Source organism: Eptesicus fuscus, chromosome 3, assembly GCF_027574615.1.
Source record: "Eptesicus fuscus isolate TK198812 chromosome 3, DD_ASM_mEF_20220401, whole genome shotgun sequence".
In the NCBI taxonomy this organism is placed as follows: Eukaryota; Metazoa; Chordata; class Mammalia; order Chiroptera; family Vespertilionidae; genus Eptesicus; species Eptesicus fuscus.
The window spans coordinates 2,415,001-2,472,098 of NC_072475.1; the positions used below are offsets into that span (position 1 = coordinate 2,415,001).

The 57,098-nt window shown below is 60.1% G+C and overlaps 2 protein-coding genes across 2 annotated transcripts in view; one reads left to right on the plus strand and one right to left on the minus strand.

Annotated features, from left to right (window-relative positions):
- The window catches only part of RCAN1 (regulator of calcineurin 1), a 47,018-nt gene extending 41,152 nt beyond the window's left edge, over window positions 1-5,866 (minus strand). Inside the window, exon 1 of the mRNA XM_054713514.1 lies at window positions 5,478-5,866. Within this exon, the coding sequence (XP_054569489.1) occupies window positions 5,478-5,711 (234 nt within the window). The 5' untranslated portion in view covers window positions 5,712-5,866. The remainder of the gene's footprint in view (window positions 1-5,477) is intronic.
- A 17,993-nt stretch (window positions 5,867-23,859) lies between these two features.
- CLIC6 (chloride intracellular channel 6) lies at window positions 23,860-56,330 on the plus strand. The gene is made up of 6 exons (XM_054710638.1): window positions 23,860-24,951; window positions 50,271-50,380; window positions 50,898-51,023; window positions 51,552-51,658; window positions 52,353-52,534; window positions 56,169-56,330. Exons 1-6 carry the CDS (start codon window positions 23,860-23,862, stop codon window positions 56,328-56,330), a joined length of 1,779 nt encoding a protein of 592 aa, XP_054566613.1.
- The last annotated feature ends 768 nt before the right edge of the window (window positions 56,331-57,098 follow it).

Sequence of the window (57,098 nt, forward strand, 5' to 3'; positions counted from 1 at the left end):
CTAACTGCCCGCCGCGCTGCCCAGCCCTCCCCCCCCCCCCCTCTGGCAGCGTCACAATGTGCTGTGTCCACAGGTCTGTCTGCTCGGCTGTTCGTTTATTTTGTTTTTTAGATTCAGGCCTTGATAGCAGGTATTTATTGCCATTTTATCACTCACACTTTTTGTCTTTTCTTCTTCTTATGTAATTAAAAAGGTGACGGTCCTCTGTAACCGAGGCCGGGCTTGGGGGTGGGGACCGACTCCCTGGGGTCCCACAGCGGTGCCCCGACCAGTACAGTGACCAGTACAGTGCTCAGTGAACGAGGGGAGGGGGCGAAGGAGGGGAGGGAAGGAAGGAGGGAAGGAAGGAGGGGGAGAGCGGGACTGGAACGCAGACGGGGCCTCTGTCCCCGCAGAAGCCCATCCTCCTGCCCTCGGGCACGGTCTGGGGGCCGGAAGCCGGAGCTGCAGGCGATCTGCTGCCGAGGAAAAGGCCGGAGGCAGGCGAGCAGCAGGGAGCCAGGCCAGGAGGCCGGGGGGAGGGGGACCCGGAGGACCTCCTGGACGTAAAACCCACCAAACCACGTGATTTATTAAAGGGGCGGAGATTCTAAAATCAGGGAACAGCAGAGTTCTAAATTACACTTTACAGCACACGTCATGTCGTTTTTAAAAAACATACAACATTCTGAACACCTCAAACAAATTAAACCAGACTTACTGGTTTTTTAAAATAATTTTTAAAAAATGTTTTTAATTGATTTTAGAGAGGGAGAAAGAGAGAGAAACATTGATGATGAGAAAGAATCATCGACGGGCTGCCTCCTGCACGCCCCCACTGGGGATCGAACCTGCAACCCAGGCATGTGCCCTGCCCAGGAATCGAACCCTGACTTCCGGGTTCTTAGGTCAATGCTCAACGCCTGAGCCACGCCGGCCGCGCACCAGACTGGTTTAACACCTTTCGCTCCTGGTTTAAGGGGGAATTTTGTGCATCATGTAGTCTGAGGAACCACAAGCCTGTGGCACCGGACGGAAAGGGAAATGGTGTAAAACGCCCGGATTTCACATGAACCAGACCCGCAGCCACTCTCCAGCCGCACGCCACACTCACCACCCGCGGCCGCAGACGGACTGGCAATGGGACGCGCCCAGCACATCCCCCCCCCCCCGAGAGAACCCGTCCCAGCTGGGCGGCCGGCCTTTCATTCCCATCAGGAATTACTCCCAGGACAGGCGGGGAGGACGGGGCGGAGGGGCGGCGGCGGGGAGGACGGGACAAGGCCCAGGGCAGCACCCCACCTGGAAGCAGATTTTACCTCACGTGTCCTCTGCCCACGGGCGGGCTCAGGCCGACCCCGTCACCCTGCCTCTGGCTGCGGGGCCAAACCCACTGGGGGGCGGGGAGGCGCCAGCCAGGAGCCCCACTCCCACTGCGGACGGGAGGAGACGGCACAGGCCTGGGCAAGTGGCCCCAGCGACCCATTGCTCGGTAATCTTTTCATGGCACGAGGCTCTGGTCAGGCAAACCCTCCTGGCCTGGACCAGGGTCTCCCCCGCCCCCAGGTGCAGCCCCCGGTGCGTCCTGGGGCCCCAGGCCCTGAGACCGCCCAGGGTCTCGACTGGCACAGTCTGAGGGCACCACTCAAGCTCCTTCCCGCCCATCGCCCCCTTCCTGGTGCTTAAAGGGAGTCACGGAGCCGGCAGGGCCGGGGGCCTGGGGTCAAGGGGGGTCACCCCTGGGAGAGCACGTTCCCACGATGAGCACTGTCCGGCTCGGCCTTCGGGCCACGCGCTCTCGATCAAGTGCACGTTCGTGCTTCAGACAAGGGAACTCAGCATCCACCCCTGTTCCTGCAGGAGCGCACGCACGCCGGAAACCACGGAACGGCAGCTGAGAGCTCACACTCCTGGCTGGCCAGGTGATGGCGGGGCAACCCTCATCTCGGGCACTGGGACCACGGCCCACTGCCCACGGCCCACAGCCCACGGCTCACAGCCCCCGGCCACAGCCTACAGCCCACGGCTCACGGCCCACGGCCCACAGCCTACAGCCCACGGCCCACGGCCCACAACCCACAGCCCACAGTCTGCGGCCCACAGCCCACACCACGGCCCACACACCACGGCCACGGCCCACGGCCCACAAACCACGGCCACGGCCCACGGGCCCACGGCATGTGCCAGCACTGGCTCGCCCACTGCTCAGGCTGCCTTCTCAGCAACAAACGAACAGAACAGAACAGCGTTCCCAGGGCACCGTGGGGCGTGCTCAGCGAACCCTCGCACATCACAAACACCTCCCCTTAGCGGCCGCGTCCATCGGTCCTGGTGACGCCCCCGCTGTTTCCTAGGCAAACGCGATGAACATGTTCAGTAAAATGACTTCAGCTAACGAGGACCCAGCCAACAGCAACTCTTACAGACCAGACCCCACCATCAGGCAGGGGCGGCCTCTGAGGGGGCCCCGAGAGCTGGTCGCTCGGGTCAGTTTCCTCCTTTCGTCTGTGACGAGGGTCAGAGTGACATGAACACGTGTCCGACGCCGACACGGTCTCCCCTTCACGCCCTCCGCCACAGCCTGGATGCTTGGGCTCCCCATCCACATGCAAACATCCTGATCCCAAAGGTATTGGCAGGCGGCCCTTTGGGTGATTGGGTCATGGCGAGGAGCCTCATGCTGGGATCCGCCCTCGTAAAGGGCCACGGCGCTCAGAGCCCCTTCCCTCCTCCTACCAGTGAGGGCGCGGGGAGGGGTGAAGTCTGCCTGGGAAGCAGGCCCCCTGCCCTCCCTGCTCAGCATCCAGGGCCAAGTTGGGGGGTCCCTCCGCCCTCCCTGCTCAGCATCCAGGGCCAAGTCGGGGTGTCCCTCCTGCCTCTCCGTGCTCAGCATCCAGGGCAATATGCAAATCAACCGAACAGTCCAATGACTGGTTGCTGTGACGCGCACTGACCACCAGGGGGCAGATGCTCAACACAGGAGTTGCCCCTGGAGGTCAGTGCGCTCCCACAGAAGCCAGGCTCACGGCTGCTGAGCACAGCGTGGGGACAGGAGCCTCTCCCACCTCCGCAGCAGCACAAAGGATTTCCAACAGCGACATCCCCGAGGGCTCCCGGCTGCGAGAGGGTGCAGGCCGGGCTGAGGGACCCCCCGCCCGAATGCACAAATTTCGTGCATCAGGCCTCTAGTCCAGGCGTCCTCAAACTACGGCCCGTGGGCCACGTGCGGGTGTTTTTGCCATTTTGTTTTTTTACTTCAAAATAAGATATGTGCCGTGTGCATAGGAATTTGTTCATAGTTTTTTTTAAACTATAGTCTGGCCCTCCAACGGTCTGAGGGACAGTGAACTGGCCCCCTGTTTAAAAAGTTTGAGGACCCCTGCTCTAGTCAATTATAATCAAACTAGAGGCCCAATGCACGAAAATTCGCCTGCAGGCACCCAGCTTGGTCAGGAAGGACGTCCAGAAGACCTCTGGTCTAATTAGCATATAACCCTTTTATTATTATAGATGGGGCTTAAGCACACACTCCCGGCTCCACAGTGACTCCCCTAGGCAGCAGCCTCCAACACAGTTCAGCGGCAGCGTGTGTAGTGTGTAGTGTGTACAGAGTGCTCAGTGTGTATAGTGTGCACAGCATGTGCAGCATGTACAGCAGTGGGTACAGTGTATTGTGTGTGCAGTGTGTACAGTGTGTGTGCAATGTGTATAGCATGTACAATGTGCACAGTATGTACAGCAGTGTGTGCAACCATGTCTATAGGGTGTGCAGTGTATAGTGTGTGTAGTGTTTACAGTGAACACTGTGTGTAGTGTGTGCGGTGTGTACAGCATTTGCAGGGTGTGCAGTGTGCGCAGTGTGAATAGTATGCAGTGTGTGCAGTGTGCATAGTTTACAGTGCGGTGTGTGCAGTGTGCACAGCATGTGCAGCATGTATAGTGTGCACAGCGTGTACAGCATGCAGTGTGTGCAGCGTGTACAGCATGTATAGTGTGTACAGTGTGTAGTGTGAACCGTGTGCATAGTATTCAGTGTGTGCAGTGTGCAGAGTATGCAGAGTGTGCAGTGTGTACAGCGTGCAGCGTGTGCAGCGTGTACAGCATGTATAGTATGTAGTGTGTGCAGTGTGTAGTGTGAGCAGTGTGTAGTATTTAGCGTGTGCAGTGTGCAGTGTGTGCAGTGTGCACAGTGTGTAGTGTGAGCAGTATGCATAGTATTCAGTGTGTGCAGTGTGCAGAGTATGCAGTGTGTGCAGTCTGTACAGCATGCAGTGTGTGCAGCGTGTACATGTATAGTATCTACTGTGTGCAGTGTGTAGTGTGAGCAGTGTGCATAGTATTCAGTGTGAGCAGTGTGCATATTATTCAGTGTGTGCAGTGTGCAGTGTGTACCGCATGTATAGTATGTAGTGTGTGCCGTGTGTAGTGTGAGCAGTGTGTATAGTGTGCAGTGTGTATGGTATGCAGTGTGTATGGTATGCAGTGTGTATGGTATATGCAGTGTGTAGTGTGAGCAGTGTGTGTAGTATTCAGTGTGAGCAGTGTGTGTAGTATTCAGTGTATGCAGTGTGTATGGTATGCAGTGTGTATGGTATGTGCAGTGTGCAGTGTGTATAGTGTGCAGTGTGTATGGTATGCAGTGTGTATGGTATGTGCAGTGTGCAGTGTGTATAGTATGCAGTGTGTATAGTATGCAGTGTGTATGGTATGTGCAGTGTGCAGTGTGTATAGTGTGCAGTGTGTGCAGTGCACAGCGTGCAGCCCGGAGCCAGGGGGGAAGCACTAGGTCTGGAGCCGCCCTCCGCCTGGGCATCTCGCTGGACGACAGGCTTCACCCCACCCCCCTGCCCACATTTTATTCGGGTGCCAACTGCAGGTTTGAAATAACTCCTCCTCCCACACTGGTGACTCACACCTGCCCCCTCCCCGTCCCAGGTGTCTCTAACCTGGGGAGGTGGAGGGGGCGGGGGTCCATGTACCGAGTGTTCCCGCGGGCGGCGGCATGTGCCTCCTCCAGCAGCAAGATTCCCAAGTCCATGTCCCACAGGCCTAGAGGGAGCCCCTTTCCCGCGCCATCCACCCAAACTGGCCGACCGCCCAGGGCGATGAGCAAGGCGCTCTCCTCGCCGCTCACCCAAACTCGGCCGGTCCTCCCTCCACCAGGCGGATGGGACGGGTGAGTCAGTCCGGGAGGCCCCACGAGCCCTCCTCCAGCAGCAGGTGCGGGGCGCCCAGCTCCCCAGCTCCGGCCACCGGGTGCTAGTTCCTCCCCGGCCGCGGGGCAGGGGCGGCGCTGGGAACCCCCGGGCGGACTGTGCGCCGGCCGGCGGGTGCCGGGACCCGGCCCTCGGGGAGCGCGACCCGCCCCGGCGGCCCCGGGAGCCGGGCAGGGCGCCCAAGGGGTCGCCGCGCCCCCGGGGTCCCCGCCCCGGCCCCGCCGGCCGCGTCCTGCCCGCCTCCTCCCGCCACAGGCGTCCGCCCTCCGACGGCGCGCTCACCCGGCACAGGCCGTCCGCGAACACGCGCGGGTCCAGGTGGCAGGCGATGGCGGCGCAGGGCAGGCCGCGCAGGTCCACCTCCTCCATCTCGCAGTCGATGAAGCTCCAGTCGCCGCCGCCCTCGCCCACGCCGGCCGCCCCCGCGAAGGGCGCGAAGGGCCGCAGCGTCACCCCCGGCCGCGCTCGCGCCTCGGCCGCCTCCCCGAGCGGGGGCCCGGCCACGCCGTCCTCCATCCCGGCACCGGCGCTCCCCGCCGCCGGCCTCGGCGAACCCGCTCCCGACCACGGCCCAGCGGGGCGTCCACCCGGGTCGGGAGACGCGGCCTCCGCGCGAGCCCCACCCGCCAGGCCTCGGGGACAGAACTCCGGCGGATTCGGCGGCGGGCCCTTTAAGGCCGGACCCGCTGGGCTCTCGTGTCCCGCCCTCCCAGGAGAGTCCACCAATCAGAGAGCGATCTTCTCCTTACGTGACCCACGTGCCCGCTGCAGCCTGAAGCCCCGGCGGACATGTTGGTTAAGGGCAGAGACCTGTGGGGCCAGTCCCATTCTGGACCGTGGGTGGCGGCCGCGCAGCGCCAGGCAGCGTCCTGGGCCCGGGCTGGCGGCGGGGCAGGCGGCGGGGCCCCCAGCGGTGACGTTAAGGCACGTGGACCAACCGTTGGAGACCCAGGTGTGACCCGGTCCGGGCTGAGGCCCGTGGCCGGGCCCGCGGTTGGATGCTTAGCTGCGTTACTACAGGGAGCAGCCAATGAGGAGCGAGCGGGACCATGACGTCAGCGCCTTACTGTTACACGTCAGCGTCAGCCATGACGTCACTGTTCACAGTTTAGGTGATCCGTGAGGCTTTGACTGGCCACTGTAGGACAGAGAAGAACTGAAATGTCTGCCGTGCCCTCGGGAACGGATGGGGGAAGCACAGGTCCCCGACTCTCCCCCCAAGAAACACACTATTCCCCCCCCCCCCCCCCCCCCCCCAGGACAGCGTGGGGCAGAGAAAACCTGCAGAATCCCAGCTCTGCCGTCACTCCTGGGCCAGGAGGCCAGAGCATGTGTGTCCTCGCCTGGAGAATGAGGGCAGGAAGGCTAAGACTCGGGAGGGCCCCCGCGGGCAGCGCCGTCCGTGTGTCTGTCGGTTTTCTGGAAGATGTGCACCCCGACCTGCGTCTTCTCCCCAAGGAGGCCTCCCCGCGGCTGGGCTGGAGCTGATGGTAATGGGACGTCCATCCCAGGACGGCCAGACGTGCCCTGGGCTTCAGCTGCTACAGTGACACCTCAGGCCAGCAGCCTGTGGCCCCTAGAGGCTTACATGCATGGGGGGGGGGGGGGGTGACGTGTAGGCAGAGATGGCTCCTGACCTAGAAAGTGCTGTGAGGACCTGGAGCCGCTGGGACCCCCCTGCCTGGCTGGGAAAACGCCGGGCAGTGTCTCCAGCAGGTCACCACGAAGCCGCCTCAGGGCCCGCAGTTCCGCTCCCGGGTGGGGACCCGCGAGAACGGAGAACAGGTGACCACACTCTAGTGAAAGTGCATGGCGTCGTCCTGCTAATGGCTCAGGAGTGGAAACAGCCCCGAGTTCACCCGCCGATGAAGGGGTGCGCCAGGTGCACGGCCGTGCACGGGACGACGAGTCACCCCTCAGAGGCATGTCAGGACCTGGAGGAATCTTGAAAACGTGCTACGTTCCAGAAGCCGGTCACAAAAGGCTACACGTGGTTCCATTCCCATGAAATGCCCAGAAAAGGCAAATCCATAGCGATGGGAAGCGGGTGGGTGTGGCCAGGGGCTGGGAGAGGGGGCGGGATGGCCTCTAAGGATACAGGGCTTCTTTCGGGAGCCAAGAAAATGCTCTGAAATCGGAGGGTGATGCTTGTACAACGCCACGAAAACCGTGAGAACCAGTGATTGTACTTTGAAGGGTGGGTTTTATCGTAGGTGAATTCTACCTCAACACAGTGGGTATTTTAAAATAGCAGAATGTGGCACAGCCGGCGTGGCTCCGTGGTTGAGCATCAACCTATGAACCAGGAGACCACGGTTCGATTCCCGGTCAGGGCACAGGCCTGGGTCGCGGGCTCCATCCCCAGGGTGGGGCGTGCAGGAGGCCGCTGGTCCACGATTCTCCCTCATCACTGATGTTTCTATCGCTCTGTCTCCCTGCCTCTCTGAAATCTTATAAATAATAAAATGTATTTAAAAATAAGATAAGAGGATGTGGGAAGGCTGGAAGGGGTTAGGTGACGTGTGCAGCGCGAAGGACATGGCGGAGCTGAGAGCTCTAAGCCCCGCCAGACGCCAGACGCTCTGCAGGGGAACCGAGGCGAGCGGCACCCGTTTGGGAAAAACAGCTCCGGGCCAGCCTGTTGCCGGGCGGGTCCCTGCTGTGTCCTCACCCTTCCCATCTGGCTCGCCCTAAGCCTCTTCCCGCGCCCAGACAAAACGGGGAGGGGAGGGCGCCCCGGAACGCAGGAACCCGAAGTGCCACGCAGTAAGCGGGCGCTGAGAGGCCAGGGCAGGCTCGGCCCCCGGCGAGGGGTGAGGACAGGTCCCTGCGCTGACTGGACACCAAGGCCATCGTTACTAAGAAGTGAATGGAGCCCGGCGGTGGCTGAGCGCTGACCTGTGAACCAGGAGGTCACGATTCGATTCCGGTCAGGGCACATGCCGGGGTTGCAGGCTTGATCTCCAGTGGGGGGCGTGCAGGAGGCCGATCAATAATTCTCTCATCACTGGTGTTTCTCTCTCTCTCTCCCTCTCTCTCTGAAATCAATAAAAATATTTTTTTAAAAAAAGAAACAGGTGGAGACGCACATTCTTTCCGTGACTTTGGACTCCCTCCTCTGTTGTCCCCCTCCCCCGCCTCCCGGGAACGAATGAGAAGATGCGCCGTGCCGTTGTTTCAGGGACAGGAACGTTCCTTCTCACGCCTCCCCTCAGTCCGCTCTCAGACATCCCGCTGCTGGCCGGGCCGCGGGGCTCTCACGCCAGAAGCTGGCGCCCTGCGTGGGGTGTGGGTGGGAACGCCGGGGATTGGTTCCTTCCCTTCCCACGTGTGGAAAGGACGGCACTGAGGCTGCCGTCCAGGTGCTGACGCGTGTGGCTTTTGTGTGAGTTAGGGAGGCACCGCTCAACGAGAGCGTCCGCATGCTCCTTCCTTAGCGACCGGGAGCGTCCACGTGGAGGGCGTCGCGTCTCCTGGTACCGAAGGCAGGAATGCAGCCCGGGGGTCCTGGCAGCTGACCTCATGGCTGTCCAGACCGGGCTGTCCCGCGGGCCATCGAGGCCATAGAGGAAGGGGCGGCGCCTCGCGAATACGTGTCCACTCGGGCGCCCGCCGCCCGCCCTCCCGGCGACCTCTCCTGGCCCCGATGGCCTCCTCTGCCTGGCGCTGAGACCGGCCCTCCGAGGAGGACAGACGCCTCCAGCTCCTGAGGCGGCCGCACCGTCTAAATCCCAGCCTGTCCTTTGTCATCTGTGGGAGGGGCTTCCCCGAGAGCGAGGGGAAGAAAGGAATGGGCGGTGTTGGAACACGTCCCTAACACCCGTGTCCCTTCGTCCCTAACACCCGTGTCCTTCGTCCCTAACACCCGTGTCCCTTTGTCCCTAACACCCGTGTCCCTTCGTCCCTAACACCCGTGTCCCTTCGTCCCTAAAACCCATGTCCCTGCGTCCCTAACACTCGTGTCCCTTCATCCCTAACACCCGTGTCCCTTCGTCCCTAACACCCGTGTCCCTTCGTCCCTAACGCCCGTGCCCCTTCGTCCCTCACACCCGTGCCCCTTCGTCCCTAACACCCGTGTCCCTTCATCCCTAACACCCGTGTCCCTTCATCCCTAACACCCGTGTCCCTTCGTCCCTAACACCCGTGTCCTTCGTCCCTAACACCCGTGTCCCTTTGTCCCTAACACCCGTGTCCCTTCGTCCCTAACACCCATGCCCCTTCATCCCTAACACCCGTGCCCCTTCGGTGGGAAGGCCTTCACCCCTGGAGCCTCCCCATCCTGGTGCCCAGCAAGGGGATGTGAGGAGCGTCCTTCAGGGCGCGGGAGGGGCTGGCACCGCGGGCGCCAGGCGGCACAGCTCAGCAGGAGGGAGCAGCTGCCCCCCCCCCCGGCCCCCCTGGTCCTGGAGTTCCTGCAAACGGCTCACACTCCCGCTGTTCCCCAGGAGACTGCCCCGCGCAGCTCTCATTTGCATATTTATAAAGGCGGGAGCTGGGTGCTGTGTGGGGTGCTGAAGGACACATGGGAACTCTGTGCTTTGTTTCATTTTTCTGTAAACCCAAAACGTATCTAAAATATATATAGGAAGTTTTTTTTTTAATTGCCTAATAACATGGCCACAGAACGCGTGATTTAAAGCGAGAAAGTCCAGTAAACTTGCCGGAACAAGCTAGTTGCAGGTTGTGTCTCTCCAGGATAATACTGGAGAACACGGGCCAAAGAATCATTTGGGCCCGGCTGGCGTGGCTCCGCGGTTGAGCGTTGACCTGGGAACCAGGAGGTCACTGGTTCAGTTCCCGGTCAGGGCACATGCCTGGGTTGCGGGCTCCATCCCCCAGTGGGGGGCGTGCAGGAGGCAGCCGATCCATGATTCTCTCTCATCACTGATGTTTCTCTCTCTCTATCTCTTTCCCTTCCTGTTTCTCTAACAATCAATAAAAAACACACTTTGTTAAAAAGAATCATTTGGTTTTAGCGTAGCTCATTGTGAGGGGGTTCCCCGCCTTAAACATTGAGAGAACCCCTTGTCTGTCAGAACCACTCCTCGCAGATGGCAGGTGAGGGAGAGCAAGCCAGGGCAACACTGCCACCTGGTGGTGGAAGGCAGACTTTCAAAAAACGTGGGTTACTGCTTGGCCAGGGCCATTTTCCGTAACATTATCACCAGCGCTGGGGATGGGCGCAAATCCCTTTGTAAAAGCGGGAAGCAAGGAGGAGCGGGGGGGTGGGGGAGGGGCATGGGAGGGGGAAAGAGAAATGGGTGCCCACGTGGCCAGGTGCCTAACGTTTTCCCACAGACAGACAGACGGAGGCAGAGGATCGGAGCTGGGAGCCCAGAGGCTGGGGCAGGATCCGTTGGCTTAAACGCGCCTCGGGGTGGAGGGCCTGGAACGAAGCTGGGGCTGCACAGGCTCCCCTCTGGGCCAAGCAGAGTTCCCTTTAAAAAATACTTTCATTGATTTCAGAGAGGAAGGGAGAGGGAGGGAGAGAGAGAGAAACATTCATGATGAGAGAGAATCATTGATCCGCTGCCTTCTGCACGCCCCCCACTGGGGATGGAGCCCGCAACCCGGGCCTGTGCCCTGATCGGGAATGGAGCTGTGACCTCCTGGTTCATAGGTCAACGCTCAACCCCTGAGCCACGCCGGCTGCCCTTTTCATTAATTCTGTCGTCTATTAGTCTAGGGAGCGACGCCTGGTTCGTGTCTATCTCCCGCGGTGCACCTGTGTCCTAACTGACACCCAGGTTCTGACCGATTCACCCAGGCCGAAGCGTTGATTCTGGCCTTTGCTGCTAGTTAGAGGGCTCTGCCGTCATCTCCCGCGGCCCTGCCAGTGTGTCCTGGGGGAAGATTCCTGGAAGCGGGGTTGCTGGGTCAAAGGGCACGTGCACATATCAGCTTGTGACACAGGGCTGTTAACGTGAGAAACATTCAAACCTGTGAGGAATTTTTTTTTTTTTAATTTTAGTTTAGTTGAGCCAAACTGTCGGCAACTGTAGGGAAGCAGCTCTCAGCGGACTGAGGCACGCTCCGGAGAAGGACGGCTTCGCGCCGTGCGGACACATCACAGTCAGAAGAGGGGACGCAGGCGGTTCGTGAAACCCACTGGGTGGACTAGGCCAGTGGTCGGCAAACTCATTAGTCACAGAGCCAAATACCAACAGTACAACGATTGAAATTTCTTTTGAGAGCCAATTTTTTTAAACTTAAACTTCTTCTAACGCCACTTCTTCCAAACAGACTCGCCCAGGCCGTGGTATATTTTGTGGAAGAGCCACACTCAAGGGGCCAAAGAGCCGCCTGTGGCTCGAGAGCCGCGGTTTGCCGACCACGGGGCTAGGGAGGCGGGAGAAAGCAAAGCGGGGAACCTCTGGGATTGGATGCAAAGTGCAATGATGGACACACACTTCCTCCACTGAGGTGGGTGCAGGGGAGCTACCAGTCCAATGGACTCAATGACAGTGAGGGGGTTGCGGCCTCCGCAGAGGGTGCCTGTCACTTTCCAACGACATGTCACCGGAGGTGCAGGAGGACAACAGACAGTTAAGGTCAAGATCGACCTTTGTCAGGGAAGAGACCAGCCTGGGCCATGACTCCCCACCACAAGCTGCTTTTGAATTGAAAAGTTTTCACCTCAGACCATCCTGGTGGCCACGTGAGGGCTCTGAGTTTGCAAGGCCGCCCTGGGCTCGCCAGGTGAGCCCGCGGCCCCGGTCGTCCCCGTGTTGCGTCCTGCTCCGTGGCAGGTGCCATTCGGGTCATACGTTGTCTGTCTCCTGCTCGGCTCAGCGGGAGGCAGCCTCCCACTCCGGAGGGACGTCACGAACACAGACCGAGGCTGTGGCTCCCGCGGCAGGTGTATCCCACGTGCCCCTGACACGGAGCCGTGGGCGCGCAGGACGAGCCGTTTGGCTGCTCAGTTCCTGGACACGCGCGGGGTGCCCGGATGCTGTGTTTCCCGTGGGAACGGCGGGCTGGTGCAGCAGCATTAAAAGGACGGGGCGCTGGGTTATTTCAGGGAAAACCGTCCACGCTGTGTCGGGGGAAGAACCTGGCGCTGTGGCCCCGATGACCTCGCGTGCCCCTCAATCCCCTGGACAAGGACCCCCACAGCACGGGACCTGGGTCTCCGGCTGCCGCAGGTCCTCTCGGCTCACTCTCAGGGGTCCAGCCTGGACTCTGGATCCTCTTTGCCCGGAAAAGCCGGGCGGGGGGTGGGTGGGGGCACGAGGGGCAGCCCGGGACATTCGGGAAGCATTTTGAGTCCACTTACCTGGGCCTCCTGGAGGCCGGCCAGCCAGACGGATAATGACAGACGTGTCAGAAACTCCGGGGGCTGTCCCCCGACTCCGGGGCCTCTGGGCCCCACGATCGAGGGCTCTGGTAGCGAATCAAGGCTTCGAATTCCTGGAGGTTGATCACCTGCCAAAACCCCTTCGCAGGTGAACGTGCCGAACAAGCTTACCGCCCGGGACATGTGATCCGAGGCCCTAATGAGCCAGCGCGTTTGGAGAGGCCTGTGAGGGGCCGGCGGAGGGGAGAGGGGAGGAAACAGGAGCCCGGACGCCGGGTCAGGTGGCCACTCATTCAAACGCTTCCTGGCAATGAATGTGCTGGCCGGTCAGGCCTGGGAGAAAACAGCGCCTGAAACCAGACCTGCTGCAGGGAGGGGAGCGGCGAGGGCGAGGCTTTTTAAAGGAACAGCGCGCGCCCCTCGGTACGTTTCACAAAGGGGGTACCAGCCAGCACGGCGGGCTTTTGTTTTGTTTTGTTTTAAAGCATATTTGTATGGATCTCAGAGAGGAAGGGAGAGGGAGAGAGAGAAACATCAGTGATGAGAGAGAATCATGGATCGGCTGCCTCCTGCACGCCCCACCCTGGGGGTCGAGCCCAGGCATGTGCCCTTGACGGGGAATCGAGCCCTGACCTCCTGGTTCATAGCCACGCGGGTGGGGCCGGTTCGGCGTTTTGAGGAAGACGCCGTGGATTTGTTAAGAACAGGGGTCAGCAGGAAGACCCAGGGTTGACCAAGAACGTTCAGGAGGGAGACCTGTGGAAATCTGGATCGCTAGCCTCTTTTAAGAAATTAATTGGATATTCTTTTTGAATCGGCAGAAATGACTTTTAATATTAACTATTAAACATGTTAATGTAATAAAGGGGGTGTGTACGATTCAGAAGGCAAGGGCGGACTAAGGCTCTCACAGGAGTCTCCCTCCCGCCGGCCCCGCCCCCTCGCTGTGTGTGCTGAGTTCTCCTGCACTGCCCCCCACCCCCTACCCCCACCCCTTCCCCCTCCCGCCATGAGCCGCCAGCCCTGGGCAGGAGGGCAGGACCTGCTGCCTCTCCTGGGATGTGGGAGGGAGAGGGCAGGGAGGGAGGGAGCCTGGCCCGATGCAAAGAACTCTCTTCCCAGCCCGGCCAGGAGGTGGCACCTCTCATCCCTGCTCCTTCCCACCAGGGGCAGGGGTGGGGGGCACAGAGCCTCTGCAAAGGGGTGTGGCCACGTCTGGGTTAATGACTGCAAACCTCTGGACAAGGTCATCTGGGACCTTTTCAGGTGCCGGGCCCGCGTTCCCAGCTCACACTGACCTTGTCTGGGCACCTGAGCGCATGCCGTTGAGCTAGCTCCCTGCCAGCTGTGCTTGTTCAAACAATCAAATCAGCAGGCGGTGGGCAGGCCGACGGCAAACATTTGCAGGACGCCTGTGCTAGGTGCCGGGACAGGCAAGGACAGCGGCGGCCTCATGGCGGGGTCCCCCGTGCGCTCGAGAGTCCCCGCTTGGACTCCCGGCTCTGCTGCTTCCCAGGGCGATTTGCTTCCTCTGAGCCTCAGTCTGCTCATCTTTAAAATGGGGAGAGAATTTCTGTTACGTCACAGGGGCCTGAAAGGGCGGAACGCGACCCCCCACACTAACTCGCCGCGCTGTGCTGTTCGTGTCAGGCCGCTGCCTGGGAGTTGGTGAGCAGGTCACGCAGTCTGTCCAGGGAGGGACCGGGCAGCAAAGCCTGTAGCTGGGCCTGTTTTGCCTGGAATGATGTTTCTGATGAGGGAAAGAAAATGCATAAGTCTCCAAGAAAGCCAGTTCTATTGAGATGCAATTAATATCAAATGTGAAGAAGAAATGTGTGATTAAAAAGAGCTACAGAAATGCCTGGCCGGTGGCTCAGCTGGTTGGAGCGGCGTCCGGTACCCCCAAAAGTTGAGAGTTTGATCTCCGGTTGGGTGCATCCGGGAGGCAACCTATCGATGTTTCTCACGTGATGTTTCTCTCTTCCTTCCTCTCTCTGAATACCGATGAACATATGCTTGGGTGAGAATTAAACAGGAGAAGAACCGCAGCGATCTGTGTGCGTCTCCGTGCGCACACGCAGCGGAACCCAGAGGCGGGCCGAACGCCGAGGCTCTGAAGCGCTGGGGAGAGGGACACAGGCCACTCGCTCTGGAACGAGATACAAAGTATCTGCGCTCTCGGGTGGCGGCAACATCACAGATACAATTCCCGTTGTCTTCCCCCCCAACTCACAACCAAGGGGGATGCTGAATTTCACGCTGAGGTTCGAGGATATAAAACGCTGATTTCCACCCCGGCTGGTCTGACTCGGTGGATAGAGCATCAGTCTGCGGACTGAAGGGTCCTGGGTTCGATTCTGATCAAGGGCACATGCCCGGTTGTGGGCTCCATGTGGGGGGCGTGCAGGAGGCAGCCGATCAGTGCTTCTCTCTCATCACTGATGTTTCTCTCTTTCTCTCCCTCTCCTTCTCTCTGACATCAATAAAAATATATATATTTTAAAACACACAAAACTATAATTTCTCCCCAGGAGCCTGCGGAGCCGGTGCATGTGTGTCCGGGACCTTGATCGTGGCGCCGGGCTATAATCAGGTGGCCCAGCTCATTCTGCTGCCGAAGCCTTGAAAAGGGGAGAGGAGGAGAGGGGAGGGGAGGGGAGGGGAGGGGGGGCACGGCCTTGTGCTGGCTCCCGTTGCCTTGGAGACAGAGCCGTTCCTTCCTCGGCTGACTCAGCCTTGATGAGTGCATCACCCACCGTTTCCAAGCAGGTACACGATCCTGGGGGTTTGTGACCTCAGAAACGGCTCCGCTTACAGCCGTCCCGTCCGGTGGGCGAGAACTGGGGCGGGGGTCTCCGTCCGGGCGGTGAAGCCAGCCGCCTGCGCTGTAGCGGGCTCGCTCTTAAGGCTAAGGCCACGGAAAGAATAAAAGCCAGAACCGTGAGGCCGGGCGGGCGGAGCTGCGAGTTTCTCCTGAAACGTGAGCCCCTGCGGTTGTGGGAAAGTTCGCTTCCTGGTTGAGGAGGGGCCGCTCCGGGGTTCCCTGTATCGCATGCCCCACTCCGGGCAGGATCCCTCCCGCTGGAACGCCGGTGCGTGCGCCCGGACGGGACGCACACAGCCAGGCCTTCAACACGTAGACGTACAGGGAGGAATGAGCATCTCCCAGCTGGGCTGCCCTGGGCTCTCCCCCCTCGGCCTCTCTCTTACGTCGCCAGACGTGGCCACTGGCGGTCCGATCTCAGGGCTGACTCACTCCTTCACGATGACACCCTGGCGGTAAAGAGACGCCTCCCTTGGATTCTTTCACCAAAGGTCCGGGGGCGGGGGCGGGGGGGGGGGGGGTAACTTCAGGGAATCGACGGCCAAAGGTTTCCTGCTGAAACGAGGCTCTCACTTGGTCTTCGGGGCCTTGACATTCCAACGGGAGCCACGTTTTTCTTTCTCAAGTACAGACGGGACCGGGAGTGCACACACTCCTGGGGGGTGGCCCCCTGAGCCAGGCTCACATGGACGCACGGAGGGCTGACCCGAAGGGGGTCTTCCCAGACCGGGAGACGGAGGGAGACGGGGGGCTGGCACAGGCCGCAGCGTTGCTGGAGATGGGCCGATGGGACGCCGGTCTCTTTCCTTCGGTGCATGGCCTTTGTGCACTGCGATGGAGGGTCCCCCTCCCCGCCCCCCCCGCGCCCCCCCCCCGTACAGTTCGCACGGACTTCTTGTTTGGTCCCGGTAACTTTGCGGAGGAGGAGGGGACCACTGCCCAGGGCTGGGAGGAAGGGCGGGAGGCTGTAGAGGACACGCCCAAGGACACCCGGCCGCCACGTGCAGGGACACGGGCGGGGGAGGGGCTGGCCTGCCCGGGGCTCATCTTGAACTTGGGGTTCAAGGCAATCTGCGTGTCAATAAACGTCGGGTGGCACCCGTGACACCCGGGGCCTGGATAGGGAACCGGTGCTTTTTAAAAGCTCTTCCTCTCCGGGAGTGGCCAGGAGCCTTCCGAGGGGGCCAGCCGGCGTCCCGCTTACTGCTTCCTCCTGTCAGTCCTCACCAGAGGCGACTTTCCTTCGACTCTTGGAGGGATGGAAGGGAGGGGAGGCGGAGAGAGGGAAACATCGATGTGAGAGCGACACATGAGTGGCTGCCTCCCCCACGCGCCCCGATCAGGGCCGGGGATCGGTCAAGGCCTGTGCCCTGGACTGGAATCGAACCCGGACCCCTCAGTCCGCAGGCGGCGCTCTACCCGCTGAGCTAGCCGGCCGGGCGCTTCCATTCCTCGGTGAGAGAAGCTGCACCTTCCTCTCCGCGGGGACGCCGCTGCGCCCCAGGACTTGCCCACAGGGCGGGTGGTTGCCCCCGTCACCGGGAAGGGCCCGATAGGGGTGTTTTTGTTTTTTGGGGAAAGAAAAAGCTGGCCTAGGCGGGGTGGGGGGCAGGGCGTGCCGTGGGTCTGGATGCATCCCAACCTCGGGCGCTCGGGGACAGCGTGGGCCCCAGGACGGACTGAGCATGCCCCCGGGGGCCATGAGAGGGTGACGTGGGGAACCCCGGGGAACTGGGAGCCAAGGGACCGTTCGTGGCCCCGTGGGGACCGGGGTCAGCCTGGGGGGAGGTGGGGACCAGAGCAGCTGCTCACCCCTTTGGCAGGGGAGCACCTGGGGTTCCCGTGCAGATCAAGTGGGGGGCAGGAGGAAGGCCCCCCGACTTCCTCCGCGGGAGGCCCAGCATCCTGGGGGGGCGGGGAGTGAGCAGGGGTGGCAGGGAGTGAGCGCGGCGTGGATCTGGACTTGATGACAGCTCACAGCTGCTGTCACTCCACCTGTGCGCGGACTCACCAGCGGAAGCAGGTGTGGGGCTGAGTCCGGGGAGGGGGAGAGGACCTCGGCTGCCTCAGAACCGACATGGGCTGTGCAGACAGTCCCGACACGCCTGGCAGCTCAGACAGCGCCAAGTCTCCTCGTGCCCCGACGTCACGCCTGTTGCTAAGGTGACGAGCACCTCCAGGCGGCGCTGTTCCAGGTGCTGACGGGGCCTGAGACCAGGAGGCTCCCTCGCCTGGAGCCACAGATACAGTCAGCTGAGTAGGCGCGGGGGGTGGGGACGGAGGACAGACTGTGCACAGGCGGTCAGGGGGGTGGCCTCAAGGAGGTGACGCGGGCAGGGACCTGCCAGAAGCCAGAATGAGCGCCGTGAGAGGGGGCGAGGGCTTGGGCAGGGCCCGTTTAGCTGAGCGCGGGGCAGTGAGCGGACAGAGGCGGGGCCGGGGTCTGAGGGACCCGGACCTGAGGCCAGGCAGCCTCGGTGCCTCTGGAAGACCTTGGGTGACAGACCGAGGAGGGAGGCGAGAGGCACGGCGAAGCCTCGGAGGGACCAGCAGGGAGCGACGTCCAGTTTACATTAAAAATAGTTTTGTTGATGTCAGAGAGGAAGGGAGCGGGAGAGAGAGACACATCGATGATGAGAGGCAATCATGGACGGCTGCCTCCTGCACGTCCCACCCTGGGGATCGAGCCCACGACCCGGGCACGTGCCCTGACCGGGAACCAAACCGTGACCTCCTTGTTCCTAGGTCGACGCTCAACCACGGAGCCACGCCGGCCGGGCCCCCCGGCGCTCTTCACGTGGCTCCTGTCCTGTCCTTATGGACGTGTGTGGGGCTAACCCTGTGCCCGGTCCCTGCCTCCTCGCTGAGGCCGTTTCTGCAGCGAGAGCCCCTTTGAAGGAAGCCACACCCTCCCAAGGCCGGCACCCGGGACCGCTGTCCTGGTGAGCCCCGGCCGAGGAGGGCAGGTTTGAGGAGGGAGACCCACCGGGAGAGGAAGCATCGCCCTGATCTGAATGCCATAGATTCTCGTAAGCCCAAGGGCGCGGCCGGGAGGGACCTGCGGGGGAGGGGCCTGTGGGCCGCCGGCTGGAAATGGTTTGAAGCCCCAGGCTGTCTTCGTCACCCCGGGACCCCACGCCACAGCATCTGGTAGGAGAGTCTGTGGTTACAGGGGCCACTCCGTCACCGCACTTGGCCTCTCGCCTCCCCTCCGGGTCTGTCACCTCTGTGTCACCCTCCTTGGCGTGGAAATAGCTAATCTGGCGCCGGCCGCCCGGCTCCCAGCGTGCCAACCCCTCCGCGACTCCACGGTGACCTTCAGGGTTCTGTGTGTGCTTATTCCCTTTGTGCTCCTTCCTGTGAACGGCCTTGGCCTTTGCTAATAATTAAAAGTGTTTGCCGAAGGGGTCGCCAAAGTCAGAAGATAGAAACTTCCCCGAGCAGCGTGTCTGGCGACATTAGCTTGTTCAACCGCGTGTAAAGCCGACGGAGAAAAGCATTTTTGAAAATGGGTTCAGGGGGATCCACGTAAGGAAGCCTGCATGTATTCATTCATTCATTCATTCATTCATTCATTCAGCGCATGTTTATCGGGCTCCCACCAGTTCCGGGCATGACAAACACCCCCCCCAGGCTGCTCAGATCCGCGTTCTAGGGGTGGTGAGGGAGACAGGCCATGAGTAGCCACCGTATCGTCCAGGGGTCCTCAAACTTTTTAAACAGGGGCCAGTTCACTGTCCCTCAGACCGTGGAGGGCCGGACTATAGTTTAAAAAAAACTGTGAACAAATTCCTATGCACACGGCACATATCTTATTTTGAAGTAAAAAAAACAAAACGGCAAAAACACCCGCATGTGGCCCGCGGGCCGTAGTTTGAGGACGCCTGGTCTAGGCCATGTCATACGGAGATAACTACTGCGGGGAAGTACCAGGCAGAGGAGAGTGACAGAGTGTGGGAGTCGTGTTTTAACATGGCGTGTGTGTCCGTGGTCATTGCCGCATTATTGCTAGCCCAGATATGGAAACAACCTAAGGGTCCTTTGATGGATGAATGGATAAATAAAACGTGACATATATTCATATATGGTATATATTCCATTATGTATCCCTGTAGATCTGTATAAATTGTAAAGAGCTCTGTTATTTTCTGTTTTCCCTATTTTCAGCTTTGAGCCTACAATCATTTAAAAATAGTGCATTAATTTTTAAAATTAATTGATTTCAAAGAGAGAGAGAGAGAGAGAGAGAGAGGTGTTGTTCCACTTAATGTATGCATTCATTGGTTGATTCTTCTATGTGCCCTGACTGGGGATCAAACTTGCAACCTTGGCATATCAGGTCAATGCTCTCATCAACAGAGCTACCCAGCCAGGGCTAAACAAATACATTTTGTTTAATTACAGGAAAACAAACAGAAATTTGCAGAATTATATAACACTAGAGGCCTGGTGCATGAAAATTCATGCACTGGAGGGGGGCGTCCCTCAGCCAGGCCTGCCCCCTCTCACAGTCCGGGATCCCTCAGGGCTGGGAGACGACTCGGTGATCAGGGAAGGTGGCACGCCCACCACACCTCTGCTGCTGCCACTGCCGGCAGCGCAAGCCTCAGCTGGCCCTGGTTACCTGAGCCTCAGGCGACCCTGGGCGGCTGGGCAGCCGGCATCCGAGGCTTGCCTGTGCCTTGGGCCAGCCCTGGGCGGCTGAGGGGCTGAGGGGACTGGGGTACTCCAGAGGCAAGCATGTGGAGCGGCCAGACCTGCCTGGGGGCAGGCCCAGCCATGCCACGTGCCTGCTGCCCCAGCAGGGCTGAGGGGACTGGGTGCCACCATCTTGTGGCTGTGGGTGCTGCCATCTTTGAGGGCATGACAGTCAATTAGCATATTCCCTCCTTATTGGCTGTGGGTGCCACCATTTTGTGAGGGTGTGATGGTCAATTAGCATATTCCCACTTTATTAGATAGGATAAGAATGAAAAACTGCTTCCTAAGACTCTCACTGCAAAGTAACAGATGGTGCTTTCCATGTTCTAGATGGGACGATGGTGTGTTGAGAGCCAATGTCAATGTGAGTAACTGTCCCAGACAGCACAAAAGGATGAGTCCAAACCCTCAGAGTAAAAGGGCCTCCAGTGGCAGGGACGATGGCCAGGACCCGTGGTCAGGACTGGTGGCCAGAGCCTGTGGCCACGACCGGTGGCCAAGACAGAATAGGCTTTCTCGGTGCTGTTTTCTACAAGGACACGCCCCGGCCAGCTCTCAGCCAGCGGCCGCCTGTCGCAGGCCTGCACTCACCAGATAACTGTCTAAGATGATGAGTGAATCACCTCGTGGCTGGTTCAATCGGAGGTGTTTCCAGAGACGCCAGCCTTCCTCTGCGCAGGACGTGTCTGTCCACGTGGCCCGAGGAACAGTGCTTGAACGCGGTTCTTTGTGGAAGGAGAGCATTGGGGGCCGTCGGTGTGCTGTTAAGAACAAGCTGACAGAGTGGGGAATCTCGGGGGGTTCCGAGCAGCGCCAGTCAACCCGGAGCCTGTCAACGGGCCATGGGAGCAACCCTTATACACACTCGGGAACCCCAAAGGCTCTGAAATGGTAAGCTTTTTGGGGACCCCACCTGGAAGGAAAACCAGCTGACCAGAACTCGTTTTTCTGTGTTTTTTTTTTTTTTGTTTAGAATAAACTCATATAATCACTACGCATCATTCTTTTTTTAATATTTTTATTGATTTCAGAGAGGAAGGGAGAGGGAGAAAGAGATAGAAACATCAATGATGAGAGAGAATCATTGATTGGCTGCCTCCTGCACGCCCCCTACTGGGGATGGAGCCTGCAACCCAGGCATGTGCCCTGACCGGAATCAAACCTGGGACCTTTTGGTCCGCAGGCTGATGCTCTATCCACTGAGCCACACCAGCTGGGGCGACCAGAACTCGTTTGGTGGTGACCTTGACCTGGGGACCCTGAAGTGACGAAGGGTTTAGACCTGTCCCCCTGAGGGAGTCTGTGGAATACTAAGGTGTTTCAGGCGGAGCGCTGGCTGCAGACAGACACTAGTAGCACTTAGTCGTCTTCCTCAGGATTCTTTCTTCTGAAACACCCCGTCCTCGGGGGGTGCACAGGGACTGTGCCTCTGTCCTGTGTTGGCGCTGGGGGCCGGGCTCTGGCTTCTTCCTCAGGAAATAGGCTGGAGGCAGCTTCCTTCCTCATGATGCGGCCGGAAGCCTCCAGGTGAGGGGACGCCTCCAGGTGAGGGGACGCCTCCAGGTGAGGGGAGACCTTCAGGAGAGGGGACGCCTCCAGGTGAGGGGACACCTCCAGGTGACGGAGCTTGGGCAGAGCAGGATGGCGGCTGACAGGTCCCCGCAGGTCACGGGGTGAGCGGTGCCTTAGCTGTGAGGAGACGATGCTTCGTGCTGATGAGGCCCCTGGGGCTTCCTCCCAGACAGGCCCAGCCTTGGAGGACGGCAGCCTGGGTCTGGGCGACAGTGGACTCCGCCGTGTCGCCATCAGTGATGAGCGATGGGAACGAGAAGCAGGCACCCGGTGATTAGCCAAATGTGTCCACCTCTCGACGACGCCTGATCGTTACGGTAACAGAGCCCTCGGTGGACAGGACGTGGACAGGGTGGGCTGCTGGGTCTCAGGGCACCACCAAAGCCGGCAAGAGCCTGGCTCCTCACCTCAGTCCTCAGGGGGACCCCTCCTCCGCCACCTTCAGACGGGCCACCCTGGGCCACCCGTCCCTGCAGAAGCCCCAGGGCCCGGCCTGGCTCATCAACTTTCCACGTGATTTTCAGCATCATTTCCCTGTTTAGGGACACGGTGTCCGGTCTGTGGTCCCGGGAGATCCCGAACCTAGTGATTTCCACAGCCCGCCCCTTCAAATCCTGTATTTCACCCCCTCCCCCCATCGCCATCTCCCCAAACACTCAACACACAGCTTAGAGGCAGAAGCTTGGAGGCAGCGCACTGGGCGGGTTTCAGATCTTGGGAACCTGCAAGATCCACAGACTCTCCGTGCTCAGAGCCCAGGGAGGGGGCGGCAGCCCCTCCCCCCAGAGCAGCCCCCCCCCCCCCAGAGCAGCCCCCCCCATGGGCTCTTCACGTGGGAAGGGGGCCCCCACACACAGGGACCCCATCAGAGCAGCTCCGCTGGCTCCTCTTGCTCTGTTAACAGGAGAAACATTCACACCTGTAACGCATTTTTGTGAGTTTATTTGAGCCAAACTGACAATTGCCAGGAAGCAGAATCTCAAAGGACTGAGGTCACGCGCCCAGGGAATGGTGGGTTTCACCTCTTTTTACAAATTGCCGTCACCTGGAGGTGCGGAGCGGCCACGTGAAATCCATGGGTGATAGATGAGGGAGGAGGGAGGAAGCCAGGGGGGCGCCTGGGGATCGGATAAGAAGTGAAAGGAGAGACGTCTTTTATGGGGTGGGTGCAGGATAGTCCACAGTTAACACAAGGACAAGGAGGGGTCTGTGGTCTCCGCCCTGGGCCCTGGCGCACTGGTTGTGCCCAAGGCTCTGCTAAAAGGGAAGTTACACGTCACCCCTCCCCCCCTTACCCACCTCCCAAAGCTGTGTTACCTGGTGCAAAGACAACAGGTTCAGTTAAGATCAAAGTTGACCTTGTCAGGGAAGACACCGGCCTAGGACCTGGCTACCCACCGCACTGCTTTTAACTGAAAAGTTTTAATTTCAGACCATCCTTTGTGGCTACTTTGGGTCTGAGCTTGCAAGGCCGCCACGCGGGCCTCACCTGAGCTTGTCAGGTTAGCTCGCTGCCCCTTTCTCCCCCCCGCCCGCCCCCCTCCCCTCCTCCCGTCTTCCCCTCCCTCCCGTGCGGGGCCTCTGGGACGCCCCCCGGGTCTGCAGACGGGGAGGTGGGCGTGGCCGCCCCCTTTCCTCCCAGGACCCACCTCCCCGCCCTGGACGGAGGCCGGACCTGGGCTTCCAGTGGGGCTTAGCGCTGGGCTCTGGGGGACAAGGGGCTGAGGGCTTTGGATGGGGTGCGCTGGGGGTGATGTCAACGTGCCTGGGACGAAAGCGGTTCCAGGAAACTCCGAGGGGCCGGGAGAACCAGGCTCTTTGCACTGAAATCCGCAGGCCCCGGAGAAAGGCCGTCATTGGCCAGGCTCCGGTGGCCGGCCCGGGGGGCCGGGGGAGGGGGGAGAGGGGGGGAGGCGGGCAGGGGGGCGTGGGGAGCAAGCCCCGCCCCCGCCCCTGGACGGAGCTGCCCGAGGACTGCTGGTCAGACCGGCGGCGGCCGGGCGCGCACAGGTGCGGCGGCTCAGCGTGCGGGGCCGCGGCGGGAACTGGGGCGCAGGCGGGAGGCGGACGCGGAGCGGGAAGCCCGGGCCCAGAGGAGCCGCCCCGCAGGAGGGCGCAGGGTCCTGGCCCAGCGGGTTCTCCCCGCGCCCAGCGCACCGCGCGGGGGCCGCCACCCCGGAGCGGATTGTCCCCTCGCAGGGGGCGCAGTGGCCCTCGGCCCCCCAGCAGCCTCCAGGCAGGGTCTTGGGCCGAGGACAGGATCCGCGGCCATGGCCGAGGCCGCAGAGCCAGCGGGGGGCGCGCCGGGTGCCCTGGGGCCGCTGGAGGGCCCGGCACCGCCGGCTGAGAGAGCGGGAGAGCCGGGCGCTGCGGGCCCGGAGGCAAAGGGGGAGGAGGCGCGCGAGGGCCCCGGGGAGGCTCCGCGGGGCGCGGCGGAGGGCGCAGCCGCGACGGCCGGGCTGAAGGCGGGCGAAGGCGCGGGGCCCGACGGAGGGAATGCGGGCGACTCGGCGGCTGAGACGCCGGGAGCGAGCGGAGCGCGGGGCGAGGCGGAGGCCCCGGAGGGCGCCCGGGACGGCGTGGAGGCCCCCGGGCGCGGGGAGGAGGCGAGCCCTGGGCGCTGTGCGCAGGGCGAGGCGTGGGAGCAGGCTCAGGGGGCGCCCCGAGATCCCGCGGCCCCCGGGGCGGAGGAGGCGGCGGAGCGCGGCCCCGAGGGGCCGGGAAGCAGCGGACCCGCGCCCGGGGCCGGCGTGGAGGCCGAGGGGCTGGCGGGAGGGGCACCTGGGGCCGAGGGCGAGCCCGGGGCCGGAGGGGACCGCTGTCCCCAGCCGCAGGTGGAGCCGGTTGAGGCCGCAGCGGCGGGGAGTGGGGGCTGCAGCGGGGGGCCGGTAGGGGAGCTTCGGGGTGCAGAGGCGGGAGCTGCGGAGGGGAGTGGGGCCCCCGGGAACGCCGGGGCAGAGGCTGGCGAGGACGGGGACCAGGAGGGGCCCCAGGAGGACGGGGACCAGGAGGGGCCCCAGGAGGACGGGGACCAGGAGGGGCCCCAGGAGGAGGGGGAGGAAGCGGAGGAGGAGGAGGAGGAGGAGAGTCTGGTGCGCGGCCCGGATGGGACGGGCGAGGAGGCCGCGGCCGGGGGCCAGGAGGGGGCCCAGGAGCAGGGGGGCCAGGAGGGGGCCGCCGGCGGCAGCGAGGACGGGGAGGCGACCGCGCAGCCCGGGGCCACGGAGCTCAGCAACCACCTGGCGGAGGAGGGCGCCGAGGAGGAGGAGGCGGCGGCGCCCGTGAATGGCCGCGGGGAGGACGGCGAGGCGTCCGAGGAGGGGACCCCGGCCCGCGAGCACGACATCACGCTCTTCGTGAAGGTAAGCCCGCGCCCCGGGTCTCAGCCCCCCCACATCTCAGTCCTGGCCTCGGGGCGCGGAGCGGTGCGCAAGGACCCCGCCTGGGCGCCCCGATGGCCACCGCGCGCTTTTATCCGCGGGCGGGCGGGCGGCGGCCACCGGGTCGCCCGGAGGAGCTGAAGGAGCGGGTCTGGAAGGACTGGCTGCGAGCAGAGGGGGTGGGGTGGTGGGAGTCAGGGTGCGGGCCAGCTCCCCCCATCTCCCCCCCCCCCCTTTGTCCTGGAACCCTTACTGGGCCTCCCAGCCAGGAGGTTATGGGAGAATTAACTTCGGTTTTTTTTTGTTGTTGTTGTTTAATGCGCCAAGCCCTGTAGGTATTCCGAGCGGGTTCTGCAAAGGAAGCTGAAACTTCCGGGGAAATGCCACCTGGGGGCGGGGCGGGGGCGGTGTCACAGCCCAGCGAGGGGTCCCGCTTGGTGGGAGCCATAAGGTGTGCTGGGAGGAACCTGGGCTTTTACTTAAATGATCATCCTTACCGAACATTTGAACACTTGTCTGGGAAGAATAGATGATGGGTGACTCCCCGTGCGTCTGCCTCGCTGTCCGCTGTCACCTCACTTCAGACGGGGAGAGAGCCAGGACCTGGCTGAGGGCGTTGGGTTCAACAGGCGGTTACAAGGCATCAGAAGCCGGCCGGTGGCTCACAGGAGGGTCTTTGTTTGAAAAGCCCTTTGCGAAAGCCCTTGGGGTCAGGAATGCGCATTGCAGGTAGAATCCTAATCCTTCTAAACGCCCTGGCTTAGAGAGGCAGCCATGGCCTAAACCTCCCTGCCGAAAAGTAAGCGACTCCTAATGAGCAGAAGGAGAAAGGTTCCCAAGGTGATGGAGGTGAGAATTTCCACCACGAGGTCAGGGGAGAAAGGCCTTCCTCTCTTCCCAGTGAGCAGGTGCTGCTCGGAGCATTTGTGAATTGGGAGATTCTGCGCTGGGACGGAACCTGAGCGCGCAGCCCCTGGGAAGGCCTGGGAGCTGGAGTCTGCAGGGGGACGGGGGACGGGGAGCTGGGTCAGGTGCCGCCCCACACCTGCTCGTTGCGTTACGAAACCGCGGCTGCTCTGGGCGGCTACGCCTGGCTGCAGGTTCCAGCCTCGGATACAGTTTGAAACAGTAACCGCTTTCCAGCCAGTCTCCCTCCTCCACTCCTGGCCCCCCATCCAGACTCTTGGTGAGAGGCAGTGACCCAGGGACAAAAGACCGGATCGTTTTGTTTCTCAGTGTCAAGTGCGTCAGTTGTTCATTGTAGGATTTCACACAAATCCACACCCCCTGGCCGGGCCACAGGCCCTTCCTGATGCTATTCCTGCCCCTGAGGCAGCGCCTGGGGGTCCCCGCCCGTTGTCACCCGTGGTCCCGCTGTGCCAACTTCCTCTTCGAGGACACATTTTCCTGCCCTTACATTTGACCTCCCCCCTCTCCGTGCCCCTGTGTATCTGTGTGGGGCATGCAGGAGGCAGCCAATCCATGATTTTCTCTCATCACTGATGCGTCTCTCTCTCTCCCTCTTCTTTATTCTCTGAAATCAATAAAAATATATTTTAAAAAACATTAAAAAAAAACCAAACAAACAGCCCCTTCCTACTTCATCCCTGCTGTTGTACTTTTTTTTTTTTTAGGGCAAACCCCTGGGTACCTCATCACCTCGCTCCCCTGGAGACCAGAGTGTGAGGAAAAGTAGAAAGAAGTTTCCCAGCTCCTGCTCAGCAGTGGTTAGTGCTGGCAGAGGCGGGGCCATACCATGACAGCTTATCCAGAAGTTTTTACTTTGACGATTGGCCCGTGATCAGTTCATCAGTCATTCCTCCCCTCCCCCCTTTTAAGGAAACAAACAGATTCCAAACAGTGAGATTGATTTTCAAGCCACTGCTGCCTGATCCAACTTCTGAGGGCCACTTAAGATGGTCTCACAGAGCGGCCGAGGCTTCTCACTTTCTTCTTATCCGACCAATCATCCTCTCTCAGAGCAACACAAAAGGCCCGGAGCGAAAACAAGCAGAAGCCGGAGGCGGTGCCCCTTTGGAGTGTGTGATACTTGATGGAAACCCTCACAGCGGTTCCGAACAGGGTTTCTTTGCCCGATTCGGCCTTTTCTAGGTTCCTCCTTTGGGCTCCCTTTTATTTGGACCCTCGAGTCCAGAGCTGACCTCTGCCCTCCTGGGTTTCGTAGGCAGGTGCAGGCAGGGGTGTCGTGGCGGGGGGGGGGGTGGGTGGGGGGATTCTATGCCATCGCTGGCGTGTGAATTCACAGAGCGGCTCTGCAGGGCGAGCGTCACAGCGTCTTCCGGACGTCGCCTGCCTTCACATGGTGCCTGGCAAACACAGTTTAAGATGACTTTGCCCACGTCCCATTTGTGAACTTTTAACTTTTACGTATTTTCCTATTTTTTATTTGTTTTATTGTTTAAAGTATTACAACTAGTAGTACATATGTCTCCTTTTTTTCCCAATGGACCTTCTCCCAGCCTACCCCCCCCCCCCGGGCACATGCCCTCACCCCCCTCCCAGCGTCTTGCGTCCATTGGTTATGCTTATATGCATGCAAACAAGTCCTTTGGTTGATCTCCTAAACATAAATGTATCGGTTCCAAATATACCAGCAAGTAATGGCACATGGACCCCGTAATATGTAATAATAAAATCTGCTTCTAATTTTAGCCCCTGGTGGTTGATATTGCCCGTCGGAGGGAGCATTATCACCTTATTGATTTGTGGTCTCATCCTGTGAATGTGTGCGGATGTGTTCTCGGATGTAAAAGAACCAGAGACGTGTAGAACCGGCGAGGGCAGCTCCCTGGAAGTCCGGATGGTCAGCTCATTGCTGATGGTGCTGATTTTCAGTTTTGTTTTCTCAAAGTGTTAATTTGTCATCGAATTATAGGGTAGCCTTGTGATATTTAGTAAGAAAGGGTCTTTCCTTCTTTACTCAAAACAACAAAGAGCGACTGTATAATAACACGCCGGCATAACAGCCACTGCCGACAGAATGCTAACCACAGAGCGTGTAGGGAGGATGGGCATGGCTGTGGGGATTTGGTCACTAAGCAAGTCTCGCCTACAGGCCTGGCTCTCCGAATCCAGTGTGTATACTTTGAGGCAGGGTCTAGGGATGGGTTCGTCTGAGATACGGATTTCCTGGCAGATTTCTCATGACTTACAAAGTCTTAGTGTGGCCAGTGAACAACCCTGGGCCAGAGTCTAATCATTTCTGAGGTTATGTTTTGGACACCACACTTTTGACTATTAATGTGGAGCGACTGCTGAGCTTGGAGGCTTGCCATCACACTTGGTTCTCCAGGGAGGTGAAGCTGAGGGTGGCATAAGGGAGACTCAAGAAAGACATAGTCTTTAAATATTTGTCACCCTGAAATGCCTCCCTCAATCAATCCATCCATCCATCCATCCAAGCTTTGTCTCACCACCCAACCTTTGGCAGGATGGGAGTGGGTCGGGAATCTGTTGGGAGCAGCCTCTGACTGACCCGGTAGACCAGGAGGCCGTGGCTCTCTGTGCAGTATCTGACTGACCTGGTAGACCAGGAGGCTGTGGCTCTCTGTGCAGTATCTGACTGACCCGGTAGACCAGTAGGCCGTGGCTCTCTGTGAGTATCTGACTGACCTGGTAGACCCGTAGGCTGTGGCTCTCTGTGAGTATCTGACTGACCCGGTAGACCAGTAGGCTGTGGCTCTCTGTGCAGTATCTGACTGACCCGGTAGACCAGTAGGCCGTGGCTCTCTGTGCAGTATCTGACTGACCCGGTAGACCAGTAGGCCGTGGCTCTCTGTGAGTATCTGACTGACCCGGTAGACCAGGAGGCCGTGGCTCTCTGTGCAGCCTCTGACTGACCCGGTAGACCAGTAGGCCGTGGCTCTCTGTGCAGCATCTGACTGACCCGGTAGACCCGTAGGCTGTGGCTCTCTGTGCAGCCTCTGACTGACCTGGTAGACCAGGAGGCTGTGGCTCTCAGCACATGTCACCAGGAGAGAGCATGTTGAGGCCTGCTCTGTGGGGCTTGGTCTCCGGGAGCTTGACATGGGGGTGTTATTTTCATAACTATGTGTGGACTATGGATTCTGAAGGGAAATGAGCAAAAATGCACTTCTGTGACTCTCATGATACTTTTTGCCATTTGTTTTTTTGAATGTCTTGTATAGCTTGCTTACAAATCACATGTATGACATTTGTGGAGGGTTAGTTGGGGCGGGAACTGAGGTAGGACATCATGTTTGCTCGGCTCTTACACACATGTGCACACATGGCATGTGCACGCTGAGAGACACACACAGCATCGTCACCCCTGGCAGGGCCGTGGGCTGTGGGAGGCACGCAGTCAGTGCTTCCTGGTGTGACGGGGTCAAGTGAGGAAGACCCAGGACCTGCGCCCTCCTGTCCTGGCCCAGGGTCGCCGTGGAAGGCCAGAGCCATGCTTCTCCACGGAGACATCTGGGCTGCAGGCCACAGACGTGGCGTCCACAGGGCTGCGGGGACTTGTGATCCTCTGACCGGGTCCCTCTCAGGGCCGAGGGGTCGGGTGCTCTGGACGGAGGGGGAAGTGAGCCACTGTGCTCCCTTCGTTCGGTGTGAGCTCCCCCGAAGGTGAGCACCTCCTCCCTCTGCACCCCCTCACAGCCTGCTCGGCTCCACTCCGTCCACTCCGATGCCCGCCTCCCCGCGTGTCTGCAGAAACCTTCAGACCCTCCGCACTGGGTCCTGTAAGCGTCCCTTTCCTGTTGTTTCAGACAAAGAGAGAGGAAACTAGAACCTGGAGGAATGTGTAAAATGCAAAGCTCTGCTCCGTGCTACCGTCTCAAGGGTTCACGGCGCCGGAGCTTACCCTGCTAACTCGACGCCAACTTACCGCCTGCTGCGTGTTGGGTGCTGTGGGGACACAGTGTCCGTCGGACTGGCTGGGCCTGCCCTCTGGGAGCTCGCCGCCGGCACAGCGGCCGGACACCGGGCACGTGTTCCGTCCAGCGGCTGGAGCGGGACCGCTGGGCGGGAGCTCGCGGTAGCGGGGACCACACAGTGTGCTCCCCACTGTTCTCCGCCCCCAGCGCAGGTGCGGTCAGAGCGGACACCCGTTAAGGCTGATGGGCAGGGCAGGCAGGAGCGGGGGAGGAGGCTGTTCGAGTACACGGCGGGAGGACCTCAGACACAGCGATGTCACTAGATGCCGTAGATATTGGTTCACGTGTGTTGGGGGGACACAGAGAGTGGGGCCTTTTGGTACCCCCTGTGTCCATTAAGCCTTGTGGGTGGCGGGCAGGGAAAGACAGCAGTGCCCTTTAAAGTAAAGGGACAGGCCCAGCCACAGCGGCTCAGGGGTTGAGCATCGACCCATGAACCAGGACGTCATGGTTGGATTCCTGGTCAGGGCACCTGTGGGGGCTCGATCCCCAGTGTGGGGCGGGCAGGAGGCAGCCAATCCATGATTCTCTCTCATCCCTGATGTGTCCATCCCTTTCTCCCTCTCCCTTCCTCTCTGAGATCAATAAAAAATCCTACCTAATAAAATGGTAATATGTAAATTACCATCACTCCGCTACGCCCACGATTGGGCCAGCGGGAGGCGCAGGGGGCGGGACTTGGGGTGGCCGGGTTAGCCGATTGGGCCAGCGGGACGCTGAGCTCGCTTCGCCAGCGGCGGCGCGAGCTCAGCGTCTGCGCCATGGCTGTGCTGCGGCACAGAAGGGGCCTCTTGGGGCAGCGAGCTCACGTCCCGCCGCGGACCATCAAAAGCGGGGGAGCTGGGTGCCTGTCCGCTCCGGCACCAGGCCTTTCAGAAGCCTCCGGCGCGGCGGAGAGGCACCCAGCTCCCACGCCATCGAAAGCGAAAGCGTGTAGGGGACCCTACACGTGCATGATTCAGTCATGCACTGGGCCTCTAGTAACACAAATAAAAGCAAACGTTAAATGTCTTCAGCCTCAGCTCCTGTGAACGTTCTCTGCTTCTTTTCGGCGGGCGGCGGTTCCGGAAGTGGGCTCTGTGTCTGGCGTGGCTGGGGGAGGGGTGTTTTCCTCAAACAGAAGGAGCGAGGAGAGTGTCCAATTCCGCCTCCAGAAGGCGCCAGCAGAGGCCACCATTCCCTGTCAGGCCCTTAGGAAACGCTGGCGGCCCTCGCCGAGCCTGCTCCGACGCCTTGTCTGGGGCGGGGTGCGTTGCCTGGAGCACAGAGACGGAGCTTATTCCGCAAAGTAACGGAGGAACGTGGGCTAGAGGGGCTGCTGAGTAAGAATCAGCAGTGCCGGTCACAGGAAGAGAGATCTGAGACTCTAAACATCATATATATATATATTTTTAGATTTAGATTTTTTTTTTTTTTGCCTGCCAAGCCCATAATCTTGACGTAAGTAAAGTTGAATTACAAATAGAGATTAAACATTTATACACAGTTTGGTCGTTCATGTAGTCCATGGCATTCTTTTGTAAAACGTACTTACTGCCCTGACCGGTTTGGCTCAGTGGATAGAGCGTCGGCCTGCGGACTGAAAGGTCCCAGGTTCGATTCCGGTCAAGGGCATGTACCTTGGTTGCGGGCACATCCCCAGTAGGAGGTGTGCAGGAGGCAGCTGATTGATGTTTCTCTCTCATCGATGTTTCTAACTCTATCCCTCTCCCTTCCTCTCTGTAAACAATCAAATAAGATATGTTTTAAAAAATGCACTTACTGATCTTTTTTAAAAAAGGATGATACATTAGGGTAATAAAACACTTATTGATATAAAAACGAACAATACATTGAACAGCAAGCCTGCTTCCACCCCAGCCTGTCAGTGTTTCTCCTGAGAGAGAACCGTTAAACACCTGTCCAGAGGGTTCTGTGTGTGTCCAAGCAGATGTGTCCATGTCCTCACTGTTACTACCTGTGCCCTGTGACAAATTACTCTGATTCGCGTTTTGAAACAATAGACATTGTTGGTTCACAGTTTTCCTGCATCAGGAATTTCCAGGAATCTGGGAGCAGCTTCGTTGGGTCCTTCTGACTCATGAGGTTGCAATGGGGATGGTGGCAGGGCCGTGGCCTCATCTGAAGGGTTGACTGGGGCTGGAGGACCCACTTCCAAGTTCGCTGACTCATGTCTGTTGGCAGGAGGCTCAGTTCCTCGCCATGCAGACTTTCTCCTAAATTCTTGGAACTGGGATTGCCAGGCTATGCACAGTTAAGGATTTGATGACCTTTATTAAACTTCCTCTTCAAAGAGGTTACACTAAACTGTGCTCCCCTGACACTGTAGGGTGCCCTGTTTGCTCCCCCAACTTCCTGAATCTAAGGTGAAAAGGATGCCCATTGTCACTTAACTCACATCTTCCTTGGTGTGCGTGAGAGGCCCCGTCTCCTGCCCTAGAAGTAGAAGCCAGAGTCTGTAAAACCATCTGGCTGAGACGGGGAGTGCGGATGGGATTACAAAACCTACGTTCTGCAAAATGTGGATGGTCCACAGGGAACCCCCGATGCTTGGCACCTGCTCTCGTGCTTGTACGCTGTCCTCACTCACTTATCCGTCCACGCGCACTCTTCCAGGTAGAGGGGCGCAGCGGGGGGCCGAGCCCGCGCTCAGAGAAGCCACGCGGAGCAGAAGGACCCGATAGTCCAGCCTGGTCCAAAGTCCTGACCCGGACCAGGGGGGTAGGAGCTGTCCTAAAGCGGACACTGTGTCTCTCACTGTTGGGGTGCTTTGTGTTGGGGCCACAGGTAAGTGGGACACGAGGCTCACGTCTGTTCAAGCTGGTGAAATCCGGGTGAGCGAACAGACAGTCAAGGTGAGAGGCTCAGGGCTGCTTGGGAGTTCAGAGGAGGGGGTGGTGAGGGGGAGGGGGTGCTGCAAGTCGGGGGGGATGGAGGGGAAGGAGGACTCCCTGTGGCCAGGCCTCCGCTTCCTCCTGCGTTTTCCCCTGGGACTCACTGCTCGGCCACTCAGGAGCCTGAACCTCCGGGTCCGTAAACCCGGCTGCGTCATTAAGCAGGCTTTCCAGAACAAGACGGCCCTTTGTTGTCATAATGCCTTGTGAGAATTTTACAGGGAAACAGCTTTTCAGCTCCGTGTAAAAGCTTCTGTTGGTACCGGGCCATATCATTAAACGAGGATTAAAAAGAGCCCTGGCGTTTTTAAAGCCTAATTCGTCCGTGAGGATAAACAGCAAGTCCCATGTGGCCGTGCGTGTACTTCTCGTGGCTCGGCTCCGCCCCCGGAGACAGGGACTCGAACCTTGCGAACCCCGGGGCCAGAGCTCAGAGTGAAGAGCAGTTTGGTTCAGGGGTTCTGCTACGTGGGTCACGGGTGACCCGCCACCTCGTCCTCGGATAATACGTGGATTGTTACGACCCGTCGGAAAGAGGAGGCGCTGTCCGCCGTGGGGGTCGTGTTCAGGTTTATGAGTCTCTTTGGAAAGGCCAGAGCTAGGCTGCCACCCAGTCAGTCTCCAATGCGCTGCCGAGATGGCGTCACAATGGTGGTGGAGTGGTGCTCGAGTCCTGGGCAGCGTGTCTCCGTGGGGACTCCGCGTGACCCCCTTTGCGGTCCGGAGGGAGGGAGGGACCACCAGGCCGGGTCAGAGGCGGCAGGTGGACAGGGCGCCGGGGTGGGGAGGGGAGCGGGCCCACAGCACTGGGACGGACGCCTGACCGCTGGCTGGCTCTGCTAGCAAAGCGGAGCTAGAAGGTGTTCCCAGGGTGCGAGCTGCTGCTGGTTTAAGAGGAAACGCCCCGTTCCTTTCTGCCCGGGGCCTCGGGGGTGATGCGTAATGCGTGTGCCACGGGGTGCCCTGGCAGAGTCCATACACAGCACCCACAAAGGCGGGGGGGGGACGGCGGCGTGGAAAGGGGGAAGCTTGATGGGCCTGCCTCGCCCTCTGCCAGGAGCCTGCTGCTGGGCCTGGCTCCGTGGTTGCTGCCGTCCTGCCTGGCTCCACTAGGGGGCAGACGGGGGAGGGAAGGACCGGGACAGTGGCCGCTGGGCCCTGGGTGGGTTCCAGTCCAGGGAGCAGCCCTCTGCTTTGCAGAAAAGTTAGGGACTGCGGAGGAGTCTCCAGGTGATCCGTGAGCCGCACTCTCAGCGGAGGGCCCAGCTGGGGTCACTGGCCTCTGACCTGCAAGCAGCCCCCTACAGCCTTCCCTCTGGACCTTGGGGGTTACCCCTGCACTCGAACCCCGGTGCTAACCAGAGTCCCCGAGGGCGCCCTCTGCCTTCGGCTCTCTCCCGGGGGCCGCCTCCCTCCCAGGTGCAGGGGGGCCTGTCCTCACCACCCCATGTGCCCACACCTGCTCCTCGCAGGGGGTGTGGGCGGGCCCACTGAGGAGTCCTGCCTCGTGGGCACCAAGCTGAGGAAGCGGGAGCTGAGCGGAGAGGAGCCAGCAGGCGGGGGAGGAGGAGGATGGTCAGACAGAGGAGGTGGCGTCTCAGGACGGAGATGCCAGGCCACAGGTCCCCCACCCTCTCTGAGGGGACTCGCAGGTCGGAATTCCAGGACGCGGCAGGTGACCTCAGCCTCTCCCAGGGGCGGTGGCGTGCCTGCACCCCTGTCCCCCAGAGAGACGGTGGCGTCGGCTGCGTGCACCAGGCACTGGCCTCTGTCCCATGGTGCTGGCTGCTCCGACATCATCTCCGCCGGCCCCTCAGGTGCAATGGGTGGTGCCCACGGTGGGCTGGACGGGCTCTGGCACGTAGCCCCTTAGGGTCAAAATGCCCCCTTTATGCCCACGAGCCCCTCACCTTCCTTCCCATCAGCGCAGGTCATGAGCGCTCCCTGCACCCACGGCCCACGCTCCTCCGAGGTGGACTCCCCGGCGACTGCGGTCGCATCGTTCCGTACGGAGAGCGGAGCTTTGTTCCCTCAGCTTTGAACCCCAGTGTCCAAGCCTTGCTTCCCCCTTAACTGCACGATGGGGGTTCTGGCTTGGAGTTAGAGTCGTAAGTGGGCGTGTTCTCTCCGCCTCTGGGACCGCTGTGGCCGCGGCAGGACCTGCACAAGTTGGGGACACGCAGGCGGCTTCTGCGTGGGCCGTTGTAAACGCTGCTGCCGCAGCACGGAGTGCGCACACGTTGGTGAGTCAGTGTTTTTGCTTTTCGGAGGCGGAGTTGCCGGGTCATATGGTGGTTCTATTGTTTTTAATTTCTTAAAGGAAACGTCACACAGTTTTCCACGGTGGCCGCACCAGGTTACCCTCCCATCAGCAGCGCACGAGGGTCCGCCTTTCCCCGCGTCCTCGCCAGCCCTCGTTAGTTCTTCCGTTTTTGACGATACACATTCTAACAGGCAGGAGGTGATATCTCACTGTGGTTCCGATGTGCATTTCCCTGATGGTTCATGGCATTGGGCATCTTTTCCTGTACGTGTTAGCCACCTGCACATCTTGGGAAAGTATTCATATCCTTGGTCCATTTTTTAGTTGGATTGTTTTTTGGCTACGACGTTGTATGAGTTCTGCCTGTATTTTGGATATTACCCCTTTATCAGGTATTTGATTGGCAGACACCTTCCATCCAGTCGGTTGCCCCTTCATTTTGTCGATGGCCTCCTGGGCCGGGCGGAAGCTTTTCAGCCTGATGTGGTCCCGCTTGTTTGTTTTTGCTTCGGTTGCCTTCGCTTTTGATGCCAAATCCAAAAAGGTCACCGCCATGGCTGATGCCAAGGAACTTACTGCCCATTTTTTCTTCTAGGATTTTCATGGCTTGAGGTTTTACATCCAAGTCTGTCACCATTTTTGAGTTAATTTCTGTGTGTAGTGTAGCTAGTGGCCCAGGCTCATTCTTTTGCATGTGGCCGTCCAGTTTCCCCAACAGCAGGTATGAAGGACCCTGTCCTCTCCTCATTGCCTGGTCTTTGTTCGTTTGCTGTGAATTAATCGCCCATGTATTTGTGTGCTTATTTCTGGGCTCTCTGTTCTGTCCAGCTGAGCTATGCTTCCGTTTCTATGCCGGGGCTGTACCGTTTTGAGTACTGGAGCTTTGTAACATAGTTTCAAATCAGGGAGCATGATGCCTCCAGCTTTGTTCTTCTTAAGACGGCGTTAGCTATTTTGGGTCTTCTGGAATTTATTTTAGATTTTTAAATCTTTCCTAGCTATAGCAACCAGCCATAGTAATTAATACAGCTTCTCAAGCATGCTGGAACTTATCGGAAAGAGACCCGGCGAGCATACATTTACAAAGTGCACGTTCCTAACGTAAGGCATGCGTGTCCTGGCTTTGCTACTTCCTCCAGCGCCTGTCGGAAGCTGCAGAGGGAGTCACCAACACGGACCCTTTCCGGCTGTGTGTGGGGATGACACCGGGAAGGGACGAGGCCGCCGGGATGGGGGCTCTCCCCCCAGGATGGTCCTGGGGAGGACAAGAGTAACTGCCACCACTTAGGTGCCCGCTGTGGCTCTTCCCCGACGGCCCTCTGAGAGCCAGGCTTGCCCGGAAGGCGGGCGAAGGCATTTCCTGGCAGGTGGGTTCTTCCAGATCTTACACCTCAGACCATCCCGGCGATCCCTGCCTTCTGACCTCGCCATCCTTCCCTATGAAAAGGAAAGCGCTCTAACATCCACACGGGTCCTACACCCTATCTCATAAGAGTTCCCTCAATAACCTTAGGATGTTTCTGATTAACTGGCCAGTTTCAGTCGGAACAAAAAGGATTATAGAAAGACCAGTCCCCCCCAACCCCCATAGAACTTTCTTAAGTCGGTCAATGAGACAAACCTCATTGTCTTCAAGGAAGTAGATTTTCTTCTTTGTCAAATAGACAGTTCCAGACCTCCGGCCTCCTTAAAACTTACACATATTTCAAAGAAAAGTGGAGAGAAAAAGGTTCTTTTTTCTTTTTTCAGGAAGCTACCTATTTCTTTTCTTAATCCTCATCCGAGGATACTTCTCCATTGATTTTTAGAGAGCGTGGAAGGGAGAGGGAGCGATGGAGAGAAACATCAATGTGAGACACATTGATTGGTTGCCTCCCACACGGGCCTGACCAGGGCTGGCAGTCAAGCCTGCACCGAGGTACGTGACCTTGATGGGAATTGAACTCCGACCCTTCAGTCCACAGGCCGATGCTCTATCCACTGAGCCACACCGGCCAGGTCTTTATTTATGCTGCATGTTTTTCTAAAGAATTTTGCAAAAGAGCTAGAGAATTCCAAACAAATAAAGTTGAATGTGAACACTTTTAGAGAGAACGAGAATTTATTGTCTGTGGTTTCTCTGTCCCACCCGCCCCACCCTGCTCCCTCCCTCCTCTCTCCATTGCTCTGAGGGTCGAGAAATAATGCACAAATCTTCAGTTGTCAACTCCCACCAGGAGCAAAGTATGCACTTCCGCTGCTGATCCCAAATCAAGATGCGATTCTACAGGCTTCTGTCCAGGCCCCCGTGTGGCTGGGCCTCCGAATTGCTCTTCTGGTCTCCCCGTGGGGTCTGAGCTGGGAGTCGGGGGGGGGGAGGGGGGCATGGAGACCAGCACACCCTCGTCTTTCCAGGACTTTCCTGGTTTTAAAACGGAAAATCCTAGGGTTCAGGAAACCTAAGTCCTGGGCAAATTGGGAAGGTTTAGCCTCTGATAGGGGCTAACATGGAACTGATGACATTTCCAACAGAACCTAATTGGGGATGGACGTGGTAAAAGTGGTGGTAAGTCTGAACGTGCATCTCCAGACCACTAGGGGGCGCCAACAGCCAAAGGGTTAGAATCACCACCAACGTGGTGGCTTAAAACAGCTCACACTGATCGATCACCTTACAGTTCTGTTGGACCGAAGACGTGGGTCTCTCTGGGCTAATGAAGGCGTCCGCGGGCCCCCATCTCTTCTTGGGGTCGTGGGGGGATCTGTGCCGTTGTCTTTCCTGCTCCTGAAGGCCCCCTGGTTCCTTGGCTCCTGCTGCCCCTCCACACTCAGAGCTCCACTCTTTGACAGCTGTTCCCTCGCCAAGTCCTGACCGCGGCGGGGAAGCTCCCACTTTTAAGGATGGGGGGGATCAGACCGGCCCACCTGCAAATCCAGGATAACCTGCCACCTCAGATCTACAGCCATGACACACTGGCTAAGTCCCGTGTGCCACGTGAGGTGACATAGTCACAGGTTCTGCGTGTTAGGATGTGGCCACCGTTGGGGCCCTTCTTGTGCCTGCTGCCCCAGAGATGGTCTCAGAGCTGGTTCTCTCACGTGTGTCACCGTCGCCCAGGCCAGGACCAGAACGAGCTGTGGTCAGGGACGGACCTCCTCGGAGCGTCAGCTGGTGGCATTTCCCCAGCGGCTCCTGGGCGTGTCCCGCCGGCCCTTCGCCGTGACCTCTCGGAGTCTGGAATGAGAGGGCAAGCCTGAGCGTCCTTCCTCGACAGCAGGACGTGTCCTTGCTGCGTGCGCAGGGCTCCCTGGGTGCTTTCACTGAGCGTCCTTCACGGCCAAGGTCGGGCATCTGCGTTCCCCTGCCTTCAAGAACACTCCAGCCCCAAGCCCTTGGCCACGTGACGGGGCACGTGCTCCGAGGCTGTGCTGGCCTGCACAGAGCAGGTCCCACGGGCTCCTCCTCCGAGCACCCGGCCCAGCCGCTCTGGTGGAGGACGAGGTGGGGCGCCTGCTACGGCGTGCGGCTGTGCCGGACGCCCTGGTCTCTGCGGGCGGATGCCAGGCCTGCGTGGGGGTGGGGGCACTGCGTGCTGTGCACCGGGCAGGAAGACCGTCTGCGCGCCAGTGTGGGGGGAGCAATGTGATGTCACACTCACCGTCGCCCTAGGTTCTAGCGGGAGTTTCCACAGAGGGAACACGCGTGACGCAGATGGCACGTGCGGAGCACGGACAGTGGCAGGGAGAGGAACGAAGCTGGGCAGGGGCCAGACACGTGCCTGCCCGTGGACTCGGCGAGGCAGGAGCTGAGAGGAGATGACATTTGACAGTTCCAGGGACAACGGTGGGGGCCGTGTGGGTTGGGGGCCTCTGGGCCTCACATTCCCCTTGGGGAGGGGCCTGGTTTCTTTGAGAAACGAATGCCATTTGCTCCCCGATGAGAGTTTTTACGGAGGGACTTCCGTGGGCCTGGCCGGGCCGGAGCGTGGGCCTGTCAGGAGTGCCCTCCATGCCCTTACCCGCCCCTCCCCCCACATTGTCCTCGTCCATAGGTGTTCGATTTTTGTCCAGTCTCTTCCCGCACCCCCACACCCCCTGCCCCTGAGAATTGTCAGTCCACTCCCTTTCTATGCCCCTGATTCTATTATATTCACCAGTTTATTCTGTTCATCATATTTTTTATTCACTCAATTTTTAGACTCACTTGTTGATAGATATGTATTTGTTCATAATTTTTATCTTTACCTTTTTCTTCTTCTTCCTCTTCTTAAAGAATACCCTTCAGCATTTCATATAATACTGGTTTGGTGGTGATGAACTCCTTTAGCTTGTTCTTGTCTGTGAAGCTCTTTATCTGACCTTCAATTCTGAATGATAGCTTTGCTGGGTAGGGTAATCTTGGTTGTAGGTTCTTGCTGTTCATCACTTTGAATATTTCTTGCCACTCCCTTCTGGCCTGCATAGTTTCTGTTGAGAAATCAGCTGACAGTCGTATGGGTACTCCCTTGTAGGTAACTAACTGTTTTTCTCTTGCTGCTGTTAACCCTTTGCACTCACTTGCTTTTTTCTCGATTCCTTTATTCTAATGCTAACCATGTTGAGTCACACTCGACATCTGAGTGCAAAAGGTTAAAGATTCTCTCTCTTTGTCTTTTGCTCTTGGCATTTTAATTATGATGTGTCTTGGTGTGGTCCTCTTTGGATTCCTCTTGTTTGGGGTTCTGTGCGCTTCCTGGACTTGTAAGTCTATTTCTTTCACCAGGTGGGGGAAGTTTTCTGTCATTATTTCTTCAAATAGGTTTTCAGTATCTTGCTCTCTCTTCTTCTGGCACCCCCATAATTCAGATGTTGGTACGCTTGAGGTTGTCCCAGAGGTTCCTTACACTATCTTCATATTTTTGGATTCTTTTTTCTTTTTGCTTTTCTGGTTGGGTGTTTTTTGCTTCCTCGTATTTCAAATCTTTGACTTGATTCTTGGGATTCTCTCGTCTGCTGTTGGATCTCTGTATATTATTCTTTATTTTAGTCAGTGTATGCTTAATTTCTAATTGGTCCTTTTTCATATCCTCAAGGGTCTTACTACATTTCTTGGAGGTTTCTAGAAGATTCTTGAGTAACTTTGTAACTGTGGTTTTGAACTCTATATCCTGTAGTTTGCTTTCATCCATTTCTTTCATTTGTGACATGTTTCTTTGTCTCCTCATTTTGGCTGCTTCCCTGTGTTTGTTTCTATGTACTGGGTAGCTGCTAAGTCTCCCTGTATTGATAGAGAGGTCTTGTGTGGCTATAGGGCCCAGTGGCTCAGCCTCCCCAATCACCTGAGGTGGACACTCTTGATGCACCCCTTTGTGGGCTGTGTGCACAGTCTTGTTGTAGTTGAGCCTTGATTGCTGTTGGTATCACTGGGAGGAATTGACCTCCAGACCAATTGGCTGTGAGGACCAGTTGTGTCTACAATGGGAGAACTGCTGTGCTGGAAACACCCTTATGGGGCAGGACTTGCTTCAGTGGGGCTTTGGTGCTCACTGAGTCTGCCCCCTGAGTGTGTCTCTTACGGATCTGAAGAGTTGTAATCTGGTGTGGTCTCACTTTGACCACTGGATGCACTGGCTCTTGGATCTCCAAGGAGGTGCAAAGTCAGCCAATGCCTGAGGCCACCCAGCAGGAGCTACAGAGAGATATGCAGATTCCTCCTCTTAGTTTGGGGTTTGGATGTGCCCAGATGAGGCGCAGCTGTGAAGCAATGCAGGCTGCTGATGAGCCTTAGGCCGTCTTTTGGAAGCTCTGGGGTTCTTTGACCCAGCAGCAGTTTGTTAGGTTATGTTGCAAAAGGCCAGGCCATTCGCATGCAAACGCCTCTGTGCACAGCTTGGGTGGGGTTGTAAATTGGGTTGGGCGTGGGCTCAGGGAATCACAGGGTGGTGCAAACAGCAATGGTTGCCCTTTGGCCCCGGATAGGTCCCTGGAACAATGATCGCTGCGACCACCTCTGAGAGAAAGCCGCCCTCGTGTTCCTGTCCCGATGCCAGACAGTCCAGTTTCTCCCCGTGTGAGTCTGGGTCCCCAGAGTCTCGCCCGGAACTGGAGTTCAGAGCAGTCGGGGGTTTGTATCTCCCTCCCGATTGAGAAAGACCACAGCGTACCCAGTCGCCAGCCCGTTTCCGCGCGCGCCTCCGTCCCTTCGCTCTCCGCGCCTCCGCACCTCCTACCAGTCTAGATGCGCTTTTCTCTTTCCTTCTTGTTGTAAAGCTTCCTCTCAGCCAGCCTTCCCGTGGGTCTGGGTGATGTCCGTTTTTTCTGTTAGTCGTAGTTTTGATGTGGTTGTGCGAGACAGCAAGTTCAGGTGTTTACCTATGCCGCCATCTTGGTTCCTCTATCAGTGGATCTTTAAGGGTTCTACGGGTTGGCCTGAAAATCAGACGAATTGAGCCTTGTTAAAAGGACCCTACATCCCACCATGGCCTGTTCTGGTGCCCACGGGTTTGGAAGAGTGATGATGATGATGATGATGGTAATGACAAGAATTTATGGGAGCCCGGAGACTCGGCATCTCACACAGAGTCCTACACGGCGGTGGGTTATCCTGCTTTAAATGCAGAAGCTGAGGCTCAGGGAGAGCAAATGAATTGCTCAAGGCCACACATTCGTAGGAAGGTGGGTCCCTGCCCCCCGCCCTCCACCCCCCCCTCACCCCACCCCTCCTGGTATTGTCTGGCCGCAGCAGCACCTTCCCTGTGACCATGACCTTGACCGTGACCTTGACCATGTTGCCTCAGAGACAACAGATGCTGTGTCCAAATGCAAACGTCAGCTTACCAGGCAAATGGAAAGGGTTACACACTTCTTTGAACATACAGGATTTTTCAGAGGCGGGAAGCCTCCCATCTGTTTAAAGACTGCGCTTTAAGTCAAACCACGAGACCACGAGACCACGAGACCACGAGACCACGAGACCAGAGGCTCAGGCTCGGGGAGGACGGTGCTGCCCTGGACTCAGGGCCTTGCACTCTCTCCATACCTCTCCTTCTCTCCCTCCCCGCCCCTCCCCTCCCCCTCCTCTCCCCTGCACCCTCTCCCTTCCCCTCCCCTACCATCTAGTCTCTTCCCTCACATTGGATGTCACTCACCGGGTGATCGGGTGATGGCTTCCTGCTGAGAGCCGGGAGCCTCTGAAAGGGGAAGGCTGTGTCCAGAGAAGGAGGAGAAGGGGCCCTTTCTGGAATGGCCAGCTCCAGGTGCTTAGGAGCCACTGGCTGAGCCCTGTCCCTGTCCAGTGTTGGCGGGGCCAGGCCTCGGCCTGGGCCTGTGGGAGCCGCCCGGTGAGTGTCAGGGTCAGAGGTTCCAGCTCTCCCTGCGTGTGCTTCCATGTGGGAGCAAGGAGAGGCCAGTGAGTGTCCCCACCCACCCCACCCGGCTGCTCGCTGGGGGCACATTCCCAGCCCGACCTGCTCCACATGGCAGGCCTGGTCCAGGCCGGGCACAGGTACCCGGTGTGGGCCGGGCACAGGTACCCCCGGTGCGGGCCGGGCACAGATACCCGGTGCGGGCCGGGCACAGATACCCGGTGCGGGCCGGGCACAGATACCCGGTGCGGGCTGGGCCCGGAGGCCCCGGTGCGGGCCGGGTATGGAGGCCCTGATGCGGGCCGGGCACAGATACCCGGTGCGGGCCGGGCACAGATACCCGGTGCGGGCCGGGCACAGATCCCCGATGCGGGCCGGGCACAGATACCCGGTGCGGGCTGGGCCCGGAGGCCCCGGTGCGGGCCGGGTATGGAGGCCCTGGTGCGGGCCGGGCACAGATACCCGGTGCGGGCCGGGCACAGATACCCGGTGCGGGCCGGGCACAGATCCCCGATGCGGGCCGGGCGCGGAGGCCCCGATGTGGGCCGGGCACAGATACCTGGTGTGGGCTGGGCACAGATCCCCGATGCGGGCCGGGCACAGATACCCGGTACGGGCCGGGCACAGATCCCCGGTGCGGGCCGGGCACAGATCCCCGGTGCGGGGGGCCGGGCCGGGCACAGATACCCCCGGTGGGGGCCGGGCACAGATACCCCCGGTGCGGGCCGGGCACAGATACCCCGGTGTGGGCCGGGCACAGATACCCCGGTGTGGGCCGGGCACAGATCCCCGGTGCGGGCCGGGCACAGATACCCCGGTGTGGGCCGGGCACAGATCCCCGGTGCGGGCCGGGCACAGATCCCCGGTGCGGGCCGGGCACAGATACCCCCGGTGTGGGCCGGGCACAGATACCCCGATGCGGGCCGGGCACAGATCCCCGGTGCGGGCCGGGCACAGATCCCCGGTGCGGGCCGGGCACAGATCCCCGGTGCGGGCCGGGCACAGATACCCCCGGTGGGGGCCGGGCACAGATACCCCCGGTGGGGGCCGGGCACAGATACCCCCGGTGCGGGCCGGGCACAGATACCCCCGGTGCGGGCCGGGCACAGATCACCGGTTCGGGACCGGTGCACAGATGCGGGCCGGGCACAGATACCCGGTGCGGGCCGGGCACAGGTACCCGGTGTGGGCCGGGCACAGATACCCGGTGTGGGCCGGGCACAGATACCCGGTGTGGGCCGGGCACAGATACCCGGTGTGGGCCGGGCACAGATACCCGGTGTGGGCCGGGCACAGGTACCCGGTGCGGGCCGGGCACAGATACCCGGTGCGGGCCGGGCACAGGTACCCGGTGTGGGCCGGGCACAGATACCCGGTGCGGGCCGGGCGGGCGGGCCGGGCACAGGTACCCGGAGTGGGCCGGGTATGGAGGCCCCGGTGCGGGCCGGGCGCAGAGGCCCCGGTGCGTGGCGGCCCGGGTCCACACTGGGGAGTGGGGCGCACGTTTTCTAAGCACAGCTGTTCCACCGCCACGTGCTGATGGCTGACGACCCTCAGGTCCTCTCGTACCAGGAAGGGTGTTCCTCAAACTCTAGAGTCTGTTGTTCGTGCCACAGACTCGTCTGCGAGGGAAGGGACCTGGCTCCGTGGACAGGGCCAGGGAAGACCCGAGGGACCTGGGAGGGTGGCTGCTCGGGTGATGGCCGAGGTCACGGTGTGGCCGGCGGTGTGTGTCCCGTGGCCAGTGCCCCAGGCGTGGGAGGCGCGGCCCCTTCAGCGGAGGACACGCCGATGCAGGGACTTCGTGGGTGGGTCGGAGTGAGGGAGCCGCCTCCCACGGGGCTGGCTCGGACCCTTCCGCTGGCAGCGCTGCGTCCGGCCTCCCGCTGGGCCGGGGCCAGCAGAGCGGAGGCCTGGCCCGCCCTGTGGCACATTGTTCTCTCACAGGAGAGCAGTCTGGGGGCTGCCCACGCCTCCCACAGCTCTGCCAGCTGCTGGGCTTACTCAGCTCCGGTCCCTCCGAGCAGCGGCCTGGCACGGGCCACCTGTGCTCCCCACTCTCCTCCACGCCCTGGGACGGAGCCCTGCGGGGCCCAGAGCGCGCCCCACACGCAAGACACGCTTCTCTCCCCGCGGCAGAGCCAGGCACCGGGAAAGGGCCGCTTAGGACATCACCAGGGACCTGCCTCTGTCTCCTCTCCACCAAACTGGTTTCCACCACACTCGGCTAAAGTGCTTACCACGCAGGCCCACAAAGAATTTTCTAGAAAGAAGGTCGAGCCAAGCAAGTGGAGAAGCAAGGTGGAGAGTGCGGGCGTGGCTGCTCTGGGGGGCAGGAGAGGGTGGGGCGCCGAGGAGCCACCAAGGAGGTTCTGAGGGGCGTTCCCCGTTGTCCGGTCTGGACCGATGCCCGCGGCCTGTCCGGGAGGCCGCAGTGGTCTCCGGTGCCCCGTCCCGGGCGTTCCTGCTTTTCTGTCGGGCGTGACCATCGCGGGCGCTCAGCGGGCGCAGTTCTGGGTCACCCCCCTGGGTCCCCGGGAGACAGGACTGTCAGATGGCTCTGACGGCTGGCCTTGGCTTCACGCACACACCCAGCTCCCCCCTCCCAGGACCCACGCTCTGTCCCCTCATCTTGTCGGTTAATGAACACGACCCGATGGCCACTCTCCGGGGTGGTCAGCCATGGGGTCCGGCTTCTTTCTGGGGGCACATCCCAGCACTGAAGCCCTTAACGCAACTAAACTCAGCAGCGAGCCGCCCTGGTCGCCCCACCAGGTCCCGTAATCCCCCCGTGTCCCGTAACCCCCTCGTGTCCCGTGGCCCCCCCGTGTCCCGTGGCCCCCCCGTGTCCCGTGATCCCCCCATGTCCCGTGATCCCCCCGTGTCCCGTAACCCTCCCGTGTCCTGTGACCCCCCGTGTCCCGTGACCCCCCCGTGTCCCGTGACCCCCCCGTGTCCCGTGGCCCCCCATGTCCCGTAACCCTCCCGTGTCCCGTGACCCCGTGTCCCGTGACCCCCCCGTGTCCCGTGACCCCCCTCCGTGTCCCATGACTCCCCCATGTCCCGTGACCCCCCCGTGTCCCGTGACCCCCTCGTGTCTTGTGACCCCCCCGTGTCCCGTGACCCCCTCATGTCCCGTGACCCCCCCGTGTCCCGTGACCCCCCCCGTGTCCTGTAACTTCCTCGTGTCCCGTGACCCCCTCATTACAATAGGCCAGACAGAAAACAAGCTTAGAGCAATTCAAGATGAGGCAACCCAGGTTATGTGAATGTGGTGTTATTGGTAGCTGGCTGATTCTTCTGGAATCTTCTAGAATGTGTGATAGCCTCAGTCCACTGGCTGTGCTGGGTTGCAACAGCCCCGTTTTAAGGCCACTCTGGGGGGAAGGAGAGGGTGGGGCGCCGAGGAGCCACCAAGGATGTTTCGAGGGGTGTCCCCCGTTGTCAGGTCTCGCCGGATGCCCGGGGACAAGTGCGGAGGGAGCATGCTCACAGCGCCTTCCCGTTGTCTCTGAGCCGGGGTGCTGTGGCCACGTGGCTGGCCCCTGCTGGGCTCTGGGAAGGAGCCTATAAAGAACTCTTAAGTTTTTAGAGAGTCAGGTGACAAAGGCAGTTTCTATTTATTTTACTTTATTATTATATTTTTTAAAATCCTGACCCGAGGATATTTTTTCAATTGATTTTCAGAGCGAGTGGAAGGGAAGGGGGAGAGAGAGCCATGGATGTGGAGAGAGACACATTGATTGGTAGCTTCCCACACACGCCTGATTGGGGTTCGGGAAACAAACCTGCAACCCGGGTCATGCTCTCCACCGGGAATCGAACCCCAGACCCGGCAGTCTAACCACTGAGCACACCGGCCAGGGCCGTTTCTATTTTTTACAGACTGTATTGCCCCTACCGTCTTTATTTGTCTAAGGATGTAGCCGCGGGATTTGGGAGGTGGTGAGAACGATTCCCAGGGAGAACCCTGGCTTGGGCTGGAGGGGATGAGAGGCAGAAGGCGGAGATCCTGAGGCGCACCCTGCGGACGCCCTCGCTGCCGGGAGCCCGTCCCGCCCGGGACTTGGAGCCGCATCCAGACCCGCAGGCAGGGCTGGGGGAGAGTATGGGCCCCCACAGTTAAGATGCGCTACACCAGGATCCCCGAGGTTCAGGAGACAACGGGGAGAGAAAGGAAACGAGCCCCACTCTGCAGGCTTATCTCAGACTTCCCTGCGCTCCTGGAGCTGCTGGGAAATAGAGGTTTGGAAGCGGCGGAGCAAGTCAGGGCCGGTCCAGGTATGTGGCTCTGTCCCTGGGCCTCCATCGCCCGCTCCCCCTGCTTGGCGTGGCTCTGCCCCAACCTGCAGCCGGTGAGGACGTGGCCTGATCTGGGAGGGACCCCAAGCCCAGCCGCTGGGACTTGACAGGCTCAGCTGCAGAGCTGAGGGCAGGAGACAGCAGCCTTCACAGTGGCCGTGAGGTGGGGCCTGGCCTGGGTGGCCGGAGGAGCTACTTCAGGGCCCATCTGCAGGCGAGTTGTAAGGGCTACTCCGAGGCTGGGGTCCTAACAGCCCACCTCCCCAGCCCTCAGGCTTCCAGGGACTCCACAGACTCACGCTGGGAATTCTCAGCCCCCCCTCCGCAGGTGGACTGGCCAATGGAAATTCTCAGCCCCTCCCCTCCACAGGTGGACTGGCCAATGGGAATTCTCAGCCCCTCCCCTCCACAGGTGGACTGGCCAATGGGAATTCTCAGCTCCTCCCCCACCAGGTGGACTGGCCAATGGGAATTCTCAGCCCCCCCTCCACAGGTGGACTGGCCAATGGGAATTCTCAGCCCCCCCTCCACAGGTGGACTGGCCAATGGGAATTCTCAGTCCGTCCCCTCCACAGGTGGACTAGCCAATGGGAATTCTCACCCCCTCCCCCACCAGGTGGAATGGCCAATGGGAATTCTCAGTCCCTCCCCTCCACAGGTGGACTGGCCAATGGGAATTCTCAGTCCATCCCCTCCACAGGTGGACTAGCCAATGGGAATTCTCAGCCCCCCCTCCACAGGTGGAATGACCAATGGGAATTCTCAGTTCGTCCCCTCCACAGGTGGACTGGCCAATGGAAATTCTCAGCCCCTCCCCTCCACAGGTGGACTGGCCAATGGGAATTCTCAGCCCCTCCCCTCCACAGGTGGACTGGCCAATGGGAATTCTCAGCCCCCCCTCCACAGGTGGACTGGCCAATGGGAATTCTCAGTCCGTCCCCTCCACAGGTGGACTGGCCAATGGGAATTCTCAGCCCCTCCCCTCCACAGGTGGACTGGCCAATGGGAATTCTCAGCCCCCCCTCCACAGGTGGACTAGCCAATGGGAATTCTCACCCCTCCCCCACCAGGTGGAATGGCCAATGGGAATTCTCAGTCCGTCCCCTCCACAGGTGGACTGGCCAATTGGAATTCTCAGTCTGTCCCCTCCACAGGTGGACTGGCCAATGGGAATTCTCAGTCCGTCCCCTCCACAGGTGGACTAGCCAATGGGAATTCTCAGTCCGTCCCCTCCACAGGTGGACTAGCCAATGGGAATTCTCAGCCCCCCCTCCACAGGTGGACTGGCCAATGGGAATTCTCAGCCCCCCCTCCACCAGGTGGACTGGCCAATGGGAATTTTCAGGCCCCCCTCCACAGGTGGAATGGCCAATGGGAATTCTCAGTTCGTCCCCTCCACAGGTGGACTAGCCAATGGGAATTCTCAGCCCCTCCCCTGCACCAGGTGGACTGGCCAATGGGAATTCTCAGTCCGTCCCCTCCACAGGTGGACTAGCCAATGGGAATTCTCAGTCCGTCCCCTCCACAGGTGGACTGGCCAATGGGAATTCTCAGTCTGTCCCCTCCACAGGTGGACTGGACAATGGGAATTCTCAGTCCGTCCCCTTCACAGGTGGACTAGCCAATGGGAATTCTCAGCCCGTCCCCTCCACAGGTGGACTAGACAATGGGAATTCTCAGCCCCCCCTCCACAGGTGGACTGGCCAATGGGAATTCTCAGTCCGTCCCCTCCGCAGGTGGACTGGCCAATGGGAATTCTCAGTCCCTCCCCTCCACAGGTGGACTGGCCAATGGGAATTCTCAGCCCCTCCCCTCCACAGGTGGACTGGCCAATGGGAATTCTCAGCCCCTCCCCTCCACAGGTGGACTGGCCAATAAATGCTGGGGGAGGAAGGGCGAGCCAGAGGGGTTGGAAGGGTGTGAGCAAGCACCCAGCGTTTAGGGGGCTCTGAGTTCAGTTATCTGGGTGTCTGGGTGCCTCCTTATGTGTGTGCAGTCCACCCATTATGTTCACGAGCCCCTGGCATCCCATCACATTGGGGAGCATGTGAACAGCTCCGATGCCTGGGCCCCATGGCAGACCTGGATCCAGTGTCTACTCGTTTTTTTGTTTTTAATGGAGAGGGAGAGAGAAATAGGAACATCAGTGATGAGAGAGAATCATTGATCAGCTGCTTCCTGCGCGCCCCACACCGGGGACCAGCCCGCAACCCGGGCCTGTGCCCTGACCGGGAATGGATCTGTGACCTCCTGGTTCCTAGGTCGACAGGCCGGGCTCTGTCATCAGCACCACAACCTCGCCTGAGGCCTGTGGCGTGAGACAGGTGGACGGGAAAGGCGAGTTTCAGAGTGGCCTTTGGTGGTCTGGGTTCCGCCACCTCCTTTCTCACGTCTCCTTCGCTCCACCAGCCTCTCGCCTCCGCGGGGGCGCGCCCTCAGTACGCGCCGTGCCTGCCTTTGGGGCTGTGTGTGGATGTGACCTGCTTCGGGGCATCAGAGGAATGGTTTCCTCACCTCCTGCCCTTGGCGCCCACTGTGTCACAACCTCCCTTGTAAGCACCACGGCTCCCATCTCTGCCTCCGGGAGCCAGAGGCGGGTGTGAACGCTGTGCCAGCTCCAGGGCTGCAGGGCGCTCAGGGCGCAGGTGGTGCCAGTCCCTCTTCGCAGCGAAGCGCAACCTAGAGGGCGGGCTGGTGTCTCGGTGGGACAGGCTGCTGGTCTGTTCTAAGCTCGGTCACCCCGGCGGGGCGAGGGGTGTGGTGGAGGGGATGGAGAGCCACCCCAGGGGCGAGGGGTGGCTCCTGGAGAGGATGGAGAGCCGAGCAGGGACGGAGCACCTTTCTCCTTTGCCTTTGTAACAGAGGGAGCTCCCTCTCCCCGCCTACACTCTGCACAGCTCCTGGAGGCCCGGCGAGGCAGGCAGTCATGGGGGGAGGGTGCGGGTGTCCTCGCCGTCCTCCTCCCCGCCTTGGCCCAGAGGCCTAGAGACGTGTGTTCCCAGCACCGTGACCACTCACACACTTACAGCGATTTGGGTGCGCACTGCGGCCTCCGGCATCGAGGCTGGCTCCCACCATGGCCTCTCTCCTTGCAGACCACGGCCTCTCTCCTTGCAGGCCACGGCCTCTCTCCTTGCAGGCCACGGCCTCTCTCCTTGCAGGCCACGGCCTCTCTCCTTGCAGGCCACGGCCTCTCTCCTGTAGACCACGGCCTCTCTCCTTGCAGGCCACGGCCTCTCTCCTTGCAGGCCACGGCCTCTCTCCTTGCAGGCCACGGCCTCTCTCCTTGCAGGCCACGGCCTCTCTCCTTGCAGGCCACGGCCTCTCTCCTTGCAGACCACGGTCTCTCTCCTTGCAGGCCACGGCCTCTCTCCTTGCAGGCCACGGCCTCTCTCCTTGCAGGCCACGGCCTCTCTCCTTGCAGGCCACGGCCTCTCTCCTTGCAGGCCACGGCCTCTCTCTTTGCAGGACACGGCCTCTCTCCTTGCAGACCACGGTCTCTCCTTGCAGGCCACGGCCTCTCTCCTTGCAGGCCACGGCCTCTCTCCTTGCAGGCCACGGGCTCTCTCCTTGCAGACCACGGCCTCTCTCTTTGCAGGCCGGCTGTGACGGGGAGAGCATCGGGAACTGTCCCTTTTCTCAGCGCCTCTTTATGATTCTCTGGCTGAAGGGCGTCATATTTAATGTGACAACAGTGGACCTGAAAAGGTAAGACAAGGTTCCTGCGTTATCGAAATAACGGCTTAATTCCTCTCTCTCTCTCTCTCTCTCTCTCTCTCTCTCTCTCACACACACACACACACACACACACACACACCAAGGCACATGGCGTTATCACGGGCATGTCCATCCTCAGCCAGGACCCTGCTTTGGCCCACCTGTGGGTGAGCAGTAGTTACAGGCCTGGGTCAGAGGGAATCAGGAAGGAGTAGGAGTTGGGGCGCCAGAAGGAGCCTGCTCCCCAGTTCCTGGTCAGCCATAGCTCCCGACAGGCCCGGGATCGCCATCCTGGCTGGGGCCTGGGGAGAGCTCACTCCCACCTCCGTGGCCAGAGAGGGGCCACGCGGCCACTGCCCCTGAGACACTGCAGGGGCCCCGTCTCCTCTCAAGTGCTCACGGGGTTCCTCTTTCATGGGGAGGACGTGCTGAGCCTGGGGGATGGAGCGACCCCTGGGGGCGGCCGACAAAGCTGCCGTCTGCCCCCCCCCCCCCGCCCTCCCCCCAGGAAACCCGCGGACCTGCAGAACCTCGCTCCTGGGACCAACCCGCCTTTCATGACGTTCGACGGGGAGGTCAAGACGGACGTGAATAAGATTGAGGAGTTCTTGGAGGAGCGCCTGGCTCCCCCCAGGTGGGCCTCAGGGGGCCAGCCTCACACCGCCCCCACGGTCCCGCTTCCCAGGCAGCTCGAAAGCCTTGGCCGTGGGAGTCGCTCCTCGCCGCCCCGTCCCCCCGCCCCCCCTGCCCCCCGGGGTGTGCCACAGACAACATGGGTGGGACTAGAAGCCCGAGAGAAGGCACCGGGCTTCGCTCCGAGCCTGCAGCTTGGAGGGTCGGCTTTGAAGGCAGGAAGTGGGTGGGGTGGTCGGTGCCTGGGGGCTGCCCACCTCCTAGGTGAGCCTGGACCCGGAATGGAACCTTCTAGTCCAGCGCCTTCCTTTGAGCAGGGAGGGAGTGAAGACCAGGGCGGCCAGGTGAGCCCTGTGCTCGGGGCGGGAGCGATCAAATCCTGACCTTCCTCCCTGCCCCCTGGCCGGAACCTTGGAGAGGAAAAGCTTAGGAAACACTCAGTTTTTTATCCACTCAGACACCCCCCCCCTCCCCCGTCATCCCCATCAAACATCGCTTCTCTGTGACATTCCAACTGGAATTTTCCAAGGTACCCTAAGCTGGGGACCCAGCACCCCGAGTCCAACTCCGCCGGGGACGACGTGTTTGCCAAGTTCTCCGCGTTTATCAAGAACACCAAGAAGGATGCGCACGAGAGTGAGTGTCCGGCACCTGCCGGTCTGTGTCGGGCGTGGCCCCCCTCGGCCTCCGAGTGGCTTCTGGGGTCCTGGGATTGTGCCTCACGGCAGCGGGGAGACACCTGGGCCTAGAAATAGGACAAGTGCCCCAACTCTGGATCTGCACGTGGGTTTCACAGACACGGCTTCTAGGGCTGGGCGCCAGAAACACGTGTTTTAGGGCGAAGCACTCACCCCGGGGTGCCAGGCCCAGCTGCACCCCGAGTCAGTTAAAATGATGCTGTCACCAGGGCCTGCTCCACAGTAGGGTTTCCGTAAAGACGTGGAAAGAAGTGAGTGAGCTCCAGACACAGCAGTGGGGGGTAGGCGGCGGTGGGGTGTGGGCGGCAGTGGGTGTAGACGGCAGTGGGTGTAGACGGCAGTGGGGAGTGGACGGCGGTGGCGGTGGGGGTGGGCGGCGGTGGGTGTGGGCGGCAGTGCGGGGTAGGCGGCGGTGGGGGTGGGTGGCAGTGGGGAGTGGACGGCGGTGGCGGTGGGGGTGGGCGGCGGTGGGGGTGGGCGGCAGTGGGGGTGGGCGGCGGTGGCGGTGGGTGTAGACGGCGGTGGGGAGTGGACGCAGAGTTGTGTTCCGGGAAGAGTGAGGCCACGCCAGCCTCCTCCCGCCCTCTGGAGAGAGGGCCGACCCCCTGTCTCTGTCGTGCCCTCTGCCCTAGGCCACGAGCGGAGCCTGCTGCGGGCGCTGCGGCGGCTGGACGACTACCTGAACAGCCCGCTGCCCGACGAGGCGGAGGCCGACGGCGCGGAGGACGTGGCCGTGTCCGGCAGGAAGTTCCTCGACGGGGACGAGCTCACGCTGGCCGACTGCAACCTGCTCCCCAAGCTGCACGTCATCAAGGTCGGTGGCTCCGGCGCAGACGGCCCGGGCGTGTGCTGGACCTGGGCTCCGGCGGGCAGGGCACGACCCGAAATGCAAGCGCCAGCCCCGGGTCAGACCCGCCGTTCAGGTGTCCTCCGTCCTCAGGGCGTCCGCCCGCTCTCTCCGGGCCTTCCCCACAGCCTCACGCAAGGCCACGCGAACGCCACGGGAGGAACGCGTGATCACACCGTGTTCATGCTCCAGGCTGGGCCTGCTGAGCGGCATCTGGGGAGGAAATGGGGAGGCTGCCGGGGTGACGATGGCCAGGCAGGAAGCTCCTGGGGCCGGTGGGGCCGGTCCTCTCGGGGTCAACAACCTCAGTTCATTCGTTCGTTCATTCTCTCTCTCTCTCTCTCTCTCTCTCTCTCTCTCTCTCTCTCTCTCTCTCTCTCGTCCCTCTCTCCCTCTCCTTTCTCTTCTCTCCTCTCTCCTTTCTCCCTCTATCTCTCTTTCCCTCTTTCCTTTTTTCTTTCTTTTAGATATATTTTTATCAATTTCAGAGAGGAAGGGAGAGAGAGAGATAGAAACATCAATGATGAGAGAGAATCACTGATCGGCTGCCTCCTGCACGCCCCCTACTAGGGATCCAGCCTGCAACCCGGGCCTGTGCCCTGACCGGAAATGGAACCGTGACCTCCTGGTTCACAGGTCGATGTTCAACCACTGAGCCACACCGGCCGGGCAACAGCCTCAGTTCTTAACATCAACCCCACAGCTGGGAGCAGGGACAGCTCTCTGGCTCGGCCGCGGCCGGATCTGGTGTCCTGTCCGCCCAGGTGTTGCACATAAAATGAAAGTCACGGGTCATGTATCATTAGGCTGAGAGACGCCCTGGAACGGTGGTTCTTCAGCGTGAGAATTGTAGAAACGTGAACCCCTCGACCTGGCCCCTGACCTTCTAACTCAGAATTCCGGGAGTGACGCTGAGATTCGGGGCTGCTGGTCCCACTCTGCAATGCCTGGCCATGGCTGTTCCTCAGGGGTGCCCCAGCCCCTCCGTCACCTGCACGTGTCAGCTGTTGGGTCATTATCACCACTGCTGTGCCCTTGACCTCAGGGACCTCAGATGCCCCAGGAAGAAGTCGCGTTCTGGGGCATCTCTGTTATTCACGCCCCACGGGTCCAGAGCTGGGTCCTTGGTCTCGAAGGACGGGGGATGGGAGAGAAGACACAGGGACCCTGTGCGAGAGATACATCTCTCTGTTGCCCCCTATACACGCCCAGACTGCACCCCAACTGGGGCTCAAACCTGCAACCTAGGTATGTGCCCCGACAGGGAATCAAACCTGTGACCTTCTGGTGCCCAGGATGATGCTCCAAACGACTATGCCACACCCACCGGGGCCTGAGCTTCATTTTCAGCCATGGTGGCCTCCTGTGAGCCTCAGAGTGGAGGATGCCTAACCTGACCCCTGACCCTGAACCTGACCCTAATGGTAACCCCTAACGTGTCCCCTGTGACCGAGTGTAGAACAGTCTTCGGTGAAACTGTTTGAGGGTCAAGATCCAAATTGGTCAACCAGCGGCCCCCCTCACGCCCTGGGCCCTTCACGCGGTTGCACGTGGTTGGCGCAATAGGTCTTCATCACCAGAGAGAGCCCCGGGGGCCCTCTGTGGGTGCCGGTGATCAGAAAGGGGAGGGGGAGGATGATGAGCCGGGAACCGGAGGAAAGGCTGCAGAAACACGCACCCGATGAAGCATTGCTCCCACAAACTGCAGAACGTTCTACAGCCGCAGAGAAACGGAGGAGTACGTGGGTCTTTGGAGAAAAAAACTCAAAGACAACACACAGACGTCAAAAAATAAATCTAATCTCATGAGAAGAGGAACGTCAGGCTGGCAGAGCTCAGGAAGAAGACAAATAGCATCACTTCAGACGCAGAGGCTAGATGAGAAGTAACAAGAAGTAGAATGGACGTTGCAGGCATGAGCCAGGGACTTGGAGGGTGGGCCTGGGAAGACCACCCCAAACCACGCGGAGGAGGACCCGGAGGGGGGCTCCCCGATGTACACAACCAGGCACCAGAGGACAGGAAGGGGAAACAAAAAAAGGGAGGGGGGGCTCACAGGGAAAGACCTTTGAACTAAAGGATGCCCCAGACTTTCCGTTTAAACAATATGCCATTGTCTGGCCAGTGTGGCTCAGTGGTTGAGTGTTGACCTATGAACCAGGAGGTCACGGTTCGATTCCTGGTCAGGGCACATGCCTGGGCCGCAGGATCGATCCCTAGTGGGGATGCGTACGAGACAGCCGATCGATGCTTCTCTCTCATCATGGATCTTTCTTTCCCTCTCTCTCCCTCTCTGAAATCAATAAAAATGTATTTAAAAACAAAACAAAACAAAAGCCACGATGGCAAAGGGACAGCAGGCACGTGCACGCACCAGGGCAGCGGGATCGTGGCCACGGGCATCGGCGAGAAGGAACGCGAGGGGCCGACGGGCAGCTAAGCGGAGGCCGGCTCCAGGCCGCACGTCCTATTGGCGGCCGCACTGCGTCCGTGCTGCTGGCCCCCCACATCCGAGAAGCAAGCCCCCAAGGCCTCCTAGTCTGTGGTTAAGCCCAGGCCCCTTCCTTCAGACATCGCAGATCGGAGCCGCCGTATGTGGCCTCAGGTCCCTGCTAGGGGATGAGTCGTGTCCCTCGAGTTCATATGTTGAAGCCCCAACGCCGGGACCTCGGACGTGACCTGACTTGGGAACAGGGTCTTTGCGGTTCCTGTCGATGAGTCGGGTCACGTTGAGGTGATATTGGAGTCGGGGGGCCCCAACCCAGCGTGATTATAAAAGGGGGACATTGGGCGCAGGGACACCCGGTGAGAACCGTGCAGAGTCGGGTTACGCTGTCCCAGGACCAGGAACCGGCAGAAGCCGGGAGGGGGACCAGACACGGTCCCCCACGGCCTTCAGAGGGCGCGGCCCTCGACGCCCCCGTCTTGGGCTTCTGCCCACCAGGACTCAGAGCTGAAAGGTGTGAGTGTGCTCGGGGTGCGCTGTCCAGGCAGCCCTAGGGCACCGACGGTAGTCCCCACGGGGGACCCCTCCTTTCCACTACCTCCCCAACAGCACCCCGCAGTCAGGGGAACGCCGCACTTCCTGTCCGTTCCCTGCCCTTACCGGGTCCCCAGGGTAAGGACCCGAGTCCATCCGTCCTCTGCACCCCGCGGACCACAATGCAAGGACCCTCGGGGGCAGAAGGCGGGGCGTCTGCAGGCCTCACAGACAGGTGGGGGTCCAGGAGGCCCAGCCCGGACTTCACAGAGGACTGAGCACCGTCGGGACGGAAGATCCGCCCTGAACCCTCTGCCCCCAGCCCCCGGGCGGCACAGCCCCCGGAGGAACCTGCGGGGCCGCGGGGAGTTCAGGGACACAGCGCAGGGCCGGTCCGCGGGCTGCCAGGCCCGGCTGTGAGAACTGGGGGGCCGTGTGTCCTGGGGCCACCGTGTGGAGGCCGGTACCTCTCTAACCTGCCCCGTCCCCAGTGTGTCCCCTGCGAAGACAGCGTAACCAGGGCCGCCGGGGCCTCGGGGTGACAGAGGGCCACCCCCTCAGCGAGGGCGCCGGCTCCTGAGCTGCTGGGAGCCCCTCTGACCATTTCCTCCCCATTTTCAGATCGTGGCCAAGAGGTACCGAGACTTTGAATTTCCCGCTGACATGACCGGCATCTCGAGGTACCTGAGGAACGCCTACGCCAGGGACGAGTTCACCAACACGTGCCCGGCCGACCGGGAGATCGAGCGCGCCTACTCCGACGTGGCCAAGAGGATGAAGTGAGCGGGGCCTGGCCCGGGCCGCGGGGCGAGCTCCGGACAGCGCACTCTGCGTCCCCCGCAATGGCCACCCTTTGCCAGAGAGCGCCCCGTTTTAGTAACGCCGCGCCCCAGCTGACCCCCTGACCGCCCGGCGGCCCGGGGCCTCGGCACCGTCCCCTCCCGCGTGCGTCCGAGCGGCACCGGCACCGCCTGCTGTCCCTCCGCCTGTCTCTCCGTCGCCGCCTTTGACGGCCGCTGGCGTTGGGACAATTAGGGCACGTGTTTTGCAGTTTAAGTTTCGAAGCCAATCAGGTTTGGGTTCAGTGCCTCCATTAATTAGAAAAAAAAATCTGCCTCTGATACTTCTCAAAATCGTGGTTAGCCCGCTTTTCTCTCAAAGAGTGTTTTAACTTTTTTCAGAATGAAACTACTGTTTTTGTAATTACACAATAACATGTGCCGGTTTTAACATTTTAGCACAATGTCACCGATAATCGATGGGGGGGACGTCTCCACGTCTCCAGACCCTCCGCGTCTCCCCCCCCCCCCCCATTTCATTCCTGGTGATGCTGCAGTACGTTGTTTTGAAGGACTGGCTGGCGAGGGGCCTCTTGTGGTGCCTCGATGATAACTGGAGGGCCCAGCACAAACAGACCCGGCCGTGCAGGGTAGGGAGGTGGCTGCCACCGCGTGTCCGGGGTGGAGAGTGGCGGAGCCCAGGGACCCGCAGGGACCCGCGGGGACCAGAGCTGCGCTGGCCCCGCTCTGCCGCGGTGATGCCTTCGTCTCA

What these genes read in the sequence shown, in the direction of transcription:
- CLIC6 (XM_054710638.1), top strand. Translation starts at nt 23,860, where the DNA reads ATGGCCGAGGCCGCAGAGCCAGCGGGGGGCGCGCCGGGTGCCCTGGGG. An exon ending in GAGCGCCTGGCTCCCCCCAG is followed by an intron (nt 51,024 to 51,551) that starts GTGGGCCTCAGG and finishes GAATTTTCCAAG; the next exon opens with GTACCCTAAGCTGGGGACCC. An exon ending in CAAGAAGGATGCGCACGAGA is followed by an intron (nt 51,659 to 52,352) that starts GTGAGTGTCCGG and finishes CCTCTGCCCTAG; the next exon opens with GCCACGAGCGGAGCCTGCTG.